Consider the following 71,383-nt stretch of genomic DNA (forward strand, 5'->3'; position numbering starts at 1 on the left):
GAATGAGAATCCCACATGCAGTTCATTAATGTGCGGCTCTGTTTGGTTCTGTTTACGAAGCAGAACCACATCACTGGGAGTCGAACCCAACAACTCCACAGACGATATTGCGAATCCTCAGCATGTGGAAAGCAGAAGCTGGAGGCTACAGGATGTGAAGATGATGAAGACGCCTGGAGAAACTGTAAACTCTGACTGTACACCAACACATTAATAAATCGGGTTTCTAGCCGTTTATATTTAGAACTGGAAGCTTTTTGTTTGGACCTGAGGTCGGCCCGGCTGCACCAGACGCTAAATGTTCCGTAAAACTGTTTGTGTTTTACAGAAGGTTAGAAAATAGGCCTGCGGTATTTTTAATGTCGTGGAAATGTTTAAATCTTATCAAGTCGTTAAAAGTGTTTTTGCTGTTATCACTGAAACTCTTTCCATTTTTAAATCTCTTTATTTTTCCTCCTTAGCGACGATAAAAGCAGCAGGCGGTTTCTGCGGCTGCTGGTTTTCAGACGCGTTTCACCAATTAGCAAACCAGATTTATTATTATTGTTAGTACGTTTCAGTCGTAAAAAAGGTTGTTTGGTCATTATAGAGGATTGGCTGCAGACATTTTTCTGATTCCTAACAAATTGTGTCTGAATTTCCAGCATGTTTTGTGACTGAGATACGAGGTCAACCAGATGCTGCTGTGCAGAAAAGAAACCGCAGAACAGGGAGCGGTCCATCATTTCTGTCCTGTTTGCATCATAGAACAACTTTTAATTGTGCAATTGACTGTTTATGTAATAAGTAGGGCATATTTGGTTTGCTTTATTAGTCATTTTCCTCTTTAAGGAAGCTGTAACTTGTGACTTTCAGGCCAATGATGAGCTCTGAAACCTGAAACAGTTCATTACGGTTTCACACTGGATTAGTAAACATTTTCTGAAGGATTTCAGATAAGATAAAGTTTAATCACAAATAAGATTATTCATATTTCAAATAGGAGAAGTGATCAAAGGGAATATTTTTTAGATAATTTGGTTGGGATTAGGTAAGTAAGGAAGTTGAACTTAATGAAAAAAATCCAAATAGAAACCAGGTTCAACTAAATCAGCATTTAGTTTATGTTCATTATTGTCCACTAATGATGAAGCTTTTACTAAAAGGTCTTTTCATGCAGCAGCAGATGATTTGTTCAGATTGAGTTAGACTAACATTATTATGTTAACTGAGCAGCTTTGTCTAATAAAGATCCAATATAATGAACATTTCTCTCAAGTTTGTAGTTCTCTGATTAAAATGGCCGAATAGGTCAGGATCAAAAAGCATTAAATCACATTTATGTTCTAAATTCATCTTTGATGCTCAGAAAACTGGATATTTGGATCAGAAACATGAAGATCCTCCATTAGGCTTCAAAGTGACAGAAAACTGTTAACTTATGAAACTAAGCTTATCAGATAAACACCCATTCAAACCTCTTTCATCAATGTTAAAAATATATTTTCCAAGCAAAATATCTTTTTTTAGCTCATAGATCCCAAACCCCGTTTCATCAACTCCAACCACCTTCCACCATGTTTAGACATTTATAGACTTTTTATGTTTTATTCCTTTATACTTTTCACTTTTTGGACTCATTTTAAGCCTTCCTTCAATAAAATGTTGCCCATCGGAGCCACATCAGGTCTGCGATGCCACACGTTGCTCTGGGCAGGAAACCTCCTCCCCTCATTCCTGGGATGCCTCTGGCGTTTCTCCTCACCGCAGAGTCTGAGGGTTTCAGCAGGCAGCTGGAGGGAAGACCTGCTGTTCATCTGCTGCCTGTTTTCAGCAGGAACGTTTCTTCATTTCGTCACTAAATCACCTTTATTACCGTCATAACGCTTGGATCTAAGAGTGACTCCAACGAAACAATCCAAACTCCAACATCTCATTCTGAAGGTGTGAGTGGGGCATGAATTGGATCATTTATGTTACAATAATTGTTTTACTTTTTTCTCCACTGTTTGTAACTGAAGGTGATGAAACTGAGTTAATTGGAGTTTGGTATTAATTCAGCTGAGACAAACAGCTGGACCCAATCAGGAGGCAAAGATACCATCCCAACCCGACCAATGGGTTCTGGAAACAAAATCATTTATATCATTGAGATGTTGTTCTGATCTCCACCCAGAGTTTTTAACACACTTTAACAGCCATCTTTGTGTATCTGAAGATTAATTTTTTTCCCCTTCCTTCCTGTAAACAGATCATTTTGGACAGAGAGAAAATATAGATGTGACTTTGAACAGAAGGTCCAATGTGACCCACATTGACTCAACATCCATTGTGACTCAACTGGGAGAAAACAAAAATCCCTTTACATTCACTTTAAGAAATATACAAAATTCTGGTCGTTAAAAATGTCAAAGTCCCAAATTTTTTGCTTTACAGAAACATGTTTGGCCATTTGCAGCCAGCGTGACCTTTGACCTTTGGCTGTCTGGGTTTTTTCCAGCTCTGCTGATGCGACGCAGGAATTCACGTCGAGTTCAAACGGTTTCTTCAAACAATTTAACGGGAACATATTATGTAACGTTTTACGAGTCCGAGCGATTAAATAAAAAAAAAAGAACAGCTGGTTTCTGATAATAAATCAATGTTTATTGGTGTCTGGAAAATGAGCCGATTTAAAAACCTCTGGAATTCAACCGGCAACCGCTCCCCGTTACCTAGCAACCCCGGCTGAATTCCACCCGTCACCTTAGCAACTAAACTGGAGCTCGTTTGGATTTAAAGAGACAGGAGGCCCTAAAACCTCAATGTGAAATGAAGTGAGAAACCCTCATCATCTGAGGATGATGTCCTAATGAACGTGTTTTCATTACGCATGAAAACATGAAAAAACATGAAAACATGAAAATATCTCCATGTTTTCATGTTTTTCAGCTGTTAAATGAACCAAAATGTGTCAACTTCTGCACAAGAAGCTCATTTTTAAAAAGATGGAGCCTTTGAGTTGCAATAAAGTCAGTCATGCCGTCCCTTGTTGCCGCGCTGATGTTTCCAGGAAGTGACCCTCCTCCACCAACGCCAGTCCAGGAAGTGCATGTCTGTCCAATCACAGCACAGGATATAAATACTGCAGAGTGTTGTGACGTCTTGTTTGTGACCCCGCATCTTTCGTAAAAAAGTCCCATCAGGAAATGATAAAAACTGGCACTTTTATTTTTCTGTTTTTAAAAACATGTTTGGCTTTAATCTGCCTGTTTCTGGTTTCATTGGTTTCTTTATATTCGGTTTGGACATGAAAACAAAGTCCTTTGATCTGCACCAACAGGAATGAAAGTAGTTTTTCTTTCCCGACTCTTTTGTCTGTTTTCCTGACCTTGGCTCAGTGTTGCAGCCTCAGGTCAGAGTCTGCAGTCATTTAGGTGTCCAGCAGATTAATGGTATTATTGTCAGTGAGAAACGGCGGCTTGTTGTTCTGGACAGTTCTCAGGCCACATGAGGCTCAAACGGTTTCATTCCTCTGCCTCCACGACCGCAGACCATCCAAACTCTGTTTATCAAATATTTAAAGATGCAGAATTCAGCCAGAAAAGATCCAAACTGTGGTGAGTTTCATCATCCTGTCAGGTGGAACAATAACAGAAAAGGTTTACAGCAGCTGCTGCTGTTATGATGAGCTGAGGGAAGGAAATGTGCTGAAAATCACATTTGGCTACAAATGAACCATTAATTTAAAAACTGACAGGTTGGATCTGAACTATTCATTGTATTTTCATCGCACTATTAGGTAGGAAATAAATATAAAACATCTGAAACTAGACGTTCAGATGTCGTCCAGAATTAAAAACCTAGCAGAATATTTAGCACAGAATCATATATTATAGCATAGCATATGATATAATACAGTCTGCTCTATTATAGCATAGCATACTGTTGTATAGCAGAATAACATAGCGTAGTATGTAATAACATAGCATTGTATAATACAGCATAGAATAGCGTAGCATAATATGGCATAGTATAGCATAGCATACAATAGCATAGCATACAATAGCATTACATTGTATAATATAGCCTGGGATAGCATAGCATAGTATTGCATTGAGTAGGATAGCATAATGTAGCATCATGTAGCATAATGTAGCATCATGTAGCTTCATGTAGCATCATGTAGCTTCATGTAGCATAGTGTAGCATCATGTAGCATAGTGTAGCATAACGTAGCATCATGTAGCATAGTGTAGCATTATGTAGCAAAATGTAGCATCATGTAGCATAGTGTAGCATTATGTAGCATCATGTAGCATCATGTAGCTACATCTAGCATCATGTAGCATACCATAATATACAGAACAGAAGTTTCTGATAGTAACTTTTGTTTGTTTAGAAGAAGTTAAAAACATTCCAGTTTTATAATCAATTAATCAAAGCGAATGCTTCAGAGTCCCAGCTCTGGTTAAAATAATCCACAAATTAATCTGTAGTTTAATTTAGTGATGAAGTGATGAATAATATTCTCTCTTATTTCTTATAACTAAATACTTTATATGTTTATGTACTCAATGCTTCTGGTTTCCTTACATGGAAAAGGTTTTGTTCTCATTTAAATAATAAACTGAACCATTGATTGATAATTAGGATTAACTAATGGATGCATTTTGTTTGTAAATAAACAGAAATGAATTAAGTGACATGAAATATGGTTTACAGGGGATAATTCATGTGGTGTGAAACAGTCAGAAAATGTTTTGGTTTGGTTTTATTAGTGTTGGTTCCTGTGAGGGGAACGTTGTGACGTTGCCTCTGTGAATCCAGAAATACATTAATGCACAACAGAGAGACGTGTGAGTCTGGAAAAGGCCTGATGAATGCGGTTTTCTCACTTTACTCTTTTTATGTCATATTCCACTGTCTGCTCCAACACATTTATAGCCTGGAAAGAGTGTGCGCTCTCCCGCGTGCTCCTGTGACGTCCGGCCCGCGTCTCCACGTCCCCAGCGGCCCGCGCAGCGCGGACGGCCTTTTAAAATCACCAAACGTCATCAACCGGCTTTTTATTAAAATCCAGACGCTTTTATGAAGACGCAAATATCCAGAGGTTTCTCTTAAACTGTGCAGCTCCACACACAACGCGGCATGAGGAAAATAACAGCAGGGACACGTGGTCTTCATCTGGACACGCAGGACGATTTGTTCCAGCTGATCGCTGTTAGATCGGGGTGTCCAAAATGCGGCCGGGGGGCCATGTGTGGGCCTTGGATTCATTTTGTGTGGTCCGAACACTTGTAGCTGTTTTTTTAGGGATGATATTTTCCGTGCCAAGTTTATATCTACTTAAATGGAAAATGTGATGAAACACTGTACGGGAAAAGTCTCTAATTCTTATATAAATATGGATTTTTCCATTTACAGACGTATTTTCAGAGGTTTTTTTAACAGTGTGCAACATAAAGAGGTTTTCTGCAGTTAGTCTTTTATTATTTTTTTATTTTATATGGACCACAAGCATATTTCAAGTTTTTATTAAAAAACATTCTTATTTCCATTGCTGGGAATAAATTACTGTGTTATATGGAAAACAATAAGTATCAAAAGTTAAATTGCTTTAAGCAATAAAGTAAAATATTCCTTTCAAGCATGTTCTCAGTTTGAGGAATCTGGTTTGGACTTCACTGCATTAATATATTGTAAAATGAATGTAATGTAAACTGTTTATTAATAAATAAAAGTTAAACTGGTAAATCTAAACCAGCAAAAAGAATCAAAAGCAATAAAAACATTGGAAAATATACAGGATTCATGTATTTATTAGCTTTTCTTAATCCCTGTGTCAGAGCTACAGAAACAGCAACACCAGCAATTTATTATTTTAATGACGTTAAATGAAAATATTTTGTTGGTGTTTGTCTCAGATTGAATCATCCAAACTAAAAATGACTCAAGTCTCACAGGACTTTAGTTGTTCTGACTTGCCTGCTGTAGGTAAGATACTGACTGCTCACAACAGCTCTGCTTTTCAAAATAAAAACCCACAAGTAGGAGCGGAAGACACTCCCTGGACATGTCTTCAGTCCATGGGTGAGACAAACAGTCCCAAATGTTTACTGCAATGGTTCAATGTTGCATTTTAACACGTTTTATTGCTGCTCACAGTTCAGATGGATTCACATCAAACTCAGGAGATATGAAGACTTTACGGTTGAATCCAGACAGATGAGCATTCTTCACATTCTCTTCAAATTCTTATTTACGTTCAGTGAGACGACGGGATCATTAAATATGATTTGTGAAAGTTTCAAACCTGTTATTACGATAAAACGTCTGCAGAGTTAAAGGCAGACATGACAGTTCAGGTGCATCTATACATTATACAGGATTACATAACGTCGATTGCAAAGTTTATATCACTTAAACAAACGAAAAACAGCAATAAATATGATTTGTTTTTCATCTTTGATTCTTTGCTTTGTTTTTAGAAACACAAAAATATGATTTTTTTTTACATCTTCTGCATCTAATCACATTGTTTCCCATTAGTAACTATTATTATTTATTTGACTGGGTTGTCAGTGAACAACATAAAAAGTAAAGCGAAGGTTTAAATCAGCCTCACATTTTGATGTTTAAATATAAATTAACTCTATGAAACTATGAAATTTTCTCATCAAGGTAACTTCTGGTTCCCAGCATCACTGGTTGCTACTCAACTCCATATGTTTGTTTTGTCCATTTATGAAAAATATGTCATTAAAAATGCATATCTATGCCGTGCCAGCAGGTGGCGACACCTTCAGCACTGACAACATCAAAATTCAAAAGAAGATGATTGTGAGCCTGGCTAAAGCAGTGCTGGGCTGAACTTCATATTTTCTGACACTATTTAGCCTTTTCTCCCAGTAATTAATTTCCTATTTAAAAAGATTTTGCAAAATATTATATATTATAAGGAGAGAATCAGCTGCTATCAGCAGTTGAGACACTTGCTAGCTTTGAAAACAGTTAGCACACTTAGCTTCCGTTACATTAATTTGTTTGCATGAGTGCTAATTTAGCCAGAGCTAAATTACCTGGCTGTTTTGTGAACTTTCAGTTGAATAAAGTTTACCAGAAAAGTTGAAGACCTGATTGGTTGACGCAGCGGCAGGAAACCGAAGCGTCGCTATTGGCTGACTGCGCGTCATGTGACGAGACGTGATTGGTCTGTGTTTCAGCTTTGATGCTTTAGCTTCAGCTAATGCTAAATGCCATGTTGGTTTAACAAATTAGCATTATAATTAGTGCTTTAGCTTTAGCACAGCTAACCTTCTGCTGCTGGTTGTTGTAAATATTCATGTTAAGCTAAGCTTTCTAGACGTTATCACCATGATAACAATAACCTCACCTGCAGATGATAAATAGACATTAAATTTAGACCACAGTTTGTGTGTCCTGGTTTTGTTTTTTCTAATAAAAGCTGGTTATTCTATAAAAACCTTATGAGATTATTTATTAATTATTAAGTTATGCAACAGGGAAGAAGCATAACACTGGAAAAAATCATAACAGCACTAAAAAATAGAAAAAATAATAAGAAGTAATGTTTATAATTGAGACAAATTAGTCTGGTTTCGTAGACAAATTCCTAATTTAGTAGAAAGACCTCAGACAGATGTTGTTCTTCTGTCTGTCAGGAAGCAGATTCACTGTCATGCCACCTCCATCCATACGCTGCTGGTTTTCCCCTCCGCTTGTCCGAACATGAGCTTAAATTAACTCACGCAGCATCAGCATGAGAGCGCAGAACCAAACAGCAACCTTTCACATGTTGGAGCTTCGCAGCATGCATGTATGTGTGTGTCTGCAGGCGCACCACCAACCACAGGAAGAGTGGGAGAAGAGGAGAGAGGAGCGGTTAACCTCATGACATCACAACCTCTGCTCTGATTGGCTGCTCCTGCGAGGTTCAAGGGTTTAAAAGCCAACCAGGAGCCTGGATTCGGCAGTAGCACCAGAAAAGACCAGGAGATAAAGACTGAACTCACCTGCTGATATTCTGCTGTTTACTGCAACCAAGGTCAGGATCAACGCATGATTATTTTTCAGCTTTATTGTTCTGAGAAGATGCTTTTACTTATTATGTGAAAAATAGATAAACTATGATATGTGAGGCTTGTTTTAAGTGCAGAACCTAAATGTTTACTGCAGGTATTAAAATGTAGTTTTATGTCAGGTTTAAATGAAGAACAATCTATTCTCAGCTCTATTTTCTTTTTGACATTAGAATTGGAAAGAATTTCAGATTTCAAGTTTTCACAACAGGAATGTTTTTTTTTTGTTTTTGGCTTTAAAGTTTGTTTTTAAGGTTTGGTCTTGCAACAACTTAAAAATATCTTTAAAATGTTAATGTTCTGCAAACCAGTAAATGTAAAACAAGTCAAATCAACCAGTTTTCTCTGAGTGTGAAGGCAACTTTATCTAGAATAAATCAATTTGTAATCACTTCCGGATGTATTGAAACTCAGATTTACATTATGAAGCAATGAAAAACAAAAGCATCTAATATGAATTTGGTTTTGCACATTATACTTTATTTCCAATTAACATTTCAGATGTTTAGAACCAACATTAAAGGAGCTAATTAATGTTTTTAGTTTTGATTGATTAACTTTCTTTTTATTTTTTTTAGTTTTAGGAAAATATCTAATGATTAATTAATCTAATGATGTCAATAATGCTATTTGATATCATTAAAAGATTGTTTGCAGTTTGCAGTAGAAGTATTATTTTCTAAATTTTCCACAGTTTTTTTGTTGAACTTATTATTTAAAATAAAATACTTCTTAAGTTTAATCTTTCCAATCTTTCTTTGTGGGTTTTATCTTAACGATATAATAAGACAAAAGAAAAATTTAAAAAAGGACTGAGAAATCTTCTCTGGTTCTCTAAACATATATTTATCAGTTAGCAGGCATGTTTAGCTGCTAGCTTGAAATGTAGCATAAGTCTCTCTTATGTTTTATTTCAGCTCAATAACAATCATAGTTATTATAGAAATCACAACTAAAATAATAGTTTCCCTCAATTTTTTCTTTTTAACGTAAAGCTATTTCTAGCCATTAGCATTGAAATGTATCTGTTAGCTTCCAAGACAAAAATGTTTTCATACCTTATAGGTTTAATTACAGCTTAATTATCTTCATAGCTAAACGTATGGTAGCTTAGGAATCATTAACAAAATATCAAGCATGTCTCACTAAACTGATAGCCGTTAGCATTAAAAGTATTTCACCTGCTAGCATCCAGGATTTACATTTTTTATTATATTCTAGGTTGGGTTATAGCACAACTAGCTTCATAACTATCTAACTTAGAAAATGTTGTGCTAATTTTTTCCATTTAATTCACAGCTATGCTAAGCTATGCTAATCAGCTAGCTTTAACTTCAGCTAGTTGACTAGCAGCAGACCTCCAAATTTGGCAATTTTTGTTTTAATCATCAATGTATCACATTTTTTCTCATCTAACATAAAATATTAACTTGTTTTGGTAAATAAAATGTTAAATATGGACCAGAAATGTCTTTGACGTCGGAACAACAGTTAGCTAGCTTTCTGTCACGCCGAAAATCCATTCTGAAAACAAGACTTCGTTTTCAATCGATTCAACTCCAGATGTCCTCATCCTCAAGGTCAAACGCTCAAGACAAAGATAGACATTTAAAAATATCTACGTATGTCGTCCTATGGGCGTCTATGGAGCTCCGGCTGCGCTGCGGCTTTCCAGTTATAACCCAGTAAATACACGCTACGAGAGGAGTCCATCATTAAAACATAGAAGCAGGCATTCAGGCTGATCCTCCCACAAGGAAACTAGTTGCAGTGATTGAATGTCAAAGTCTTTAGCCGGTGTCCAACAAATTCACCACACGCTGTGGGTTAGAGGTAACGACGACCTCCAGCTAAAAATGGATTTATTCTTTTCTCTTCATCCTTAAACCTCCTGCACGTTTACTGGGGAGAGATTGAGTGAAAGAAAACAGTTCAGAGATTGACTAGTTCTCAGTAATCTGCTTTAATCTGGACGATTTCCAGACATTCTAGTTTCTTATCTTTTGGACCCGATTCAACATAAAAACTGGTGTCTCAGAGTTTATGAAACCACGCTCCCTGATGACAGAGAAAATGCTCAAGAGTTTTAATTCGGGGACTCATAACTCCTCCTTTTGGTCTCTAATTAAGACTTTAATGACTTCCTGTGACATACCAGGACTAGTTAACGGCCATGTGACCCGGAAGCCTCCGGTTTTAGGAAGGACTCTCCAGTGAGCTGATGTTAAGTTTGACATGTCATTGTGTTTCCTGTGAAGTTATGGTCGTCAGACGTGTATTTTGGTATCATGGTTATGTTTTATAGTTTTATTTTGTTTGACTTCAACCTGTTCTGGTTCCCAGTTCTGGCAGCATGAAGGTGGCCATTGTTTTTGTCCTACTGTTCGCCACAGTTCTCTGCCGACCGGTGAGTTTTATTCAGTTCACAGGAATTCAATTCATAAAGTACTTTTGTGATTATATTCAGCTGATGTTTCTTTTTTTTTCCAGGCGAGAAAATCTTACAGTGAAAGCTCTGACAGCTCTGAGGAGGTGGTGAGTATCCAGAGAGAGTTACGCAGAAATTAGTTTGTGATTTATGCATAAAATAATTATTATGTCTGTGATGTGAACAGGTGAGAAGACCAGCGCGACCGGCCATCAGAAAACAGCAGCTTGCTCTTCCAAAGTCCCGATCGGCTCCAGTTCAGGTAAAATCTGTTTTAAATCCAGGGTTGCATGAAGATAAAAACTGTAATATAAAGTATTTCTGTCAGTTAAGGAACATATATTTGCCATTTTTAAATCCAAGTTGCTGTAATTTCTTCAAATGTCTTAAATAAAAGTTTTCTTACTACTTTGAGAGAAATGGTTTATTTATGCACCAAAACCTTTGAATATTAAATGACATCCTTAACTAAATATACAGTCGTTGATGTGTTGATGCTTAATAGTCAGCTGGGTTGCTGGTTTGTCCATTTCGTCCATGTTTGCTTCCTTTCTGTTGTTGTTCTGAACATTGAAATCCTGCTTGGGTTTGGTAATCTGCCTGATTTCAGCATCATGTCCAGCTATATTCTTTTTTCAAAACTGTCAGAAATAAACGAAGGAAATGAATGAGATGTTTCTGCTCTGCCTGTAGAAAGTTGTAGCTCCAGCTCAGTCTTCATCAGATGAGAGTGAAGATGCTTCAGATGAGACTCAGGTGAGAATCTGGTGATCAGAAGGGAAGTGAGTCTCGAACTTCCCATCAGATCTTTCAGTTTTGCATGTTTTCTGTTGGTACAGGAGGCGGCGGCTGAGCTTCCAGTACAGGTCAAAGCTGCAGCTGCACCTGCAGACACCAGTTCTGTCACCAGTGAGGACAGCGACGACAGCGATGATGACGACAAAGAGGAGAGTGTGAGTAAAATGCTGTGTTTTTTTCTTGCCTAATCCTTGCCTTGATGTTTGAAACAGTCCTGTGACTCAGAGGTCATCTTAATATTTCCATATTTACAACCACAGGACACAGAGGAGGAGGACTCTGACTCAGACTCAGAGTCTGGAGAGTCGTCCACCCCCGCGCCCGTCACCGTCACCCCGACACCCGGCGTCGTCGAGCCGGAGACCACTCAAGAACCCATCGACCCGACCATCGTCACCGACCCCGACGCTGGTCGCGGGGACAATTTGAGAGGAATCATTGAAGACAAGTCCATCATCTATGTGGAGGAGAAATCCTACCCGAAGGGTCCCAACCCTTACAAGTCCTACGAGATCGTTGCCAAGAAGGTGGCCTATGACATGACCAACGGCAACGAGGTGGAGAAGTTTCCAAAGGTTTATAAGGTACAGGTTAGTCTTCCTTTGAGGAAGTTGTAGAAATATTGAGGTCAAGAAGAACATCCTTGAAAGGGAGCACCCCTTATTTCTCGTCTCCCCAAAACTTGTGGGGATCACATCACGTTTTTGGTCAATAGTGGCTCTTCTTTTGCACCTTCTCTACTTTTGACCAATGAGACAAGTGAGACTTGCAATCTTTTAGATTATTTTTTCTCTGTCCTGGTCCTCTTGGGCAACTGTCCCTTATGTTTTAGTTATTCTCCCAAAGCTGCACACATAACCTGAATAAACGGGGTGCAACAGAAACACAATGAAGAATGTTTTCCAACCAGAAAGTCCCGTAAACTCAGTTTGATTTGGACCAGAATTGCACCATTTGTTACATTTTCAACTGGTGTGTTCCTGTTTTTCACTACACTGAGTCAAACCGACATGTTGAGCAACATGTTCCCCTCCTCGCCTGTGGGGGCGCTGCACCAAGACCCACTGAAGGAAACACTAGCATTACTTCCATTTTCACAATAAGTAGACAAAAATAAAATGCTGTCAGATTTCTTTTTTGTCTCTGGTAAAAGACCAGGAGCCATTCCTCCAGCTAGCGCTAGGCTAACGTTTGTTTGGTTGTATTTACCCTGAGGAACTGAACTTAGACGTTGTTCTGTGGTTCTGAGTTCTTTTGTGACCCTTGGATGAGTCACTATCTACATTTCCATTATAAATGTGTGCAAAACTTTGTTGTTATTCTTCTAATGTCATAAATTTTTGAGACCATTTAAAGATCCTGACATTATCAGGCAGGTTCTGATTGAAACTTCTGGCTTTCAGGCTTTCCAGGTCCACTCTGACATCGTGGAAGAAGACGCCAGCACCCAGAGGTGGAGACCCAGGGCCTGGACGCCTCGTCTGGACTCCCTCAGGACCAGGAGGTCAGCGCCCGGCAGGCCGCCGTTCCCGCTGAGGACGACAGCGCCAGCAGCGGTGCATCCACCGCCAACGACAGCGAAAGCAGCAGCACTCCAGAGGAAGAGGAGGAAGGTGCCAGCTCCCCCAGTGACAGCGCCAGCGCCGAATCCGAGGACACCCAGAGCAGCGAGGAGGCCACCGCCACGCCCGGCGCCGCCGACAGCGACTCCGACGAAGACGATAGCGTGGAAAGCGACTCCGACGAGGACGGGGCGGGACCTAACCCCACCGAAATGCCGGAAGTCGTCACCGCCAAGTAAGGCGTCCAGGAAGCGGGGCGGACGGTGGCGTGATCGTCACAAAAAGAGCTGGAGAACAGACGTCCCCTCCTCTCCTGAGGCCACGAAAACTGCAGGGTCAGACAGGGAAAACCACAGCTTCATTACTTATTGCTCTAATCTTCTGCAGCATTATTTATCTGATTATTTCTGAACGTCTGGATGAAAACAGACGTTCCTGCTGCGGGTGTTTAGGTTAATTGGTCCCTGAGGGAGAATCCAGAGGATGTTCACAATGACGACTGCTACAGGATTCTGCCTCCATTCACTGCAAGTCAAAACTGCTCAATTAAATCCTCTTGTCTACTCCAACAAACAAGGCAATCCACATTTATTAACTGCTATTTGCAAACTGATTTCTGTGCTTTAGAACTAGAGAAAAAGTATTTTTTAAAACGATTACTTGTAATATTTTGTGTTTAATTGGAAATTTGCAGCCAGTGTGGCTAATGCTTTGTTGCTAACTGGTACATATGTTTTCTGGTGTACACAAAAGGATGCAGACGGATTAAATTGCATTGCAGTGCAGACTTCAGTCAGGAAAAAAAACAGAGTTTTCATACATGCAACACAATCTTGTTCATTTGCACAGATCCTACCTGCTCTATGTGTTGTTTACTGTAATGTATCATATTGTACCATTTCTAAGGTAAAAATAAAGTTCTTTTTCATATAAACACGACTTTTGTTTTTGTCTTTATGTTGACATTTTGTTTTCATTTGCTTGAGGGGGGGACAGACAATCAAAACATTTAATAAAGCTTTGACTGTATTATTTTAAACTTTTTGTTTTCGGTTCATATTAAGCCGCTGTACCAGCAAAAATAGGTTGTAATTTATTTAAAAATGATGGTAATTTTATCTGAAGTGTTTCAGATAAAAATATGAATTTTTGTTGCTCTTTAAGCAACATCAACAGATTCCATACAGGAAAGTTATTTTAACCACAACTCTTTATTTTGTGTGAAGGAATTAACCAAAAACACAAAGATGCTCTTAAAGATATTATGGTTCTACAATTGATTAAAACTGCATAGCTCAAGTCTGTTCAATCTAAAATTAGCCGTTTATTAGCAAGCTAAAAATTAGCTTAGCTTGCTAATGTTGCTGATTTTATTATTAAAATCAGGGGAAAATAAAATATGAATATATCATAACTGTTTTAGTTGTTTTAACACATAAACAAACACAAAACACCCAAGAAACAAACATTTTCTTAATCACATTATGTTAGTTGATTGGGACATGCTAGCATGTTAGCCACTCATTGTAATACTTCTAATCGAAAACTATCCAAAAATTATACCAATAAAATGTAAAATAGGAATAGAAAAGCTTGTATCATCGCAGTATTTTGCTTGTTTCATGTTTTTGTTTTGTTGTTTATGTTTTAGCGAGCAAACAGAAATGAGCTAACAGTAGAACGTTAAAGTAAATTCAAATAGACGTTAAAGAAAATCCAAAATTTACACAATTTTGTTCTATTTTTGTTTTATAGATGTGTTAGCTTATTTGTTTTTCATTTTATGGTGCTAATTGAGTGAATTTTATGTGAAAACGTGTTCCTTGTAAAATTTAACTTCTTAGGCTGTAAGACTCGAGAGCAATTTAGAGATCAAATTAAAAGTAGAGTTGTTTTTTTTTGGACTGTGGAAGGAAAATGGGGAACTTAGAGAAATCCTAGTTCTAACTATGAATATTCGTAGAAAGATATAAAAAGACTGGAGAAGGAAAAACCAGAAGAAACCAAAAGAAAACCTAAAAACCCAGACAGCTCACAGATGTTTTGTGGCAGCAAAGAATCCTGCACTGTGTAATTTTAATCCCTATTATTGTCATAAATTTGTCGAAATCGTGTAATTTCAAACGTATAATATGCTGCTACAGGACAGAATGAAACACTGGCCTTTGTCTTGACTTTATCTCCTCGTCTTTTTCCGTCTTTTCTTCTCTTCAACATATCGCAGACACATAAAACCGTCAAACTGATTACAGGCTCCATTTTTCTGGAAGCCTCCAGACTGCGGCCTGAAGCCCCTGAGGAGGAAAGACGAGACAGACAAACACGTCTCCAGATACGCCAGCATGAAGAGCAGAAGATCTACGAGCAGAAGAAATCCAGGCAGAAAACAGATTTTATTCAAGTCGGTTTGGTTTATGAGCAACAGGAACATAACTGAGTCATTTATACATGAGTCAGTGACGGGAAGCATGACTGATGTTTCATTAAATTCTTAAATTAAACTGTGAATATATAGAAAAGAATGAAACAAACAAATATTTTATCATTGTTAACTGAACCTGTCTGTACAGATATCAATGGCACAACAACAACAAAAACTGTTATATAACAAATACAGACACAGACTTGAGTTTCAGTGAAAATTTACGTTTTCAAGTTGAATATTTTTTTTGATACGTGTCTAAAATGTTAAATGTTCAGTTTGAGGGCTGTCAAAAAGCAAAGAAAGAAAGAGGAAAAAAGTGAGGTATAATTCTTTAAATGTTTGTTCATTTACTAGAATTTAGGATTATGAAATTTTTCCCCAAATACCAAACAAAAAATTACATAAAACTCTCAATAATTTGTATCATTCTTGTCTAAACTTTTCATTCCAGTTGAATCAAAAAGATTTCTTTCAGGAAACAGGCTGCAATACTCACTTTCCTCCACTAGATGGTGATAAGTCGCTAAAGATTCTTAAGAAGAGCCTTGAATTCACGATCCATAACCAACAATGAAATTAAGAAAGTCTGTTTAGGTCTCATATATAGATATATTTGAACTAAACACGGGAAGAGGTAATTTTGGTGATGATGATGATGATGATGATGATGATGATGATGATGATGATGAAGCCTTCCAACCTGAAAGACTTGGAGTTCATCACCAAACATATAATAATACCAGAGAAGAAGAGTTATCAGCATAATTTACATGGGATTTTTAATTAATTGTTACAAAAGAGTTACTTCATAATGTTTTTCAGTCAGAATCTTAATAATCATCGCAATTTACTTCCATTTGTGTTTATTTCAGACAACAAAAGTAATTTAAATATCGGAAAGAAAATCTAGCAGTTCCTAAGCAATTTGGTATTTGTTACTTTTGGCTAACTGAAGCTACTTAGCAGCGTGAAGCCAACCCAGTAAAAAGATTATATCAGCTGTTTCAAGTCACAGCATTGGCATAAACAGCTAATTTTAGAATCAGTTTTAAGAAGTAACAAGCATTGGTTCTGAGTCCATTCTCTGAGATACAGCGAAGACTTCCTCTGGATCTAGAGAAACGTGATAGAAGGCTGACTTTGTAACCATCTTTATGTGACTCTGAAGGTTCAGGTCAGAATCTATCAATAAACCCAGATTTTATGTCACTAATGCAACAAAACAAAAAACCTTTTAATGAGACGACATTTTCCAGACTTCACTTCCATCTGGTGACGTCTGGACATGTCCTGTGGGGGACAATTACCCCCCACAGGGGGACAATTAACCCCACAGGACATGTTGTTGTTTTCATTGTGTAACAAATGCCTGCTGGTTCAAGGTTTACGTGCCAGTGCAACATTATCACCACCCAAAGTTTCTCTGCAGAATATTCTGTTCACAGATATGATTGGTGTCATTAAGTGAACCCATCAGTGGTTGTTCATGCTGGGACTTGAGCATCATGACTCCTCTGCTCTTCCTCTGAATAATGAGTTTCATAAAAACTAATATTACGTTACAGTTTCACTGCAGTGGCCAAATACTCTGGACTTTGGTCTAAAATGGAGTGTTGGAGTCGAATGTTAGCATTAGATTTCTCTAGCTACCATGCTGAAGTAGCACGTTAGCATTAGCTTCCACAAAATATTATTGGCATTTGGCAGAAGTGTAGCACTAAAAACAGTGAAGCAATTTAGCATTAAGTTTAGCTAAACACCATGTTGGTGTAGCATTTTAGCTTTAGTGTAACCAGTGTTTATGACCAGTGCTGCAGGGTTAGCAGAGCTAACTTTGTAGTTAGCAGAGCTAACTTTGTAGTTAGCGGTGGTCACCTCTGCTAATTGCCTTCAAAAGTCACTTATTTCTATGTAATCCAGTGGAACCAGTGGATCACTGGATTTGGTGGATTATGGTTAACTGGATCCTGATCTTCACCAGTTTGTCCTGTAAAATTTCTCAATGTTAGATTTGTTTTACATAAACTGCAACAATCAGCATTTGTCTGTATTTAGGTGGATATTTAGTGGGAGTCGTCATTTTGTTTATTTACAATTATAATTCTGGTAACTGTCTCAGTAAATAAAGATGCTAGTATTGTTTTGGTCGTCCATGTTGTGTTTAATCTGTGTAAAATATAAATTTATAACCCATAATCAACACTGTGGCAGAAACTGTACGTGTTAAAAACCTCGACACACCCGACAGCGTCTGTAATAAACACCCAGCTGCGGTTCACCACAAGACTTTGGCTTTAGTCACATTTGTGTTTATACAATAATCACAACTCAGCAAATCTTTAACAGAAACCTTTATTCACTTCCAACAGGGTTAAAAATTACAATCCGGAAAAGATTGACATGCAAACATAGATTTGTTTGTTGCTTAACATAAAAGTAATTCATAGAAAAATAAAAAAAAGCTGCTTGACGGAAAAACACCGCAAGTCTAAAGAACATTAAAAACAGGATCAAGGACATATATATATATAACACATATATAATGTAAACATTATATATGTGTGTAAAAAACATATATTTTGATTCCATATAGGAAGGATTGGACATAAAATGCTATTTATTTCCAATGCATTATTTTAATGGGAGAAATTACATTTTACCTACTAAAACACAGCAAACATGTAAAACTTTAAATAAATTTGTTGTTGGTTTTAATGCTAAACTTAAAAAGTGCTCTGTAGGTTTGCCTTAATAAAAGCAATTTTGCTCATTTTCTGTGTCAAGAAAGAAAAAAAAATAGAACAATTCAATAAAAATCAGGATTTAAGTCACTTTTAAAATTATTAAACAAATAAAATAGATTTGGTAAAAGTCAAAATGCAAAAGGTTATTTAACCACAAACATTTGTGTCTTAGCCAATATTTCTGTTGCAAGATAAAGTCAGATTTACGACCATACTAAGAAAAACATTTTTAAATTTAATTATGGGAACAAATAATAAAATCACGAGAATGAAGTCAAAACATTTTGTGAATAAAGTCACAATAATAGAACAAAGTCATATTTTTTTTAAAATAAGTCAAAATAATAAAATAAATTTACAATAAAATGAATTTATTCTTGTAAAACTACGACTTTATTATAGTACGGTTTTATAAGTCCTTATTTTCTTTTATTATTATTATTATTATAGTGGTCCCAATACGCCGACATAGTCACAATATTTCATTTTGTCCTAAATAAAAATAGAATCCAAACTTGTATCAATCTTGAACTAAATTCAGGGGCCACACAGAATCATTGCAGGGGCCATGAGTGGCCCGCGCCCCACACTTTGAGCTCCCCTGAGCTTCAGATATCTCCCCTCATTTCCGTAGCTCTCAGTGACGTCGGAAGCACGTCCGGGGTGGTGACGTCAGCGGTCACGCCGTCGCGGGCTCCGGCGTCGTCTCCCGGACCATGATGACCGGCCCGGCCGTGTTGGCCGTGTCCGGCTCCGGCGCCAGCGTGCTGCCGTCTCCCGAGGTGAACGTCAGCGAATCCGTGGTCACGACAAGCAAGGGCGGGACGGTGACGGCGGGCGTCACGTCCACAACTTCTTCTTCTACTTCTTCTTCTTCCTCCTCTTCCTCGCCCTCCTCCTCCGAAGACTCCTCGGAGGATTCCTCGGAGTCTTCGGAAAGCTCCGCCAGGTATCGCTGCGGCTGGTTCTTGTCCGGGATGTCGGCGTCTTGCCTGTGGCGAATCTGCGGAGAAGAAATGAAACGAAGCAACAAGAATCGTTTTACTGCTCTGGTATCTGACGTCATGCCCTTTAAACGAACCGGACGATATTTAGAGGGAAAGAAAGTCGATTATAATCGAAGACTTTGGTGGAAAGTGGAGAACAACCACACTTTATGTACATATTTTTGTAAAGTTTTGGCATTACTAATGATTAAATTAAAAATCAGTAAAATGTCACTTTTTTAAATTATGCAATTAATCGATTAATCATCAGAATAATTGATAGATTATTTGATGGTTTGTGTTTTTTCAGTACATAAAAACACCAAATTATGTCATTGTACTTAATGGGCTACAAAATGGGGCCTGCGGACCCTTCAGGCCAGATGGCGCCAAAAGGCCTCAGAAACCTGGAGGCAAGGTAAGAAAAAAATGCAAAACTAAAAACAATTTAGCTCATAAATTTATCAGCCATTTTTAAATGTATTCTTTTAATCATAAATTATAACCTTTATTTCAATCATTATTAGAAAATATCAGTTAAAACAACTTATTGAAATGTTATTTTCCACGCTCATCTTTCTAATTAATCAAAGATGGCCGACTAAAATCAAACTTCGAAGATGGGATTTATGCTAAACTAATGTAGTAAAAGTGAGAAAAATATTTTTTCTTTCCATATTTTGTTGAATTAAGTGTTTGTAAAGGAAGTTAATGCTGTTTTGGGGAGTCGTGACATGGAAAACTCTGGGCACCCTGGTCCAGTCAAAGCCCAGATGAAATGTTACAGAGGTAAGAAAATGAAGCAAAGCAACATTAGATAGAAGAGTTGGTTTAAAAAATCCTCCAAAATTTCATGAAATGCTTTTTTCCGTTCTGCCTCCTTCTTTATGTAATTAAGTGACAACATTGAGAAATTTATAGAATTTAAATAGATAAATAAATACAGATAGAATAAAAATAAAACATAGAAACACACCCATCCCTCAATAAGTGCATAAAATATGAAGAAAAATAATTTATGTGGTGGATTAAATCTGAAAAAATAAAAATAACTGAAATAGTAATAAATGATTATTTGTGTATTTCAGTGTTTTTGTTCTTACTGGTTTCGCGTCCATCGTCGTCGTGAGAAGAACAACGAGGAGAACGACGTTCAGCAGCCCCATCTCTGGTTGTTTACTGTCTCTGTAAGAAACATCAAAAATCACATTTACACTGAAGACATGAGAAAATTCACACAGGTCACTTTAACACTGCAAAAACATAAAATCCACCAACTTTTGAGTCCAGTTGAAATATCTCAGTTCACTTGAAATGAGACAAAACTAACTTACAGTAACTTTTCTGCAAATTATCGGCGCTTAAGTAAATAATCCCTTGATATTGATAAAAAGTAAAACAAATTATTTCATTTTTGACATGAAAAAACAATGTGTCCTGCTTTCTTTCGTAGTTTTGTTTCATTTCAGTGTATTTTACTCTGAAATCTACAAAATATTTGGTCAAATTTTGCAGTAAAATTTGATTACTTTCTCTAAACTTTGCCAAAACTCCATGAATATATAAACAAAGCCTTATTTATGCTAAAGTAGATCAGGAATCACGCAGCTCCTCACCTGTTGTGTTAAATCCTGAGCCTGAATCTGAGCTTCCTGCCGGCGCTGCTTCCTTTATCTGGGCCGGGCTCAGCGGGGGGGCGGGTTCTGGTCGGGTCGGGCCGTGATGGACGGCGGACGTGGGGCGGCGGTTGTGTAAGATCGGTTTTCCCTGGTCTGAGGTGCAGAGGAGGAGCAGAGCGGGAGGTTTACCACACGGCCCAGAATAACCAGCAGAATCTCTGTGTCGAGTCTTTTACTGTGAAATCAAATCGACAGGAAATGCTGCTAAACACGCCGAACACCTTTTAAAATTCAGACATGTTGAATTTATCCACCTGTTTTAAAATGTACATCAAATAGCAGTTTTGTCTTTTCAGACATTCACCAAACTTAACCGAGAACATAGAAGAATTAGAAAGGAAATGGATTATTAATTAAAGGTGACATTCTGTGCTTCCTTAAACATCTTTGGATCCGTCCGTGGCCTATACAAAACCTATTCATTGCATCCTCTTTTTTTGCACAGTCATTCTTAGGTAATGAGACTTTAGCTGTTTTTGTTGCGTCTTGTCACTTTAAATCCAAAATGGCTTCAAACAGATGCGCAATCATAAAACCGTGCATGTTTGAAAAGCAGACGTGGAGCCTCCTGCACAATCAACAATAATCCACTAAGTGGTTTCTGGGTGGTAAGTCTATAATAAATCACTTGTCTCTTCCAGCAGCCATTGTACAGCAGATACAATGATAAAACCAGCTGACCAAACATGCTGGAGCTCTGCTTAGGTTGCTAGGTGAGGAGCAATGGGGGGGGGGGGAGGGGGGGGGGCTTAAAAAGCATTTAGAAACAGTTTTTTAAATGCCTGGGTTGTTTTTAGAAACAGTAGAAACCTAAATATCAGTATAAATTTGTGCAAAATATTAATTCTGATTGTTGGAAGAAGAAAAATTGGGTCAAAATTGGCATAATTATATCACCGTGTGACTTTAGTATTTAATAGATATGATGATTGTGTGACATAAAATGTTTTGGCGAAAACTAAAACACCTACCAGACTTTCTTTTTATAAAGTTAAAATTAATCGACTGCGTCTCAAACAGTTTTCTGCAGTTTTCTGCAGTTTTGTGGAGTTTGTGCAGTTTTGTGCAGTTTTGTGCAGTAGTGCAGTTTGTGCAGTTTTGTGCAGTATTGTGCAGTTTTGTGCAGTTTTGTGGAGTTTTGTGCAGTTTTGTGCAGTCGGTGGAATGCAGCATTTGAGACGGAGCGAAGCCACACTTTGATCCGACGTGTGACACCACCGTGTTACTTCACCATCCTGAATCTTTCCCCACCTCTTCCTCTCTGCCGCTGCTTGAGAAATTCCTGCGCAGACCTCATCGTGAATCATGAACGAGTCGGAGGACGGTTTCATTTCAGGGCCCAAACCAGCACAAAGAATGCAGAACCGAGGAACCATCCATAAAACCGACAGTAAACACAGCAGCCAGTGCGAACATGGACCGCAAACACCGACTCCTATACTTACAAATATAAATATGCCCCATACATTAAAAATAAAATTCTAATGATCAGTTGTCATCAAGTTAACAGTTGTAAAATTAAACTTAAACTGAACAGTGTTTATTTTTATTATTACAGTTAATAAAAAACATTCAAAACATGGAAGAATTGCACATGAAAACATGAAGTTAAATCTAATAATAATATAATGAAATAATATTATGAACGCATTGCTAACAATAATCCGATTGTTTCAAACAGCGACTGAAAAAAGTGGGAGGGGCTTGCGGTTGCTATGCTAACCGCCAAGCGCAGGATAAATAACTGATGAAAGAAAATCAGTTTTATAAACCAATTTATAAACCAAATTTATAAACCAAACTTTACATCTATAAAATAAAACAAAACCAAAAATTATTTTTTGGTTAATTAAAATCTATTAATATATATCATCAATATTGTAGATATTGACATTATTTCCATAAAACAAAATCCTTTATCTTGCTGATATTTGAATGTTTTTACCTTAGTGTTTCAATAGCTAATGCTATCTATGCTAAGCTAACTAGCATTGCTTCAGAAAGCTGCGGGTCTTTTTAGCATTATGTAAACTGACCGGCTAGCTAGTGCATTAATATGTTTTTGAATAATTAGCCTCCAATAAAAACACAGAAATTGGACTTTTTGTTATCATAATCCAAACCCTGAAACACAAAAACGTTTTTCATTTATGATGCAGGGACAGCAGCTCTATTTCAACCAAGTATTTTTACCTTTTTTGATGAAACTACAGAATGGATTCATAAATCAACTGATAACATAAGAACTTCCTCCTTGTGGCGAGTGCAGAACCGTTGCGTGCAGACGATTTGGATATGACATACAGCGGACCGACTTCCTGGTAATCCGGCCTCGGTTTCACAGCGGGACTCTGTGAACAAACACATCTGAGTCAAAATAACAAAAGACGAGAAGCTGCTGCATGACTGAGAATCCGCTGGTGGAAAAGTCCCAGTTCAGCTCAGTGATGAACATCACCGCCGTGTCTGTGGTCACGTTCAGGAAGCGCTCAAGTTATATTTAGGCAAGTAAACAGTGACTTGGAATGTGGCTAAAATTAAATATTTGTGCACAAGTGAAGTATTAAGAGTAATTTAGATAAAAGACAAGAAAAAATCAGGAAATTTATACCAAAGAAATTTAGATTTTTTACATTAATTATACATATTTACAATAAAAGGCTTCGGTGTTCTTTAATTTTGAAAGTTTAAATTAAAAATCACGTTTATTCTTATTTTTCTATCCATTTCTATCATTTCTTCATCTTTTCCACCAGTAAAAACATCCAGGAACCTTCAGAACAAGGCCGGTGGGTCCAGAGGCCATTAAAGCCACAGCGTAGACTGATGTTGAAGCTGATGGTCTTTGGATGCAACCGGGGTTGGGAGTAAATGCAATTCCATCACAATCATTTTTTCCTTTCCAGTTGAACTGGAGACCAGTGGAGTTTCATCACCATTGAGTCAAGCGGCGCCTCCAGCAACATGTCGTCCATCACAAATGTAAAGCTTGGATTCTGATGTTGTGCACTGATGCAGATATGGGGCGGAGCAAATTCACCTCTGAGTCACAGATCATCATCCTGGTCATTATTAGCTCCTCCTTTGCTTCACTCACAGCAGGATGTCTCTGTTGTCTGGTCATTTCTTCCTCTATTCAATCTAAAGTCTAAAACATGCAAAGTTTTGGACTTGAATACAGGAAGTGATGTCATAAGAGGAGTGCGGTTTATTTAATAAAGATGCCCAAATTTCTTCACCCGGATTGTTACAGGTGTGATTATCGCCACCAATCAGTCAGCACAGCACCAAATAGTTTTAAGTGTAAACAAGTCATCAAAAGGTAAACAGCATTAAATTATGATCACATGTTTTCCCGTGTCTCTGTGTAAACGAACGCGCCTGTTCAGGTCTCTGTGCCGCAGAGAGAGTACAGAAAATAACAGATTCTGGTAAAAAGTTCCCACTTTTTCTACCAGTTTGTTTTTATCAGTAAAACTGATTCATGTCAGTTTATGATTATTTTGAAAGCTGGATTGATGATCATTTTATTCAAGCAACATCCAGTTTATTACCTCGGAAACTGCATCGGATGCTAATACTGCATCGGATGTAATACTGCATCGGATGCTAATTCATTTGATGCTAATGCATCAGATGCTAATGCTAGCTTGTCGGTTTGAAATCAGTTCTATGAAAATGTGAACGAATTTATTAAAAACTTCATTTTCTTGATCTTTGGTAATATTGATTCAAAAGTTCCAGTTTCATTGGCAGATTATTTCACTCAATATATTAAAAATATCTTTATAAGTTAAATAGAACTAGTACTTTTTCATAAATATGATGATTTTTAACTTAAAACAGCCTCATATTTCTACTGGGAAAGTTATTTGTGACTTAATTTAGTCTTATTTTAAGTGTATTAAATTACTTGTGCTTCAACCTCCCTGGTAAGATTTAATGTCTGTTCTGGAAGAAAACTTTGCAACGTTTGTCTGATCTGCTGGTTTGTTTTTGCTCCTGCTGGGACTCGCAGCTTTCAAAAACAAGCAATGTGGTTTATGGAGGAATGTTTTCATTAATTTTAATGAGTCTGTTTGGGCCTGAAATCTTTAGTTACTTTAACTATGATAAACTGTTTCTCCAAACGAGGAACAGGTTTTAAGGGCAATCAGCAGAATCATTTTCTGTAAAAGATAAGATCTTTGTGGGATAATGGAAGCTGCAGATGATTTACTGACTGAAACATGAATATTCATGTTTCAGAACCTCAAACTGCATCAGAAAACGTTTGGCTCCAGGTTTTATCTAAACAGCATTACAGCGATTAAAAGGTTTGGAAAATATCTGGATATTTTAACTGATCATCTTCCTGATTCGACTTGTTATCCTCACAGAAACAAAACCTGAGGAGATTTAAACAAACTTATCTAATTTCTGCCAAATTAAATAAATCATGCCTCATTTTTATTTGAATAAAACACTTTTATAAATACTTAAAGTAAATTCTCCAGTGCAATAGTCTAGAATATCATTAACTTACTGCATATATATTTACTATGTCTATTTATAAATGTCCCAATTTCACACTAAATATTTCGCTAACTGTTTAACTTGCTAACTAAATAATTTGGAGGTAAATATTCAGATTGGCGCTAAATGTTTCTTTTGCTCCTGTATGTATATTTTCTTAAATCAACAGTGTTGTGCCTTTTGCATGAAGAATGCTGCAGATAATTCATGTTTTTATTGTGACATTTAAGTTGCACAGAGTTAAATGTCTCTGCAAAATGATAGGAGGAATGATTTTAACTTTGAACGTTTTTATTTAACACAAAGGAAAAGCAATGTGTTATTTTAGCTTCTGTAAACACATTCAGGTAAAAGTAATATTTAATTTCTTTTGGCTAAAATCAAGTTCCAGGTTAGGAATGCGTTTTCTGACATCTAGTGGTGACAAAAAGTATTGCTCCATTTTCAGAAACAAACTGGTTTGATCAAAACTTCTCCAAATTGATATTTTACAGCATCTCTTGATTTTTTCTACATATATAATTGTTTATTATGTGATAAATAAACTAATCGGCTGTATGTTTCACCAGCAGCCAAACCGGACCGGAACCGGACCAGAACTGGACCCGTGGATGGGCGAACTCAGGACAGGTAATGCCACCTTATCTATTCCTGCTTGATGCAAATGATTTTATAAAACTTGGTGAAATCAGCCGCAGAGTTTCAGACGGACAGAAAGTGAAACTTTCTCTAGAAATGAAACTTTGGTTCAGACAAGAGTTTCCGTTCTGTTCGCAAACCAAACAGAATATTTACGACACCTGGCAACACGGTGGCAGCTTTCAGCAAACAGGTTGTGCTTTAATCAAAGAAAATTAGATTTTCTTTTTTTTTCTAAATTCAGAAAGACCAAAGAAAAATTAACATACTTTGAATTTTATAAGAGTAAATATAAAACTATGCAAGAAGATTTTTTTAATCTCAGTATTCGGACAGAAAATTAACAATATGCTTTGGATGGTAGTTTCAAAATGAAATAAAAAACATCTGAACAAATCTTTCAATCTGTATAAATTCACTTATTCAGATCCTTGTGTCTGAACGCAGCTGGTCCAGATGTTGCTCTGGTGCCTGTTGGTCGGCGCTTCCTGCTGTGTAATTATAAAGGAGCCATGTGGACGCGCTGAATGGACTATTCAGGGCCTGATAATCACAGCGTAGCTTGAGAATCTGCTCCTCTGTAATTACCGCTGCCCAGTAATGGCGACAATTGAGTCGGTTGCATAAAACGATTGCTTGTTTGTTGTTCTTTTCTCTTGATGGTAACTTATTGTCATTCGTTTCTGCTTTCTACTTATTTATTTATAAATAATAGCCGATATTGGTGGTAGAATTTTAAAATGATGTAACCAATACATTTTTCTTTCAAAATATTGTGAAAAAATACTGATTTTCTCTGTTTTTGCTATTTTTTCACAGCTAAATGTTTCAGATCATCAAAGAACCAGAGTAAATCTAAAAATCTATTATAAAATACAGACAATAAAAGACGTTTTCACATCATTGTAGGGATTTTTGCAGAACAGTTTCAGTCCAACCAAACTGTGGGATTTTCCATCATGAACAGCCTAGTTAAGGTCAAACCACAGCATTTCAATCAGGTTTAAACCAGACTTTACTAGGCCACTATAAAACTTTATTGCTTTTTCATTGAGCCATTGAACGATATGCTGGTGTGTTTATCTTTTGTGCGTCATCAATATTTTGGCCAAGATGGCCGAAATGTTTCTGCAGGTTTATCTTTTACAGAGAAAAATCCTGAATCTGTCCAGTTAGCTAGCCGCATTGTAGCAGGTAGCTAACTTAGCGACAAGCTAATTTTGATGGCAGTTAGATGTCTGGCCATCTAATAGGCTGTTAGCTAGCTTGTTGTTAGCTTTATGACTTAGTGCTCTGCTTATGAAATATTTAATGAGGTTAATTTTTTATCTGATGTCTGAAAACAATAAAATTGTTCAGTTATTAATCTCCCCACTTTTCACTTTATTCAGAGACAGAATTCTGATTATGAAACTGTTTTAATTCACCGCTTCAAAAGAAAAATAAACTTTTCCACATTATTGATTTAATCACTATTTTTAGTTGAACAATTCACACAATCAAAACATAATTATTCTTCACACAAATCAGCAACATTAGTTAAAATTACAAAACAAACTGCTGTAAATACAGAAAACAACTAAAAACAAACAAAATCACAGAATTAGAATTAACTTAAACATGAATGAAGTAATTCATCTATTCATTTGAAAACCACAAAAATGCTGCAAATGATACAAATTCTTAGTTTGATTTTTAAAATGGTCACTATTACTAAACACAATTCACTGGGAAATAAATACTTTCACTAAAAACTAAATTTAACTAATAATTTCTTTGTTCATTTCTTTTTTATCTCACAGTTTTACTTAAAGTAACTCATGTAGCTGCAAGGATTGGAAAGAAAATTGTCAATATTTATGTAAATATAATATAAATTCCCATCTGAAAATAATTAGTTTTTGTTCTTTTCGGCCTTTTTCATGCAGCTCATAATTCCTACTTCAACTTTCAGTGCAAAAACTTTAAAAAATGTTCTTAACTCCAAAAAATGCCATTCAACCAGTGTTTCTATAGCAGAGACGTTGATAGTCTGACGTTTCTGACGTCTTCGAACGGCTCAGAGTGCAGGATGCGTCGCTGGACCCGGGTCATCAGGGGTCATACATGGGGTTGGTGAAGTTTCCTAAAGAGCCGTGTTCATGGCCGTCCAGCAGGGGGCCGTACGACGTCCGTCTGCACACAGCAACACAGACATGGTGAATGAAAGTACAGGTGATGCAGTGATTTGGTGTTTTCAGTATTAAGTCTCACCTGAACTTGTGGTGGTATAAACATCCCAGCACCAGCAGAACCAGCAGCAGGAAAACAGCCACGATAATGAAGACGCTTCCTGCAAGCAGAACGAGTTTTAAACGCTTGAAAAACGTTACAGTTAGAGGAAGGCCAGTCAGAAACAGGATCCATGTTGGATTTTCAAACTTTGTTTTTCCAGCAGCTTCATGTTTTAAACATGACAGAAATCCAGAGTTTCTTCATCAGAAACCAGATAAATGATAAAAACTCATTGGATTGTTCAGGCTGTCAGTGAACCATGAACTTCTGATCCTTTCCTCTTCCAGCAAATCAGACAAAACTGACCTTTGAACTTTCAAATAAATAGGAAAGCAATAAAACATAAATCGACTCACATTTTAAACTACATATAATTCAAGTTTTCTGCTGAATACCAAAGGTTTGTGTCCTGAATGCATCTGAAACGAAACCCAAAGTTAAACCATAAACTTTCTGAGTCACATTTTATCACCTGCACCAGGCGGCCATGACGGTAGGCCAATAAACGCTGCAGGTGAAGCAACACCTGGATTTATCGGCCCAAGACTAACAGGTTAAACTTTACGAATCAAAACGTTTGAAGAGAAAAAGTGTGAATTATTCACCGACCAGAGAGGAAGAGCAGTAACTAAAACACCTTTGTTTTTCACGTGTTTGTTTTTAAATCCCATGAAGAAGTGACTGGAAGTTAAACAAGGAAGTAAGAGAAGAAATCGGTTCACATATTAACCACAGCAGGAACTTTTCCACGTTAGAGGTCAGAGAAGTGAGAAGAAGGAAAATGTTGCACAACGACAGCATGAATCATCAGCCGCTGCCATCCATATAGATCCTTAATATTTACATTTTTTAATCAATTTATTTTAATTTTTGCCTCTAAAGTTGAAATAAATGACAATATTTATAAAAAATGGTCCTTATTTCAATCATTATTGACTTCTGAGTTTAAAGACGAGAATTTTTATTTATTGACGAGAATATAGTCAGCAGAATAAAGACGCAATTTTACCAGGACGTCTTAAAATTTAATTATTTTAATAAATTAAATGAGTTATTTCCTATTAAAATGTATTTAAAGCTTATTTATAATTTTTTGAAATGTATGTTGGACTCTTGATAAAATTATTCACTAATGATTATAAACCCAACATACTATTTTCTACTTCTACTCATTGTATTAATGAAATATTTGACTGGATGTTTTAAAACAATGATGGAAAAATCTGAAGGCTTTTTGTCATTTTAATCTCAGAAGGAAATTCCCGTCTTTCACCTTTGACCCGAGCGCCATCCATCGTTTACAGAGACCCACCAACTTCTGATCCCTTCAGTTTGGGAAACGTTCCCCGATTTCAAAAGTTTGCATCAGATCACAGATTCAGCCTCCATTTCAACATCAAAACTCTGAAAATGTAATTATGCAGCAGCAGGTGAACGATTCAGGTCCATTCACTCTTTTCTTTCTTCTCCTTGTAGATTTTGGAAGAAGCTAAATGAGGAAAACCCTCACAAAATATCACAAAAAGTTAACTGGTGGACCTGCCTACCTGGGCTCAGAGCCTTTGACTCGTCTTGCCCCTGATGCGGCGGCGGACTGCTGGTGGAGGCAGCATCAGGCCTGCTGGTGGGGGCAGTATCAGGCCTGCTGGTGGGGGCAGTATCAGGCCTGCTGGTGGGGGCAGCATCAGGCTTGCTGGTGGGGGCAGCATCAGGCCTGCTGGTGGGGGCAGTATCAGGCCTGCTGGGGGCGCCAGTTGAGCTCGGTGGTTCTGAGGCCATTTTGCTGGTTGTGGAACCAGTTCTGGTGGTAGAGATGCTGGTGGCGGCTACGGTGGTTGTCGATTGGTCAGTTATGTGGGTGACGATCGTATTGGCAGTGTCAGAGGTCGCCGTGGATGACGATGGTGGTGATGAAGATGCAGAAATGGCAGTCGTGCCGTTTTCAGTTTGAGATGTTGTGGTTGATGAGTTGGAATCCATTGACGAATTTATAGATGTCGCTATTGGTGTTGTCGTCGTTATTGGTGGTGTTGGTGGTGCTTTAGTTGTCGTCATTATTGGTGTTGTCGTCGTTATTGGTGGTGTTGGTGTCGTCATTATTGGTGGTGCTTTAGTTGTCGTTGGTGGTGTTGTTGTCATTGGTGGTGTTGTTGTTATTGGTGGTGTTGTTGTCATTGGTGGTGTTGTTGTTATTGGTGGTGTTGTTGTTGTTGGTGGTGTTGTTGTCATTGGTGGTGTTGTTGTTATTGGTGGTGTTGTTGTCATTGGTGGTGTTATTGTTGGTGCTTCAGTTGTCATTGATGTCGTTGCCATCGTTGTATTTGGCGTCTGTCCTGACGCCGATGATAACAGCAGACCTGTAATTCCACACAAACGACATCTCAGTCTTTTTCCACTCTGGATGTCTTATGGTTTGCAGACCAGCTGTTTCTCTACAATACTCTATATTTTGAGACGTAAAAACTCAAAACCAGTCAAGAAAAATTCCCCTTAGTTGATTCTACATGTGTGTTGCACATTTCAGCAACTCAAAGTGCTTCACATCATGAAAACATCAACAGTTGTGAAAATGAGAACAGACGTTACATTTTGTTCATGTTGGTTAATATTCAACTTATTATGCATTTTGATGATGGAAACAGAAAAGGCCCAACAGCTGCCCTGTGGAACTCCAGATTGTGCATTTTCTATGGATGAGAAAATATGAATTTGAGTTTATTCTTGGAATATTATCACTTTTTTGCACATTGAAAAAATATACATTATTATGGTCTTAATCCTCTGTCAGAGTTTTGTTTGTTTCTTTACAAAATGGTTGCAAAGATGTGCAGCAGATAGAAAATGAACTCAAAATATCGATACTATCATTTATCACAGAAATTCCTGGAACAATTTTATCATGCAGTAAAATTGTTATGATGACAGAACAATGCATTCTTAGTTTTCATCCTTTAAAAAGCATTTTTTAGGGAATTTCTTCATGTTTTGCTTCAGTTTTCTAACTAAAGCCACGCTGATGTTTTTCTGAGACGCGCGTCGCGTTGGTGTGCAGGAAGTGGAAACTGAGATCCGGTGCGACGCTTTCTGAGAGTTTCTCTCTCTGTTTGGCCTCAATTTTGTTTTTCAAACTGATAAAACGTTTCATTCGCCTCAGAATCTGTATGAAAACACTTCCTGTCATTAAAAACCACAAGCCAACCTTTCCCCTCCAGCCTCCACTGGCTTAGTTAAAGTAGCTGCTGTTAATCAATCAATCATTGATAAAACCTTTGAACTGTGGAGCTTTCCTCAAAATCCAGGTTTTAATTCAAACTTTCTCGAACTTCTTTTGGGAAACGGCGGAGGAGATCAGGTTGTTTGGTTTTCAGCATCATTTAAACATTTAAACAAACTCATTAATCTGAATATTGTCCAGGCATTTGGGAGAACTGCTACCAGAGCAAATGACTTACATGTTATCAGCGTTTGCAGACTGACGCTCATCTTGCTTTTATCTTCCTGAGCCGCTGATCTTTGCTCCCTCTGGACGTCTGAGCGGTTCCCTGCCTGGAGCCGGTTCTGGTTCTGGTTCTGGTTTTAACATGGAGAGAGGGGGCGGTACCGCCGACTGAGTCAGACCTCAGAGGCAGCCCAGTCCGCGTTCAGGAAGCTGTTAGAGGTGACAGCGTGTGGTTGGTTTATTTTTAGGCTCCATGTTCTGGAGTTTAATAACTGACATTTATTATGAAACACAAGATGAGTTGTTTTTATTTCTATGATTTTAATTCTGGTATAAATGTTTAGTTTTTGTTGTTTTATGGTGATAGAGTTCAGTGATTTAATGTTAAACCAGCAGCAACGTCTGAGTTGTAATTACAAGCATCCAGCAGCAGAGGGCAGCACAAGCTTTAAATACAACCAGGAAGCAGGTGAAGGTTTAAAGGACAAGTGCAACATTTATTGAGTGACTGAATACCTCAATATTAATCTGTCAATAATAACCTTATTTCCTAATGTATTCTGTAATATAGTTATTTATTTGAAATTTTATTTTTGCATTTGTTCATTTTTTTACAGTTTTATCTCCTATTTATTTATATCCAGTTTTATTTTCTCATTAATTTTCTATTTTGATTAGTCTTTTTTATTTCCACTTTAGTTCTATTTCCTATTTATTTAGTTGAATTTAATTTAGTCATTTATTATTATCAGTTTATTTCCTCTTTGTTTTCAATATTAGTTTATTAATCGTTTTATTTCCTCTCTTTTTATTTTATGGCTTTTTTCCAATCTTCTCTCCTCCCGTATAAAACAGTCCAGCAGGGGGCAGCATGTTCCTATGAAAGTGGCCCTGATTGCCGATATTATAATAACAGAAAGTGTTTAATTTGAAAGCCTAGAATTTAAAACTAATCTTTGTGATCACATTCAGTCCTTTTTAAACCATAAAGTCATCGTCACAAAGATTCCAGAAAATTGGTTCTGGTACCACCAGAACTCGTCAGATTGGCTTTATGTAGGTCTGAAGGATTTGTTCCTGCTCTGATCAGCTGCTGCGGTTCACATTCACACCGAAATGAACCAAACTCCAAAGGACCTGTTCCCCTCCTGGCCTGTGGGGGCGCCGCACCAAGAACCACTGAAGGAAACGACAAGAAAATCTCTGAAGACACTGAACGCAACTTTGTTCATTTACAAAATGTAAACAAATGGCGAGGCATCAGATTTTAGCGGTTGGAGGATTTTTATTTCTCATGCTAGCGCTTGACTAGTGTGTTTGTTTTGGTTGTATTTACCCAGAATGCCCTGTGCTGTAGTTCTTCCTGATTCTGGAGCGGTCTCCAGTGTAACAGCTCAGTCAAGCCTCTTTTTAGTTCAGTTACACGTTCACACCTCTCCAACAGAACCGGCTAAACAGAGCTGTTGTGAAATTTCACTAAAGTGCAGAGCATTGTGGGTAAAAACAGCCAAAAACAGTGTTAGCCTAGCGCTAGCAGGAAAAATGGATCGTGGTTTTGAACCAGAGACAAAAGAGAAATCCTCTAACCGATAAAATTGTATGCCGCTTCATTTTTGTTCCCATTTGGTGAAAAAGGAAGTGGCGCTCAGTATCTTCAGAGGTTTTCTTGTCATTTCCTTCAGCGGTTTTTGATGCAGCGCCCCCACAGGCGAGGAGGGGAACAGCTTTTCCAAAAGGTTCAAATCAAGAAAATGTAACAAATGTTGCAAATTTGGTCGCAACCAAACCAAGTCAGTCTCAGGTGTTGACACAGATTGTAGCAAAGATATTCATAGATTTTCTTAATGTGCAGTAAATCGGGTGGCAGGAATCACTGCAAGTGTTTTTACAGACGGACAAAGTTCAAAACGTTAAAGGACAAAGTTGACTTTGACTTTACAGTTGCGTAGTTGCTGTCAGTGTAGATTTTACTGCTGCAGGTCACAGGAAGAAGTTTATCTTCACCCCAGGAAGAGATGAGAATAATTGACCCCTCATGCAGTGACCTTTAATTTCTGTCTGATTGCCTAATTAATGAATTGGTTAGCAAAACCAACGAGGCGATCGTAAACCTCTGCAGGTTGTGAGACTTTATTTCTCGGTAACAGAGGCTCAGCAGGAAAACCTGCATGCAGGTGAATCTCCGTTTTCCAAAATAATCCTTCGCTTTTTAAGACACAAGAGCTTTGGAGCTGCTCCGAACACAAAGGGAGTAAAACATTAAAGGGATTTTCAGGTGCCACTTGATCAATAGAATAATGGGGATAATTATCTCTTAAGTGGGGAAAGGTCTGCAATTTAAACAGATTGTGATTAAAGCTGAAGCCGGGCCTCTGCTGGGTTTTGTCTGAACCAATCGCCTCCATTTGGACGCGAATTTAAAGAGTTTGGAGTCAATTTTCTACTGCAAACAATACATTCAGTTCACATCTGGCTGGAAAGAGAAACAGAATGAGGAAGTCTTTATTATGGGTATGAAAACTAATTGAACTGCTCTGTTTTCAAACAGATTAATTGTTTTTAAAAAGAGTGAAAACCTTTGCAGCAGAGACACTGGCAATGAAATGAGCCCGCAGCATGATGCTCTCTCCTCCATGCTGGCAAAGAGTTAACAGGTTTCCAAGCTTTGATCAGCGTAAAGTTACAAATTAACAACTTTTAGGTGATTTTAGCTTTTCTGGAAGAAACAATTAGGTCATATTTTTGCTATTTTATAAGGTTATAAATACCACAGTCAAATATTTAGCATTTAAATAAAAAACTAAATAGTTACCAAGTTAAATATTTAGTTAGCATGCTAAATATGTGGCTCTATGGTAAATGTCGCTCCAAGCTACATATTTAATTTCAAAATAATATTTGTTTAATATAATAATTGCAGACGTGAATGAAGGAAATGATGCAGTTTGGCTCAAACAGCAGGACAAACTGGTGACTTTTGTAACTTGTTTGCAATAAAAATCATAAGCAACATAATTTAAAGAGCTTGGAATAATAAAATATTCTCTTTGAGCTTCAGTCAGAATATGGTTATAAAAACAAAACTGTGTCCAACCCGTTTGCTGTAACCAAAGGCTGCATGTGCAACTCTGACCATCCAGTTCACACTGTTATCAAACTGTTATCCACTCACATCCTGGCGTCTCAGATGGGTCACAAAAAGACCCAATGAACCGTTTGCACTTTAAGCTGAGGCAGCGTTGGCGTTGGCGGCGGCGGCTCATTCCCTCTAAATTCAGCGCGTTGCAATCAGCCAAGCTTAACGAACCCGCTGACCTATATTAGCTACCACAACTATGCGGATGACACACAGCTCTACATTACGATGTCACCAGGTGACTCTGAACCCATCCAATCACTGAATAAATGTTTAGAATAGATAATGTGTGGATGTGCCAAAACTTTCTCCAACTGAACAAAAATAAAACTGAAGTCATTATTTTTGGACCTAAAGAGGAACAATCTAGAGTTATAGATCTAGAGCTATAGATCTAGAGCTATAGATCTAGAGTCAATGCACAGCTTCAGTTATTACAACTAAAAACTAGCGATCAGGCCCGAAACCTGGGAGTAGTGATGGACTCGGACTTGAACCTCCAGAGCCACATAAAGACAGTAACAAAATCGGCCTTCTATCACCTGAAGAACATCTCCAGGATTAGAGGACTAATGTCTCAGCCAGATCTAGAGAAACTCATTCATGCGTTTGTCTTTAGTCGCATTGATTATTGCAACAGCGTCTTCACAGGCCTGTCCAACAAATCAATCAAACAGCTGCAGCTGATCCAGAATGCTGCTGCTCCTGTTCTCACTAAAACCAGGAAGATAGAGACATAACACCAGTTTTAAAGTCCCTCCACTGGCTCCCTGTAGCTCAAAGAATAGATTTTAAAATACTGTTGTTAATTTACAAATCACTGAATGGTTTGGCACCACAATACATCAAAGATCTGCTGTTGTTGTATCAACCTTCCAGACTCTCAGGTCTTCTGGTTCTGGTCTGCTCTGCATCCCCAGAACCAGAACCAAAAGAGGAGAAGCAGCTTTCAGCATCTATGGACCAAAAACTTGGAACAAACTTCCAGAAAACTGTAAAACAGCGGAAACCCTGACTTCCTTCAAATCTCAAGTAAAAACGCACCTGTTTAGAGTTGCATTTGAAATGTAATATGTATGGATTTGATTTTGTGGATATGTATGTAATTTTTATTTTTTATTTTTTTTTTTTTTCCTGTTGTGGGCAACGGGGCCCGGCGAATACCCGTGGTTAAACGGACGGCGGAGTCCGGCGGTAACAGGCGCTTAAATTCCGTGTCAAAGGGAAGGGGGGAAAAAAAAAAAAAAAAAAAAAAAAAAAAAAAAAAAAAAACCTTGGTATTTTATTCTATGTTGCATGCCTTTGTGTTTTTTGTTTATGATGTAAAGCACTTTGAAATGCCTTGTAGCTGAAATGTGCTATACAAATAAAATTTGATTGATTGATTGATTGATTGACCTTTCACCGGCCCTCACCACATGTATGATTTGCATTTATATTGTCGGAGTGACAGTGAAGCCTGGCGCAGTGGCTGCAGCCTGAACCGTCGGATAAGCTGACGTATCGGATCAATCAGGAACGTTCCGGGTCTCCAGAACCCGGCCGTATTTGAATTTCCAGCTTCAGATCCGATGACGCTGCAGAGATTGGGGTCGAGGACGATGATCAGCGAACAGCTGCTGAGCAGAGATACAACCGCAGGAAAGAGAAAAAACAGCCTGCTGAGGAAATTTCTGCAAATGTTTCTGTTTCCACAAATCTGCCATAAAGACGAAAGGCAATAATTATAAACCTCTGCTCAACATGAAAGCTTTAAAACTAGAAAATCACACTCACTGTGTTTCTATTACAAACATAAAACTTTCTGGACAAAACACAATTCTGCAATAAGAAATGTGCTTAAAATCACATGAGGAGAAACTTGTTTATGCAACAAGTCATTAAAAATCAGCTGCGTTATCATCCTCCAACTGCTTCCTGTTGCCCTCTTTGTAGTTTTCGCCAGTAGTAAAATCTTGCTGACCATGTGATTAGTTATGCAAAAAAAAAGTGTTTCCTTTGCAGCTTTATGAAATAAACCCATTTCAATTTGGCCAAAATACCCTAAACTTTGTATTGAAAAGCATTTAAAAAAAATCAAAATATTTATGTTCAAAATAATAAATTGCACAATTTTGCGGAAATGGAAACAGCAGCAACTAACAGGTAAGTTTATTTCAGTCATTAAATTTGAAAGGTTAAACTTATTATTTATTACATATAGTAGAAATGATTAGGACGACTGAAAAAAATAACTGAGAATAAAGTCAAGATTCTGAGAAAATTCATATATTTTAAAAAGTTTGAATTCTGAAATGGCGTTGCAAAGTCTGAGGTGAAAAACAGGAAGTTAAAACTATCTGGTTCCTGTTCTAATGACTTGTTTTAATTTCTTCAGCGTCTTCATGGATTTTCTCTCTTCTTCCTAAAACACAGAGTGTCCTGCCTTCAGCTGGATGTGGCGCAGACCTGGCAACCCGCGGCGGCCCATTTTCACGCAGGCAGATGGCGGCGGTGGGAGTCGCCGTCTGTTTCCCGCTGCAGATACGACCAGATGTCACAAATGAGCAGAGATCTGTGAATGACAGGAACAGCGGCGTGCTGGCATCGTTCAGAGGTCAGCTTTTATTTACACTCAGTTTTTAATGGTTTTTAAAAACTTTAAAATTAAATCAACCAAACATTGAAGAAGCCACAACATTTAAAAGTGTTTCGATATAAACTAATTTACAGCTTTATTTCTTGGAAACTTCAGTCACTTATTGAAAAAAAATTACTTCTAAGCAGTGGCGGTTCTAAGCCAAAGTTACCAGGGGGTCATGGTGGGCCCCCTGAGCCCCCCAAACATTAATTTTCTTTGGTTTATTTCAGTATTTTCTTTATTTATTGCTACTTTCTTCAGTCTCAATATATTTCAGTTGATTATTTTGGATTTTCTAGTTATTAAGCAACAACTCATGTTAATTGAGGAGATTTTAAAACAAAAAAAAGTTGATGAAATTAAGTAAATTTCATTTACTGAAATTTGTTACATTTCAGTAAATTGACTGAATTTTGGTAATTTTTTATTCATTACTACTTTTTTCAGTTTCAAGTTTGTTTCAGTGATTATTGTGGTTTGTGGATCAAAAATGATCTTACATGATATAAATACTTATCATTTATCAGGAAGAGATAATTGTAAATTTCACTCCTAAAAAGGACAAATTTACTTTTTTATGTTAGATGGGAAATTGCTTTTTCACTTTGAATCTGGTTGTTTTTCCATTGCTTTTTAAACTGAGATATTTAATATTTTTCAGTACATTTAAGGTGTTTGTTTGAATCAAAGTCCTCTGCCTTGGCAGGATTTGTTATTTTTATGGGTTTATAGATCCTCGCTGCCAGTTTCCAATCTTCCTCTCCATATGGAGTCAGCTCTCAGCGACAAGTAGCGGCTTTCTGTGCTGCGCCCACAACTTTACGATGGAGACCAAAACGGACCCAAACCAGCTACAGGCGGCGTTTTCTTCTTCTCCTTCCACCCACAAGCGAGGCCCAGCGATCAGCAGATGGGTTCTGACTTGAAACAGCGAGAAAATAGCAGAAACAAAAGGAAGGTCGGACTGAACTCTCCGTCTGTTCAGATCCCATCAGAGCTTCGTTACTTTCTGCTGATCTGGTTCATCAGTTGATGGTTTAACAAATTAAACCGTTTATATGATAATAATGATCAAGTTTAGACTGAAGATCTGCATCAAAACAGCCTGATTTAAACTTTGAAGCTCCTTCAGACTCGAACACATGAAAGGAAAATGCATGAAAGTAAAACTCCATATTAAATATGAAGATAAATATGTTTTATTTAGAGGAAAAAATAGATTAAATATTAAAGTTTTTTGTTGTAAGACGACTTTCAGAAAAGGCTGTCAGTATTATATTGAACTTTTGTCTTACCTATTTTTTTCCTTCCACTAAATTTTCCACTATTACATTCAGTTATTAAAAATAAACTTTTTGTCTCTAGTATTATTGGATAATAATCAGAATAGTAGTAATTCCTTGTTATTCATAGTGATTCTATTTAAAAATATATATTATTCTTAAAATAATAATATTTTAATTAAGAACAAGGAATTTTAATGTTACTATTATTAATCATATTAATTATTGTAAAAAATTCAGAATGACTTTTTTCATAATTACTTTTGCAATTTGTAATCATATTAAGTTATATAAGTTTTATTATCATTATTGTGACTTCTATTCAAATTCTTAATATTTTTTTATATTTTTATAATTGTGACCAATTTTCATAGTTATAAATATTATTTTATATAAGTTTTGAGTACTATTACTAGGTATTATATGAACAATTTTTATTTGTTATATTTTATGATAATAATTACCATGTTATAAACATGTTAAGGGTCATAATTACATCCTGATTACTACTTGAACTACTATATTTTTTATTTGATTCAGATTAAATACAATAATTCTATTTATTTTATAATAATCATAACATTTATAAAAAATTACCGTTTTGAGAAACTATTCAGTTTTGAGCTCATTTGAGTTTAATGATTCTCTGGACTTTGTTTCTTCGCTCTGAGGAGAATCAGATTATAACTGGATCTTTTCTCAGCATCACATTTTCTCTGATGGGACATCATCAGGTTTCTTGATGAGCCTCATTGTATCTTCAGGCCCTTGACTTGCACAAACTCCCTCCCATCACTTGGCCGCGCTCTCCTGGTCCCAGACGGCAACACAATTACCGAGCGTCTCCTGAGCTTCTCGGCTCAATCAGAGGCGACACAAAAGGCTTTTCACGGCTGACGAGCGCCGCTCTCCAGGCCCTTCTTCCTCCTTCTGCTGATTGCCGCCGCCGCTCTCTGTGTGGGCGACTCCGGCTCTCATGTTCACGTTTAGAAAAGGTTACGTCCTCCCTGCGTCCCGGAGAAAGTCACCAACTTGTGGCTGCAGATGTTGTGACGTCAAGGCGGAAAGTGGATTGAAATGATGATCTGAGAAACGTTTTTTATACAGAAGTGAAAACCGAACAGTGAAAACAGTTTTTATAGATTTGGACAAAATATTGTAACAATAAATGATAAATCAATGAATTAAATTCCTATTTATTGTTTTTCTTTGGATGATAAAATATTTCAATCTTCGATCTCAAGTGGGACCAAAACAAATGTTTCTGTCATATTATTTATTTAGAATATTTAAATCTCTTCCAGTTCAAGCGTTAAATGTTCATTAAAAGGTAAAGTTTATAATTTATCAGAATACGTTCTTGCATTATTATGCCAATACATTATTGAAAATGGTGTCAAAACTATAATATTATCGTTTATCGCTATAAATTTATCGTCTTACCAAATTGAGGCAGGTTATCTGTGCTAAGTGCTAACAGCGCTAGCGCCAGACAGGCAGAACAGTCTTTTTTGCGCCATAAGTAAAGTCTGATCTTTTCAGTTTGGACTGCAGCGCATTGAGATAGAAGACGATGAAGAAATGATGAAGGAAATAAAAATGAGGACGACTAAATGGAGGAAGAGGAGCGTGTCGGTTGTAAAAACAGTTTTTAGCGCTGCAAAGCGTTAACGGTTTGTTAAAAACTTAAAGATGCGTCACTGCCACGTTAGCATTAGCTCCTATATGTTACCTTCTGATAAAATGTTTAGCTCTAGCTAATGGCATTAGATTCTGCTAATGATGTTAGATCTTGCAAATGATGCTACTTTTGCTAATGGTGTTAACTTTAGCTAATGATGGTAGTTTTTACTACTAGCTCTAGCCAATGGCATTAGATTCTGTTAATTGTGTTATAAATAGCTAATGCTATTAGCTTAGGGTTGTACTATATGGCTGACAAACTTTTTACATTGTAAGTTTTTCATATAATTATTTTTAAGCTGTTTTGAGAAGAAACCTGGAACTGCTGCTGCGCAAATTACTTAGCAGGTTGTTGCTAAGTAACCAGCGAGTGAGTGAGTTGATTCCACCAACCTAGCTTAGCTCGCCTTGAGAGGTTGAGCAGCTAAAGACTTTCTTCTGCCAACATCTCCCAGAATGCAATGCAGTGCATTGAATCAGAGTTCAGTGAATATTTTCCATATTGATTTTTCTACCAGATGTATCATCTATTGATATCAATCACTTGTCTATTGTGACTTATGTGGTTATTGATTTATTGTCCAGACATTTGTTAGCTCCTGCTAATGTAGCTGCTGCTAACAGTGTTAGCCTCAGATAATATAGCTAGTAGCATCTTGTTTATGATGCCATTTGAAAACTTCCAGATGTTTTGAAGTAATTATGAGGTTTTAGGTCAATAAAATAATAGATATTCAGACCAACATATTCAACTGAAATATGAAAAGTTATGAACTGGAGCGAGTTAATTTTAGAAACAGTTTATGTTTTTAATTAACAGTTTGGTTTTAATCTGAGTGAACAAATGAGGGAAAATCAGATTTTATGAATGAAAGTCACTTTTTCAATTTGAAATCAGAATAAAATCGTAAAACAAAACAAGTTTTTCTTTATTTTTGGACATAAAATATTTTTTATATTTACAAACCAGTAAATTTAGATTTTTTTCAGTTTTTTTCAGTCTTTGCTTTCAGCTTTCTGGAAGCTAAACATTGTGAAATAAATGCATCTCATCTGCAATGTGAATTTCATCAAATTTCCTCTGCAGCTCAGAAACTTACCACACGACCAATTTCCTCTAAATGTCTCTTTCCTCCCTTCTGGTCGACTGATTCACACGATCCGCCGTAACCATGGCCACTAAAAGCTTGTCATGTTTTTTTGGGGTGATTATTGAACACGTATCTGTCCATTTATTAATTCTCCTTAGGTAAAGTACACATTTTCAAGATGTAGCTCTAAAGGGTAGTTGCAAAAATATAGCTGAAATGAAAGAGCAAGCTGAGTCAGACTGCAAAGCACCGGAGAAGTCAATTATGGAGCGTTTTTATATTCTCTTTTTGTCCTAAATGTTGCTGCTCAGGAGCCATTTTTCATTGTTTTTATTCCACCCTGTTACCAGATTGTGTGAAAGATGGTGCAGTAGAGCAGAAGAAGCAAATTATAAAAACAAAATGTCCTCAATTTTATTGCGTTCAAATATTTTAACTGTTCATATTCACCTGCCTAATGAAAGTCCATCTGCCTTCAACAGTTCATGATCCAAGATGGCATCACAGATTGCAGCCTTGGATGCTAACTAGTAGCATGTCTTCAGTAGCAGGGCTCAGGCTTTTTCCCACCTGATGTTCAGGTACATTTCTAACATTTTCAGCTGCTGCGGTTCAAACGATACAAACTGACTCAAGATGCTGTTCCCCTCCCTGCCTGAGGGGGCGCTGCTTTAAGAACTACTGAAGGAAATCACGCAAGAAGACACTGAGCGCAACTTTCTTCTTATGAAGCATAAACAAAAACTATTCTTCTTCAGGAGAAAAGAGTCGGACTTAGTTTAATGGTAATGAGAAATATTTACTCGTAAATCTGTTTGCAGATGTTTGTTGACCTTGTGAATCCAACAATCAGCCAAATATCCACCATGGAGATAAAAACAGACATGCAGAGGATTAGCGCCGATACGTCTGTAGCAATGGAAGCAATATTTCACTGTTAGCGTCTTTTCTAGGAGCTGCAATGATCAGCAGGAACAGTTTATTCACACATTCAGAGATTCTTCTATCAATTATGGGACAAAATTAACGATTTTAAATCTGAGCTAAAAGCAACAGGACAATACGTAAAATAATCCAATGAAAAACTCAGTTTAGGAATCTGAAATACTAGACACGCTATTGGCTGCTGTGTGCAAAATAGCCAATCCAGGAGTTCCATTCATTTTCCTTGAAGCTGATTGGCTGCAGAGCAGAGATAAGGAACAACATCAATGTTAGCATCAGTGGCAGCGCTAACGCTACGATCACACAGCAGATAAAAGATGGAGCTGAATGAAGTTAATTAAAAATGTGATTCTTCACTGCTTTGTGCTTCTTTAAATTTGCAGATTTAACTAATTATTTACATTTTTTGATTAATTTCTAATTGATTATATTGAGGACGCTCAGAGAACTCCCACTAAATACGGTAGAAACTGAACCAGGAATGTCCAACTTTCCCAGAATGTGGAGGACAAAAGCAGGAGGTGAAGTTTCAGCCGCTCAGGTGTGAATTGTGCCCGGGCTGTGATTGTCGGTCGTGGCCTGCTGAGCTCAGTGGCTTCCTGCTTGGAGCGCGCGTGGAGACGATCTTCATGACCGGTTTCATTAAGTCCAGACCGTGAAGCATGCGGCTGCAATTAACACATTTAGACTGAGATCTAACGTGACACCGTTACATGATTTCTGAGTCAGAAAAGGTCAACTTGACGAGAAAATCAAGAAAATATTGTCTGTAGTCCGAGCCGCAGTGAGGACAGAGCTGATCGACAGCAGATCCATATTTGTTCATTTTGTCAGACTGAGATTCTTTTAAATTTGTTGAGCCTCTCAGACACTGACGCTTAAATAACTTGTTGCTATGGTGACTTCATGGGCCTACAGAGAGAACAATGCACAGTGACTTTTTGTTTTGGGTTTTGCTAGAAAGGAAGATATCCAAGGTCTGTGGCCTAATCAAAACATGTTCATTGCATTTTTTTTTTTACACAAGATCTTTCTTGTATGATGAGATTTAATTCAGTTCTGCATCTGGATCTGTTTTGGGGCATTTTGTCACTTTAAATCCTTATAAATCTGAGTAAGTTGTGTCACATGAACAGATGCACAACGATACAACCGTTAAGTTTGAAAAGCGGCCGCGGGGGATTAGCACGGCCCACGTTTGGGGCGGACGTCGCGGGTTCGACTCCCGGTCCCGGCGACCTTTGCCGCATGTCTTGCCCCGCCCTCTTTCCTGTCTGCCTACTGTAAAAAGTACGAGCCACTAGCGCCACAAAAACTCTTCAAAGAAAAAAAAAAAAAAAAGTTTGAAAAGCAGAAGTGGAGCCTCCTGCACGACCAACAAGAATGCAGCAAGTGATTTTTGTTTGGCAAGTCAACAATAAAACATTTGTCTTTTCCAGCAGCCATTGTACAGAAAAAAACAGCTGAACAAATGTACTGGAGTGCTGCTTAGGTTGCTAAGTAACGGGTGGTACTCCTCTGGGGTTGCTAGGTAACGGTGCAGTCTGTCGAATGTGACGAGACAATCGGGAGGTTTTTGAATGGCTCATTTTCCAGACACCAACAAACTTTTGATTTTTAGAATCAGTAAAAACCCAAAAGTAAAAACAAAAAAGTGCAAAATGTGACTTTTTGCGCTTTAGGTCACCTTTAAATCCAAAAATGTTCAAAAAACTGAAGGAGGACGACGTGATCAGGTAAAGTAACTAAACAGGAAGATGATAAAACCAGGATGTTGGAGCTGAGGCAGATTTCATCTGCTGATTCTCTGCAGGCTGAACTGAATGCTGAGCGTCTGGGACTGAAGCCTCCGGCGCTTCTGGACCATTTCACCAGGAAAACATCAGAAACAACAAGGAGCAGAAATGAGCTGAGATCAGAATAAACATGCAGTTTGTCCGTCATGATGAGGTTTAAAGCAGGAATATGGTTTCCATCACCTCCAGTGTCTAAATATCCAATCTCTCCATTCCTCCATGTTAGTTAAATGAGAATTAAAAGCTTTTAAGCTCCCATATGATCATAATCTAGATTTACTTAACATGTTTTAATTCACACAGGATGATGTTGCAACTCAATTGATTGATTTTATGTTTCAGATAAAACAGCAACCAGTAACCCAGCAAAGCCCAGCCCGTTACCTAGCAACCCCAGGGAAGTTCCAGCACATTTGGTCAGCTGTTCAATTTCTACTTGAAAACATGTTTTATTGGTGATTTACTATCCAGAAACAACTTGGACAAAATCTACAGCTGTCTATAAAACAGTTTAACAGCATTTTGACCTGATTTGAGGAAATTTTTACTAAAGAAAATGCAAAAAAATATTTGAGAGCAATTTAAAATATTGTCTTTTTTGAGGTAGAGTTGAGAAACTGCTAAGATTTCAAGACAGAATCTAAAACTAAACTATCAATCTCATCACAACGTTATCGATCTGATTCTGATTCCGACTCTATCGATATTATTAATATTTTGGATCTCAACTTCCTGATTGTTTCCACTTATTTGCATCATTGTTAAAATAAAAAGCAAATGTTTCAGAAAGAAAACAGAGACTGCAGTCTAAAAAAACCATTTAAAATGTTTAAACATCTTTTTGTGAAAATTCAACGCTATAATAATAAGATCTTCTTGCACAGTGTCTCTGCTGGTAACTTCACCAAACATTTTGCATTAGAAAAGTTAACATCAGGTTAATTAACATTTATTCAGTGGGAGTTCATGTAGGTTTTACAGTGGACAAAGGCGCTGACAGGTGTTCGGTCACCTGCCTGACTGAAAGTGCATTTAATGGCCGATTTGCCGACAGGAGAGCTGCACCCTGCGGCTTGATGAAGGTCCGGCTTCCCTGCGGCTGAGCGACGTTTGCTTCAAAGCTTTGGGATGAAAGACGTGTTAATTGGCTGGTAAAATTATACAGCGGCGGTTATTTAACCGCTGCTAAAAAAGCCCTGAAAATGAACATTTCCCAGTTTCCAGGCTGAAATCTGATCTGATTTAAAGCTCTAAAGAATCAGAGTGTAAAACTATAGTTTACTATCATTATATCATAGATTTTAAACATGTTGTTGCTATTTTCAGATTTCTTCTGTTATAATCAAGCTAATATCAATAACAGACAATAAGATGTTTGTGTTATTGTCCTCTGGCATTTTTGCTAGCTTTGAAAACATTTAGCTTTCCCAAGTTGCATTTATAAATCCTAAAGCTATAATTTAAACTTTCAGCTGAATAAAGTCCTATAACAGAAGAGAAAGTTTATTTTGCTTCTGCTAAATATTATTTCAGTGTGGAGCTTTAGCTTTAGCTAAACTGTTTATGATTAGCATTAGTGAAGCTAACGTATCAGTTAATATGTGTGAAAAAGGATTAGATATTTTTTCAGAATTGAAATTGTTTGGTGAGCTGGTTCTCTCTCTGTATCTGCTGTACAATGGCTGCTGGAAAAGATAAGTGTTTTGTTGTAGACTTAACATCCAGAAACCACTTGCTTCATTCTTGTCGGTTGAGCAGGAGGCACCACTTCTGCTTTTCAAAGAGAATCTGTCTGCGGCCATTTTTACAGGGAAGCATAAATGTTGAGTTGCAGGTTATTTAGATTTAAAGGATAAAATGCAAAAAAAAAAAAAAAAAAAAAAAAACAGCTAAAATCTCATTGTCTAACAGTGATTTTATACAAAAAATTTAAGAATCATGTTTGGAATAGGCCATAGAGTTACCCTAACCTGTCCAAAGTGACTTCTTGTTTTGCTTTAATTTATTTAAACTCTCTTTCTTACCCAAAGTGCTTCAGTGCTTCACCTTGAATAAAAATGGTTTTGGTCAGAAACATTGAACTTTCCTCCTGGAAATGATGTCAGTGATTCAGCATCACCAAGACAGCCAGACGTCTAATTTCCCGAACGTCACCGCGTTGAGCTTTAAGCCCAGAGATACGGAGCTGAGAGTCGATCTGAGCGTGAGATCTGAGCGTGAGAGCTGAGCGCCGCGGCGGCGGCTGACTGGAAATGAAGGTGGACAGCTGAAGGACTGCAGGGCAGCCCCGGCTCAGGCTTGTCATCTGATGACCTTGTGCTGTCTGCCATAGAAATCTGATCTGACAGCGCGCGGCCCGAGGCCACAGACACACCAGGACCGCCACCGACCCCCCACTGAGCGGATCCGGCAGCAGAATGACCACCGGCAGGCGTTGAACCGTTAATATCAACACTTTGCTGGACAATTAAACAATTAAAGCTTTTTTATGTGCAGAGTGTTTACTGTAACTAACAAAACAAGAGTTGACAGTTTGGCCCTAATGCCATATTTTACCTCTCAAGCATCAGCAAATAGTAAAGTTTGCAAGTATGTTTTGCAAACTTTATTATTTGCTCCCTAAAACTGAAATTAGACGTAGCGAATGTTTAACCTCATGACTCCCACTCGCGCCGGCTTGTTTGATTGGCACTCTGAGATTTAACCGTGTGGGTTAACGGCGGCCGGCTAAAGAGCACTCAGCAGCGTTCAGCTCTTCTTAGTCACAAAATGAGATGAAAAAAATCAGTTTGATCAGGAGCAACTGAAAGACATTTACAGATTGCCCTCCATAATATCATCAGGCTTTCATTGAACCATCCTGAGGCGTCATTATCATAATGATGGTCTCCAGCTCTGTGATTATCATCATGTAGTGCTTTATCGCCCCACCAACATGGCAACCTGCATCAGCATGGCTCCCATCTTCACTGCTACACATTATAGCTTCACAGCGCCAGCAGAAAACCAGCTTTTCAGCTGCTGAGGTTCTTCACTCCATTTAAACCAAAGCATTTTTAAAACAGTTCCCCTCCTCGCCTGTGGGGGCGCTGCATGGACATGAAGAATGTGTCAGTGAGCTAACACGAGTAAATGGACCAAACTTCACAAAGTATGTTCAGTTAATTTACATGATTAGTAATTATTTATGTGATTACTAATATAGTCGGTAATGAAATAAATAACTAAAGAGAGTTTCTAACTTTTGATGTCATTATTTTATTGTTTTGGAGAATTTCTGTTATGTCTGGTAAAAAAAAAAAAACACGAGTTATTTCTAATGCTAGAGCTAGGCTAACACGTTTGGGTTGTATTCATCCATTCATTCTGATTAAAACAATTTAATTATTATAATCTCAGTCTAATTAAAATTGAGTCAATTTATTTTGAACCAGTTTGAAAAATTACCTTCATCTTTATTTTTCCTAATTGGAATCAGATTAAAATAATAAAAAATAAATTAATTATATGATTAAAAATGGAACAAGGCCATTTGATGCTAATAATATAATTTTAATTGACTTTAATCAGTTTTATGACTGTTAAAAAGAAGCTGATGAAATCAAATAAGATTTTATTTCATATTTTGTTTTTTTTTTCAGCTGTGAAACAGAATTGATCTAAATTATTTCTGTGTCTCTTATTGACCTTATATTAATGAAGTAATTAAATCAGAGGATTTTCTTTGAGTTTTAAAATTCTTCTTTTCCTCTTGGATTGCAGCTGAATTACAATCCGGCAGCCGATAACAGATCTTTTAATATTCCTGGTCCCTGTAATATCAGAGGCAGAGTTTCTCCTTCCTGGGTTTGGCCCGGCATCAGAGCTTATTAGACAGATAAATGGAGCCGGACTTGAGCCTCTTTCGGTTCCCTGTGAATGCGGCTCCATCAGATAGCGGCAGGCCTTCTCGCCCTCCTCCATCTGATAAACAGCTGCTGCTCCACATGTTGTTATGTACAAACCTGGGAGACGATCCGTGTTTCTGCAGATCAGAGCCTGAAAATCTGGGTTTTTAATAGAGCCGGGCGATGCTGATCTGGAATTTAATAGCGATATTTTATGCCAAAAAGTATTTGTTGCTTATTTTTAGGTAGCTTTGGCATTCTTGACACCAAAAACAAAATTCAGTTTTTGTAAAATATTCACCTTTGCACTGGAACCGGAAGACATTTTAAATATCCAAAAGAAATAAACAAAGGAAAACAAATAAAATGAATGATAAAGACTTAAGATGTCTGTAAACGGCCAAAATTTGTTCAAAATTGAAACTTCAATCCAAGATGGCCGACTTCCTGCTTGACGTTGATGCCTGAGAGTTTCCTGTTGGTCAACTTTCAACAAACTTCCTTCCTTTACAGTAAAGTCAGATCAACGCTGAGAGCATCTTAATGTTGCCAGGTGGCGCTGTTGAGACATTTGTGTTGCAATAAACAAATAAAATAGGAACATATTTTCTATTTGTGTAGGCCTCCAAAAAGCCAAGTCAATTAGCAGGAGCATTATAATATATATTTATATATATATATTTGGTAAAAAGTTACTCAAATATTAGTCCGACAAACTAAAATATAAATCTAAGTAGAAATTTTGGTATTTTAAGGACAAAAATTACAATAATTTCTATCAGTGACAAAAAATAACACAATAAAATTTTTCCTGATCAGTTTCTTTTGTTAAAAAACTTATGAAACTTTAACAAACACTTTAACCCAGAGGTTGTTTTTCATTCAGTGGTTAGAAAATCCAGAAAATTTACTAAAATAAGAAAATAACTCAAGTAAAAGGAATTTATATCGGTGTAAAACAATGTAGATATCAGAAGAAAAAGCTGAAGTTTTTCTCTTTGCTGCCTTATTGTGCTGCTCAGTTTCAGGTTTTCTTCAAACTGAGTCCAGAAGAAAAGAGACTTTCCTTGGCCTGTTTCCTGTAACCATGGCAGCAGGAAGCGCGCTCCAATCAGGTTTGCGGCGTTGTGTGTTCAGGAAGTGGCCCGTTTCCTCTGTTCCCGCCGGTTTCCTCTCCGTCGCTGCAGAGCCGCTCAGCGGGTCGGCTTGGATTTATTTACCCCAAACTGCTGCCACTTATGGTTCAGGTGAGTTTCTGCTGAGATATGAGAGAGGAAATGTGGAGTTTAGCTTCATATTTATGTTTCTTTTGACTCACTTTAAGACACTTAAACCAGAAAATGTTGTCAGGACTCATTTCAGTTGTTGTGAATCATTTTCCTTGTGCTTTTCTTTTTACTTATATAAATTACTTGTATGACATGAAGTTACAGGGTCAATTTATGTTTTCATTTACATTTTAGTCATGAAAAATGTTAGAAGTTTGAAATCCTTCTAAATTTATCTGCTTTTTTTGGATCTTTCCACTAAACTAATATTTAGTTAACAAGCTAAATATTTAGCTTCAGACTAATCGTTAGCTCAGAGCTAAATGTTTAGCTAATATGCAAATTCACTTCCTGTTAACTGGAATTTGACTGCCAAAATAAAAGCTGGGTTTTGTGAAAAACTGCTGATGTTAAAGGTTTGCTTCAGTCGTTGCTCATTGTTGTTTGTTTTCTGGTTATTTGTTTTCTGGTTGTTTGTTTTCTGGTTGTTTCTTTTCTCCTCTCGTTACCTTGAACCAGAATTAGCTGCTCCACAGATCAGTGACTAATAAACCAAATTATTGTTTATTATAGTTTTTGATGGTTTAACAATAAAAATCACACGACCTTTTGACCTCAGACTAAACCGAACTCTTCCTCCTTCAGATTTGTGAGAATCGATGGAGTTCAAGCCAAACGACATCACTTCCTGTCTGTGATCCCCTGGCAGCGATGCCCCTCAGCCAGCTGGTCACCGGCAGCTCCTGCCTCCAGGCTCCTCCTCCGCCCAGCCGGGTCGCCGCCGGCCGGTCAGGGGGACGGAGCGGCCCCCGGATCGGCCCCCGGAGCCGCCGAGGAGCTGCGGCTCGGCTGGGAGGAGCTGCTGGAGTCCGGACCTGAAGGTGGCGCTGCTGCTGGTGACGCTGGCTGGAGCCGTGATCCTGCTGCTGCTCTACAGGCTGCTGCAGCTCAGGCACAGGTAGGAGCTCACCTGGTCTGGGGGCCAAAATCAGAGAAAACAATAAAATCACAAAAAGTCACAAAATTACAAGAATAAATACGAGAATGAAGCTGAGAGACTCTTATTGTTTGAACTTTGTTCTTGTACAACTTTATTTTGGTAAAATTCACTCACTTATTGAAGAACGAGTGAAGGTCTGAGCAGCTTGTTGCTAGGCTATCAAAAAGTGGTTTAGCTAGTTGTGTTAGCAGCCACCTAGCTTAGCTTGAGTCTTTGCTCTGCCTACATCTCCCAGAATGCTTTGCAGTTCAGGGTATTTTCTATTGATATTGATAGATGTTGTCTCTGGTCGGGTTCTGGTTCCAGACTCAGGCTGGCCCAGGCGGGACACGCCCTGGAGTACAGCAGCTTCTACAGCGCCACCTACAGGCTGACGCAGCCCACCGCCTGCCAGGAGATCCCACCAAGAACGGGTCTCTCCCTCCAGAACCGGCTCCCATCCAGACCATCACCACCATCACCCCCGTCGTCCCGCCGCCTTCCCTGCCCCTCCGCCGACCCCGCCTGCAGCGCCCGCCTGGCCTGCGGCCGCCGTCGCTGCCTCTGATCCACGCCACGCCGCCCAGCCCCCACCTGTCCTGGGGCGCCTGCTCGGACGGCGACGTTTACTCTCGGATCGGAGCCTTCCGGCCCTCCAGGCTGTCCAGCCTGTCCAGCAGGTCCACCGTCATCCTGTTCGAACACTCGGCCCTCTGAACCCTCGGGTCAGAGGTCGTTCATCAGGAAATTGTTTCTGCAAAAAAACGATCAGTTTTGTTGTTGGACTGTAACTTATATTGTTTAAACAAAACAATTTTACAACAAAGTGTCAGGAGCCATAATGATAAAAAAAATAAAATGTCTTAATATTTGAAGAACAATAAAATCTCATTATTACAACAATGAAGTCAAAATAACACAAGAATAAAACTTTTTTATGTTGATTCTCATAAAGCTTCTTTTATTGTTTTCACTTTATTGTGTTTTTATTCAACTTTATTCTCATATTTTATTTTGTAAGTCTCCACCAGAGTGCCTGAAGACTTTACATAGTCAGAAACAAGTTGCAGTTTTACGGCTCTGAAACATTTTCTTAATGATCCTGATTGGATTTTCCATCCTTCAAACATGAAAACGTTTCGTTTCTTTAATTATTTTGATGTTTCTTGGTTCACATGGGGGGAAATTGTGCTTAAAGCTTTCCGTTAGCATAGAAACAACAAATGTTCAAAAGTTTAATTTGGAGGGATTTCATCTATTCTTAGCATCATAATAATACAGCGTATCAATGTTAGAGGATTTTTAGGTTGGAATCACCTGATGCTTTCATTTTATACCTGATAGAAACATTTTGTTTTGTTTTTATCGGTTATTCCTGTGAAATTCAAATGTTTGGAGTCGGAACAGATTATTTTATTCTATTCAGCCTCAGATTGATCCTGTTTTTCTGGCAAACACTTTTTCTGTGATTGAAAAAGAGCATTTTTTATTTAAAAAAATAAATAAATATATATATATATGGATGGCAAAATATGTCAGAAAAATATTTGTTTATATTCAATAAGACAGGCTGTTGAATAATTCAGTGAAATCCTCAGAAAACTGGAATCTGCTCTGAAAGATAACAGCAGGTGGAAAATGTCACGGACCGATCCGTCGTCAACAGGAAATGTTCCTCTCTGGTCACACGAGGAGTAAACTTTTAGGTTTTGCAAGAGTTTCTGGAACTTTATGTGTTTCCTGCATAAAGACGTCAGTTTGTTCAGTTTTTCTATCAAACTTTGTTTTGCAAAATAAATCAGATGAAAAAACACAAAAACACCACAAGCAGTCAGAAGTTGACGCTAACACTGAAGCTAATGCTAAAGCTAAACACAACGACCCTGGAGCAGCAATTTAGTTTTGACATTATGATTCACATGAAAATGAATATAAATCTCTAAGTACTTGAAGAAATATTAACAATCAACAAGCAAAATTTTAATCAACTGAAAGTTCAGAAAACGGCCAAGTAAATTAGCGCTTGGTATGCTAAATGTTTTCAGTGCTAAATCACTAAATGACAAATTTCTGCTAGCATTAGCAGCACTCAGGCTCATGCTTTTATTTTGTTAAGCATTCTCAGCCACTCCTGCTTTATGCTTCATAATTACTGATATTCTTTCAAATTTGCATTTTCAAGAAGTTTATTTAATTGAGTGTTGTAGTTATTTTAGTTTCAACATGATGTATAAATGTGCACATAATATGTTTTATGGTTTCCTCCTTTGTTTCTCTGCTGCAGATAATTGAAAACCATAACAATATTTACCAAAAGCTGCAAAACTATGAAGATTTCACACAGTTATTGTTCCTTCAGCCATAAGCTGAACCCAAAGCAGATTATATAAAATATGAACTACATCTCTGTGTCCTGTGTTTGAACTGTGAGCGTGTGCACAAACCTGCCGTGTTTCACCAAGTCCATGCACATAAAATAATTTACATTCATATCTTAATGTTTACAAAAACCATCCGTGTCTTTCTTTCTTACACAGAAAGTTCTGAAAAATTTTTAAAAGTCGTCCAAATGCCTAAAGATGCGACGTTAGCTGAGTCACTTTAAACCAGTTTTGTTTTAAAAGCTTCATACTAAATATTGTTATTATTTTACTGCAACTTCTACCAGAGGAGCAGAAACAGTGAAGAGATAAAAACAGAAGAAATATTGTGTGTAAAACATATTAAATCAATTCAAATCATTTACCTATCAGGCATCTGCATGTTGACAGAACATCCAAATCAGAGGTCAGTTTCTGGGCCACCAGCAAAAAACATGAGATCTATTCAAGTAAAGGATAAAATACAGAATAAGGTACGTAGCATAAAGAGTTAGCAAGCTAAGCTCTTAGCTCCAAACTAAATCTGTATGCAACTTGCTGGCTAAACATTTAGCTTGTAAACATTTTGCTAGCATGCTAAATACTTTGTAATAAACATTGATCCAAAATGTGAACAAACCAGTAAATAATCCAAACTATAGTTTATTTTTAACTGTAACTAACAAGCCATATGGAAACTTCAGTTATTTAGTTTTTACTTCTGTTAGTCTTGTTTTGTTTTGATGTTTGCATTAATTAAACTACATTGACGAAAAAACTAATTCTTTCATTAAAAATATGACTAATTTGGTAAAGATGGAATAAAATAAACCCAGGCTAGTAAAACAAACAGAACATTTTAGTTTGCAGCTCGATGAGCATCATGTTTTCAGTGAAAAGGAAAAACACTTTTAAAAAAAACAACATCTTTTTCCTGACAGCAGGAGCTCAGAAAACATTAAATGATAATAAATGTAATTCTGAGTGGCTCATTAAGGCCCAATTTATTGACTGCAGTTTCAGCAAAATGAAATGTTAGAAAGACACAAAGATCCAGAGGGGATGAAGAACAGCTGCAGATCGCATCAAACAGCAAAACAACACAAACAATCGTCTGTTTGATGTCCCTCTTACAGTGACTGAGCCCAAACAAAGACACCTGCGGCAGGGTCAAAGGTCAGGACGCTAACAGTCCCACCAACACAGAGACAGTCTGCAGGAAATGCAGGAAATAAATGAAACGTTATTTTCTCTTTTTCCGTGCATTAAATTAAACTATTCCACATTTTACAAAGTTCACTACAGTGAGACGATAAATCAATAATAGATATCGGGATAAAACTGATCAATGATGCAACATGCAGAAAGTTCGCTGAAGTCCAATACAGAACCGCAAAGCATTCTGGGAGATGTAGGCAGAGGAAAGATGTTAACCAATTACTAACACATTATTACCTAGCAAAAAGCTGACTTGCGCAGCAGCAGTTTAAAGTTTCCCCTCTGAGCCTCATTACTAAAATAAAACTGTGTGAAGAGAAAACTGGATAAAAACAGTAAAGATTATTATCACTATTTCAGATATTTAAAACTAAACATTAATCAATAATTTTCTATATTGGCTGATATGAATCACGGTTTTTCAGTCGCATCGTCCAAATTAATTTGAGTCCTGAAACAATTTGCTGAATTACATGAGTCCACAGGTTGTAGTGATTTTATTTTTTTTTTTTTTTATTTTTTAAATGAGTGAAGTTGAGTTTCAGTTGGACACAAACTAAAGTCTCTGGTTAACGAGGGTCTGAATTAATGAGTTCATTAGTGAGTGGAGGGGCCTCATGTGTTCACACAGACACTCGGCCATGACCAGGAATCCATGATCCGTGTTCAGCCGAGTCCCAGCGCGCGCTCCGGTCCGGTCCGCTCCGCCGCAGAGCTCACATACAAACAATTAAACTGATTCTTACATTTACAGTCAGTTATTTATCACTTTAATCAACATCTGGCTCATATTTAGATGCTTTTTCCTGCTGACTGACTGGGACTGGATGGATGCACAGAAAAGCAAATATGAATTATGAGTTGATGTTTCTGATACTTCCAGGACTAAATATTCTGTTTATTTTATTTTGGTGTAACTAAAACAGGTCGATGAACAGCAACCCAAAGGTTTTGCTCCATGTTTTGGCTGTGATTGTAATTCCTCTGACAGCAGAGCGCCACCAGCAGCCCTGCAGGGTAAACACGGCTCCACTTCAGCAGCATACGGACCAAATTTAATCCCAGCTCTGCTCTGCAGGCTGATTTACAGCCAAGTGCACTCAGCTGCAGTCTCTGAGGCAGCTCCCGAAACCGACCTGGACGGGCCTGGTGCCGTTTTGTTTTCCTGCTGCGGGAAACAAACCAACACAAAACAGGAATTGATCATCAGTTTAATCATCAGAAAGTCGATTTCTGATGATAGAAAAAGAGAATCTGAGGCTTCAGCTGTTATTGTTTTCATCATGTGTTCAAAAAGTTTCAAACAAACGCAGCGTTGGAATAACTGGCAGCGCTGATTAATACACAAAGGCCCGACGTTGAGCAGAGCTGGAGGCAACAGACCAGAGATTGCAGAGAAAATCACAGACCTGTCGCTAACCCAGGCCCCCGTCTGGTTACGCCAAAAAAAAACAAATGTTGAGATTTTAAAGAAAAGACGTTGACATTTTTGATCCTTAAGGTCAAAGTTTGGAGAGAAAAATTCATAAATGTTGAGATTAATATTGTGTATTTTCTAGGGAAAAAACAAGGAAATATTTTGATCTTGTAAAGTTGAACATTTTTGTATTTTGAACATTTTTCTGAGTTTCAAAAGTTGAAAATTGAAATATTTCTGTTTTTTCTAGTAGATTTCTGAGTTGAGTCTCAACATTTGCTGGTTTTTCCTCCTACATGTTTTACTGTTGGATCTCAGAAATTGTTCCGTCTTTTTCTATTAAATGCGGCTGAAATTTGCTCCTTTTTTTGGCATAAATAATCCAGAATGCATAGGAGAGAATTTATATTTTCCATAAAACTGGACCACATTTCCCATCATATAACAGCTTAATTGCAGTTTATGACTCTTTCTTCTGGTTTTATTGTTTTTTTACATGTGAAATTTGAATAAAAATGTGTCTCCATTTTCAATCAGCTCAAGGAAATAATAAAAGGGGGATTTATTTTGTCCTAACTTGATGTTTTAGTGAACCCGTCTGACTGTGCAGCTCCTGCGGTTCTGATAATCCAGAACTGATAAAGAATCTCTTTCTGGATCTGGATGAAAATATCAATATTCTGTTGTCTATATTAGTTTCCAGTTGTTGGACTACAGTAGAAACAAGCCTGGTTTGTTGGACACAATGAGGAAGTCCACCTGCGTGTTGTGCGCCAGCTGCTCTCTCACCTCCAAGCGCCTCACCGGGCCTTTGATCAGGTAATTGCTCCTCGGCCCCCGAGTTTGCGTCGCTCGTGCGTCTCCATGGCGACCGCCTCTCCATCCTTCATGCGCCAGCCGCTTTTTTAAGACGGCGTTACGAGGCGGGCGGGCCGGGCAGAACCTGGTCCACTTTGACCTTTCTACGGGTGGCTCGTAAAGGGCAGCAGGCGGCCCGACCGTCCCTTTAACGCCTCACAGTCTGAGTGTTAGAGTCACACTGGAGAGACGAAACTGGGACGGTCAAGAACCAGCAGTCTGTCTGTCTGTGACAGATTGTAACCAGTTTCCTCTGATTCACATGTAGAGGAGGCAGAGTTTCCAAAATATCACTCAAAAGCAGCTGTTCGAGAAATGACTGGAGAGTAAAGAAGGATTTGGTAGAAAGTTACTGAAATACTGAGTCAAATTATCAATCATTTAATAATTCAAAATTACATCATCAGACGGACCTAAATGTGGAAATGTTGGTCTTTAAAGATCAAATAAAATTTTCATAACAAAAATAAAATTTTTCCAAATCAGTTTCTTTCAATAATAAACTGATGAAACTTTAATGGCTGTTTCTCTCAGTCTGGTGGATTTTTGATTTGTTTTCATTCAGTGAGGAGAAAATCCAGAAGTTTTACTTGAGTAAGAGGAGAAATACTTCATAATAAAAATACTCAAAGTACAATAAAGTAAAATTATTTTTAGAAAAACATTACTCAAGTAAATTGAACTAGTTACTCTCCAACTCTAGATTTTATAATCAAGTAACTGTGTCGCTTTTATCTTAAAAATGCTGTATATATGTATCAGATGTTAATTAAAAGAAATGTCACTTCCTGATTTGATGGGCCTCTGTCTCTTTAAGAAACTCTTTCATTATTAATAGAGAAATTATTACTGAAATGTATTAAATCTAGTCTAATAATGTGGCAAGTAAAGCTTAACAGCCTCATTTTAGCGTTAGCGCTATTGCTAACCTAGCTTAGCCTGGAAACTGTCATCATAGAAACTTTATGAACACCATAGATGTGAAAAGCTAACAATCATTTTTAATTGAATGTTAATATATTTTTCAAATTGCTGCCAGGTTTGATTGACAGCACTAAGCCCCGCCTCCTGCAGGTTGTTGTGTGGTTGTTTCTAGTTTAGTTAGCAGATTTTTTCACTGCTCAACAATAAACTAAGCAAACTATAATTCTGATTAAGCAAATTCTGAAGTGTAAGTTTAAATCATTTGAGCCGAAACTTTGAATTTTTTGTGTTTTAAAAGAAAAACATCCAGTTTTCAATTATCAAGTGAAAAAATGTTTATGTTATTAATATTGGTTCCTGCTTTCAAACTGAGAATTTAAGTATTTGAAGTTTAGAAATTCTGCTGTGAAAATCTGTGCTCTGACTTATGGCACTAATATTGCCCCATAAAAATCAGCCTAAAAGTTGAGTTTGTGAAAAAAGTAACTTTTTATTGGACTTTACATGAACACGAACATGAGCCTCGATCACAGCTTCATCTATGCTGAGTCTACAGACAGTCTGATATATTTAACGATGATTATCGACACGAGTTTCTGTTCCGGTTCGGTTCTGATTCTTCAGGGTTTGCAGAAATGACACTTGATGATTTTCTTGAAGGCGCTCTGGAAGTCTTTGTTGAAGTAAGCGTAGATGATGGGGTTGAGCAGGGAGTTGGAGTATCCCAGCCAGTTGATGACGGCCTCCAGCCAGCCGGGCATGTAGCACGCCTCCCGGCAGAACGGCATCACCAGCGCCACGATGAAGAAGGGCAGCCAGCAGAGGATGAAGGTGCCCATGATGATGCCCAGCGTCTTCACCGTCTTCCGCTCCCGCGCCAGCGCGATCTTCCGCTTGGCCTCCGTCGCCTTTTCGTGGCGGCTCTCGAACAGCGGCGCGGAGCTCGGGGTTGGGCAGCGGCAGGTGGCCCTTGGAGCTGCTGTGCACCTCGATGATCTCCAGAGACTCGCCGTCGTCGGCGTGCTTCACCGCGCCGTTGACGCTCGGCGGAAGCGGCGGCCGCGGCTCCACGCTGCGCTTCAGCTCTTGCCCTGCTGCGCGTCACCCTGCGGCTTCTTGTGGAAGAGCGCCGGCGACAGCGCCAGGCACGAGTCGGACACTTTCTTCTTCTCGGTTTTACGCACAGTCCTCCTGATCCGGACCGCGCCGCTTTGAAAATCCGCCCGTACAGAACCAGCATCAGCGTCAGCGGGATGTAAAACGCGCCGAACGTGGAGTATATCGTGTACCACGGGTCCTGCCGGATCTTGCACTCCATCTGGCTATGTTGGTCCTCCGCGTCGCCGCTCGGCTGGGAGCGCATCACCAGCATCGGCGGCACCGAGATGGAGAACCCGACTATCCAGGTGACGCTGATCAGAACCGCGGCTCGCCTCGGCGTCCGCTTCTTCATGTAGTCGATGGGCTCGGTGATGGCCCAGTAGCGGTCCAGAGCGATGGCGCACAGGTGCAGGATGGATGAGGTGCAGCACACCATGTCCAGGGAGATGAAGATGTCGCACGGCACCGGGCCGAGCGTCCAGCGGTCCAGAACCTGGTAGAGCGCCGCCATGGGCAGCACCAGCACCGACACCATCAGGTCGGTCGTGACGGCCAGGGAGCCGATCAGGTAGTTGGCCACGTTCTGCAGGGAGCGCTCCAGCGCGATGGCCGCCACCACGCAGCCGTTCCCGAAGGCTGCGCACAGGATGAGCGCGCCGAGCAGGACCGAGGTGAGCAGCTGGGAGCTCAGCCTGACCTCCGCGCCCGCGGCGGCAGCAGGTTCGGTGGAGTTGGGGAAGTCGAGCCAGGCTGTGGTGTTGTTGGTGCCGTCCATGTTGGCGCGGCGCGTGCGGTGCGGCGCTGCGCGGCGCGGTGCGGACAGAGCGGTTAGCGGAGCCCGATGCGCAGCCGATCAGCGCACATAGCGGACTGATTGCGGGAGGAGCGCAGAGCGGGTCGCGGCTGCTGACGGAGAATGATGCAGGTATTTATACCTGTGATGGAAAACGCGTCATGGCCCGGTTCTGGTTCTGGTTCTGGTCCATTCCGCTTCCTCTTAATGTTTCAGCTGTTAAACTGGACATTTGATTTACTTCCAGGTTTCATCTCTGGTTTAGTTTTTATGCCACAGTTTTTGTTTTATTGCAGTTTTTCAGAACCAAGTGACCAAACGGACCGAGGCGCTTAGAGCGCCACCTGCTGTTGGCATGGTGACCATAAAACACACAAGGTCTGAAAATGGACTGATGATTTATACGCTGTGAAAAGATTTCTAAATTATTACAAAATTAAAAGAAGTATTATAATAATGATAATAATTAATATTATTACTGATATTTCATTACAATTTTATATTATCATTACATAATAAATTATTATCTAATATGTCATATTAAGCTAAAGTTCTGAATGATTTAACCTCAAACAATATAAAACCTAAATTAGTAGAAAACAGAGAAACATGACGATGTCATCACAGTTTAAATGAAAATATAGTTTATTATTATTAATGTTTAATATTAATCATTATTGTTACTATTATTATTAATATCATTATCATTACTTTAATAATATTATATCATAACAATAGTATTAACAATATTAAAAATAAATATAATTATTATTATCGTTTTGATACTAATAATTAGCATATCATCGATTCTAAAGATACTTGGATTATATATATATTTTGTTTCCCTTTGAGCTAAATAAAAAAATATCAACTGAATTTTATTACAATGACAGACTCGGAATAAGTAAATTATTACATTTTCAACACTTTTTTGTCAAAACAAGTTGATTTTTGCGATGCTACCAATTTTTTAACTGCAGTTACATAAATGAACCAGTAGGGGGACACTGCTATAATGTTTTTTTTTTAAGCTTTATAACATTCTTTAGATTAAATGTGCCTTTAATCATGACAGAAAAGCGGAAGCTTCGTCTTTACTGGCTTTGGGACGGTGAGCGATCTCGTCATTTTTGGCCCACCGGCCGTCCCGTACGTCCTCTCTTCTCCTGTTGTCAAACGGATTTAAACCCTCAGCACTTCGTCGCCTCGGCCGTTTAAACATTTAAAAGTTGTCCGCGGTAAGCCTAACCGTGCAAACTGGTTATAAAACATAACATCCATGCGTTGAAAGTTTTATGTCTGCGGATTCAGATCCGTCAGGGAAACTTTATGACGTTAACTTTAGCGGAGTTAGCAGGAAGCTAACTGTTTAAACGGTTTGTTTTCAGGCTATTAGCAAAACATTTAGAGGGACAATAACAGCTAAGCTGTGATATTAATACAAAGAAGCGTTAATGAAACTGATGCACGTATTAAACTCTGTCACAGTTGGTTGGTAGTTTGATTCTTCGGCATCAGCAGGTGTTTTTTCAACCAGCCCAGCTGTGATAAAGTCTGAAATTATTAAATTATTTCTCATATTTCCAGATTTAAAGAAGCTGATAGTTCGCTGAAAACCCTCTAAGTGGGTTTATATCAACAGTTCGGAAGCTTTCTGGAAGTTTTCCTCCATTTTTCTGACTCTTGATGCTTTTTATGATCAGTTTCAGTCCTAAATCCATGTGATGGGAAGGCCGACTGTTGGTGATTCTGGGATCCGTCACGTGGTTAACAAACCCCACACATCCGTCTCCATGGCAACGCCTACAGCTCATTCTGGGAGGTGAGTGGAATGTTTAGTGGAAGGAAAAAGTGTCGCTATAAGGCAGAACCAATGAAATGTGTCACTTTTTGAACAGAATTAGTGAATAAAAATATCATTTTGAGGATGTTTTTAATAATCCGTTGACCTTTGACATGTTTGCTTTGTGTTGTCGTCCCTCCCGACCAGCAGATGGGTTGAAGATGAATGGAAAGAAGCTCCGCTGTCGGCGCTGCCGCAGGGCCGTCGGAGACGCAGCTGTTTGGTGACGGTCAGTAATGAGTTTTATTTAAATGTAATCAAACTGGTTTGATTTGGACACAGAACATTGTGAGGACTCAGCGTCAGACATTCAGCGTCTCTGTGTTTTCCTCCAGGTCATACTTTTATTACTGGAGGTTAAAAGTCTGAACTTAATAATGTAGCATTAAGGAATAATGCTACATTATTTCTTAATGTAGCATTGCTAGTGTGGTGAGTCACTGCAGGAAGAGGATTTTGGCCACTGTGTGAACTCTGGGAAACAAGTTTTGATTTTTAGAATGAATCCATCCATCATTTTTATCCATCCATCTCCTTTGAATTTTTAAAACCACTTCCTGTTGTTGTCTTCTTTGTGGTTTCTTCCAGTAGTAACACCCGGCTGTTGATCGTGTGACTCATGTTTCAGTACAGCTTTACAAAATACATTTATAAAACCACCTCATCCCAGTGTAAATTTATTTGAGTTGTTCCAGTTTGTGTCTCTCTGAGGTCCAGTTTGTGTCTCCAGGCAGCAGACTCCTCTCCGGCCACCTGCTGCATTTGGCACATGGATGTTGATCATCTACCAGAGTGGATCTGGACCTCGGTTCAGCAGGTCGGTTTCTCCTCTTCCTGTTTGTTTTTATCATAATTTAATGTGATTTCTGGTTCTTTTCCTCTTTGGTTTGGGTCACTGCAGCCTGAAGTGACCCAAACCTGCCCGTGTGGTTCAGACGGTCGTCCAGGTCCTGAGGCAGAAACATGAGTTTTGTGTTGCTTCAGGCCAGCTGTGATCAGAACCGTTTCTAGAGTTTTCCAGAACCTGCCGTCTCGTCCTCAGGCCATCTGGACGTCCGGGAAGCTGAACTGCTTCCACTGTGGGGCTCGGCTGGGCGGCTTCAGCTTCCTGAACCGGTACCGCGCCCCTGCGGCCGCGACGCCACCGTCCACTTCAGCCGCAGCCGCGTGGATCTGGACCAGAAGCCCCGCCTCCTCATCGTCCCGCCGCACAGGCCGGGCCGTGGGTCGGCGCAGGCCCAGCAGGAGGAGCCGGTCTGTGCTCCGGACCCGGTCTGTGCTCCGGACCCGGTCTGTGCCGGCGGGACCCCACAGCACGGTGCCGCCGGAGACATGGACGCGCCGCAGCTGGACCCGTCTGTCCGGAGAACAACAGAACTTAAGGCTGAAGCGGATCATGAGGTTTGGAGCGACGCCGTCCCCTGGGAGTCTGGCGCTCCAGCAGGATTAGCATCGTTAGCATCGCCGTCTGCAGCGCCGCAGGAATCAGATGAAGATTGTTTCACCTCTGAGGGAGAAGCAGAGCAGCAGGAGGAAGTGGTACGTTTACCTTTCTGACTGGATCAGGAGTCAGATAGGAAACGTTTTAACGTCGAATGTTTTTATTTACATCTGGAAAATTCACAACGCAGGACGGAAAAACTATTATTGTTTTACTTTCCAGTAGAATCTGTTGCCAAACTGAAACCTGGAGACGAAGCTGCAAAGTTAAAAACAGCATAAAGAAAATAAACAGAAGAATAACTCAGGATTCAACTCCAGAAATTACAATTCAAAGTGTTTTACTGAAAGTTTCACCAGTTCACCAAATTTCTGAAACGTTCGACTCTTAAAACTCAGAAATGTCCAAGTTTTTTCTAGTAAATTTCTGAGATTTTTTTACTTTTGGAGCTCAGAAATTTCTGTCAGTGGATTTTCTGTGTTGTTTCATAAGCAGGAAGCAACACAGAGACGCAGGTTCCTCGATTTTCTTTACAAAATGAAACCAGGAACAAACTAAACGGGTCAGAACCAAAACCAGGGGAGACTTTGGTTGAGCTGCTGGTTCTGACCCGGTTCTGGTTTTCTCCTGGCCAGGTGTCGTCCGCTCAGGGCCCCGGGGTTCTGAGCTCCTTGGCCCGGACCAGACTGAGCAAAACGGACCAGAACCGACTGAAGAGTCGGAGGAGGAAGCAGAGGAGGAGAGAGAGATGGCTGCAGAGTCAGCTGCAGGAGGAAGAGGAGGACGAGCCGGTGAGGAAGAACAGACTGGATTATAATATTTCACCAGACCAATAAAAATCTGTTTTAATTCAGAAATAATAAAAACTGTTTAACTTCTGATTAATGTTTATAATTTAATGTTCGTTTTAATCTGATTTGCTGAGATGAATGTAGAGAATTGATGAGTAAAGAAAGTTTGGAGTCAGTTTCTACCCTCCTCCTCTGTGTGACCTCTGACCTCAGGCCCAGTCGTCCCCAGCCTGTCCTCCGGCCTGTCCTCCGGCCTGTGAGGACGCGGACCGGGACGGTCTGACCTGCGCCGTGTGTCTGGACGTGTTCTTCCGGCCTCGCAGCTGCCTGCCCTGCGCTCACGTGTTCTGTGAGCCGTGTCTCCGGCGCCTGGCCCGGAACCGCGCCGCCCACACGCCGTGCCCGCTCTGCCGCCGCCTCATCTGCAACACCGGCTTCCACAGAGGTCGGCCTGCTCCCGGGTCACGACCTGAGATCAATCCGCTCCGGTGTCTGACTCTGCTCCGGTGTCTGACTCTGCTCCTCTTCCTCCCTCAGAGCTGGACCACCGGGCCAGGACTCTGTTCCCCAAGGTCTGGGCCACACGCAGGCAGAACTTCCAGAACTCGCTGAGCGCTCGCTGGCCGCTGCCCAGCTCCCGGGAGCAAACACGCTTCGTATGCTGTCAGGACATTTTCACTTTTACACTTTTAAAGGGAAGCTACCATGTAAAATTTATATTTAGCATCTTTTTGTATTTTTATTTGAGTCCAGATGCTTAAAAACCCACTGAGCCTTGACTGGGTCAATAATCAGTAACTTATTTTAGTTTTTTCTGTTCCCATAAAAATGTGTATTTTTCCAATAAATTGGCTCTGAATGACTGGGCCCCATGTTGGATCAATTTGTGGGGAAAATATAAAATTAAAGCCACAGGAGTCAGAATCTCTTCTTCTGGCCGAGTGAGGAGATTTTATCAGATCATCTGCAAACAACACAAGAAAAACACAAAATGTCTAAATTCTGATATTTTCAAACATTCTGACTCTGATTTGTCCAAAACATAAATATTAACGCCATCAAACACCAGGCCTGTGAGGTGAAACAAAATGGCCTCCATTTAAACTCAATACATGAGGCTTTGCTGCCCCTGGTGGCTCAGGTGCATCATTACACTTCACACCTGTCTTCCCTGAAGACGCCCCACATTAAAAGTATTTATCTTTACTGCTTACAATAACATGATTATGAGACAGTGATTATTTGTGTGTTTAGTTTATTTCTGCGCAGGTAAAACCATCATTTTAATTTTAAAATATTATTTTCTGTATCTGGTTATAATGATACAGCTGAATAGAAAAGAGTCATAAACTGAGTGTTAGTATTTAGAGCAACTAAAATATTAATCATTTGAATAAAAACTCTCTGTTTTTGTGGTTCTCGTATTCTGGGATGTGTGGTGACCTCTGACCTCTGCTCTGTTGTGCTCCAGGTCATGGGCGAAGCGCGGAGGCCGCGTGGCGACGCTGGCGTCTAACTCCACGACCCTTTGACCCGGGCGTGCCGGGCCTTCCTCAGCTGCCCTTCGCCACGCTCATCATCCTCTTCATCGTGTCCTTCGCGCTGCTCCTCTACCTCGCCGGCTTCTTCTTCACATTATTCTCATGAGTTTCTGCACATGGTCTCGTTTTAATCCGATGAACTTCAGAGACTCTTTAAATCCTGCAGAACCTCAGAAACGGTTCCAACTGCTTGCCAAATAAATTTCTTGACTTTTCAAGGACTGAGACGTTAAAGGTGTCGATGGTTTCTGAGCCTTTTGTTATGCTGAGTCATTGTTCCTGACCATGACTCAGACAATAAATCCAACCACAACAGACACGTTAGCTTAGCGCTAGCAGGAGAAACGCTGCGTCCTTTTACCAAAGAGAAAAAATCTTACACTACTCCATTTTTATTTAGGTTTCATGAAGAAGGAAGTTGCCTCAGTGTCGTTTCCTTCAGTGGTTCTTGGTGCAGCGCCCCCACAGGCCAGGAGGGGAACAGGCTGCTCAACGGGTTGAGTTGGTTTGAAGTCTAAATTTAGTTGGTAGACTAAATATTTACCTTGCTAACTAAATATGTGGCTTAAAACTTAATTTACTTTCTACCTAAAAAGCTGAATATTTAAATGTATTTAAATGTTTAACCTGTTAAGAGTTTAGACTAAACATTTAACTAAAAAAATCAACTTTAAATGAAATATTTAGTTTGAATATATATTACTGGTAACTAAATATTTGGCTTGCTAATTAGATATTTAGTTTGAAACTGAAGAATGAATTAATTACTTGGTGAAAATAAGACAAACTTGTTTTGTATTATTGACGGGCTGCAGTCTGAAACTAAACCCGTCATCATTTAAATGAACCCAGTTTGATGCGGTTAAACCCGGTGGGTTTTTCCTCTCGTCCTCAAACAGTTAATCTGGTGACGACTGGTTTTGCTGTTGCTCCTGCACAGTGAGGCAGGGCGGAAGCCCAGCAGCGCCCCCTCCTGTCGGCCTTCACAGGCGGCTGAAGGTGACTCCATCTCGGCTGGGATGCGGACGCGGCTGCTGCGGCTCCCATCGGCCGGACTCCAGCTCCTGTTTCCCCGGGAAACCAGCGCTTACAGCCGGGGAAGGGAGGCCCAGCGAGCCGACTGAGCCGACACCTTCTGCCGGATCTTTTCTGGGTATTTTTTATTTCGGGGTGCCTCTGTCTGGGCGGGCTCCGGCGCAGGGGGTGCATGCATGTGTTCCGCACCGTACGGGCGGAAAAAGCGCCCAAGATCCGCAGGGAGCATCTTCCCCAGCAGCAAGGGGGCGCAGGCGGATCCGGAGCGGCGGGAGAGCGCGGAGGCGGCGGTGGACGGCAGCAGGATGGTGGGTAGAGACACATGACATGGATCCAACCCGGACCGGTGCTGACTGCCCTCCTGTCCTGTTGCAGACGGTGCAGGAGTTCAACACGCTGGTGGCTCTGTACCGGGAGCAGGTCATCTCTGTCGGGGAGATCTCGGTGGACTGTCCGGCTCTGCGGGCTCAGATGCACCAGACCCGGTCCAAAGGATGCTGCATGGCCCGGGCCGCGCACCAGGACCTGGCCGTCATCTCTGGATCCGGGTAAACACGAACCGCAGCAGCTTGGATCAGTATGGATCAGCATGTTACTGATTTGTTACCGTTGCAGCAACACATTGTCCTGGACGATACATTGTTCCTGTAATTATTGCGATAAAGTATCAGATGTTGTTTTGAAATAATCTTCAAGACTAAATGAGAATCAGAGTGAAAATGATTTATTATCTGTCATTTTGTTTTTCCTTCTACATGCACAAGTCAAAATATAAGGAAAAAATACAGAATAAAACAAGATGAACAAAAATAAATAATTAAATTCCAGTGAAGGTAGAATAACTTTGTCCATAAAACCTTATTAAAAACAAAGCAGCAGAATATTTTATGTATCATCATCGAATAAAAGAAAACAAACAAAGTATTAGATTAGAAAATTATACCACAAACTGATAGAGTATGTAACAATTTCAGTTCCACAGTTTTTGGGTTTTTTCATCCCTTTTTCCCGGACGCATTAGTGAGTCTAAATCTGGATCTCCGTCTGTGAATCTCCTCATTCATCTTTCCTGCTGCAGGCCGGAGGACGGACAGATCCATCCTGAAATCTGCCGGCTCTTCATCCAGCTGCAGTGCTGCCTGGAGATGTTCATCACCGAGATGCTCAAGTCCATGTGCCTGCTGGGGGTTCTGCAGCTGCACAGGAGAGGTACCAACACGCCAACAGAAACCCGTTTTATTACTGATCTCCACCTCTACATGGTTTCATAACCAGACTCAGTTAGAAAACATAATAAACATTAGTTTAAATATAAAGTTATGTGAAAATTTTGGCATTTTAAAGACTAATTTAAAAAAAAAATAGTTTCCTTTAATAAAAAAACTTATAAACTTGAATTTTTGGTTAAAACATGTTTGTTTTTCATTCAGTGAAAATCAAACATTCAGAATTTTTACTCAAGTAAGAGCAGAAATATTTCACAATAAAATTACTCTAGTAGAAGTAAAAAGTACAGCGTAGTAAAAATACTCCTAAAAGTATATATATTTTTAAAAAGTTACTAAGTCAATGTAACTAGTTACTACTCAACTCTATTCAAAACGGTACATCATCCTAAACAGGATATGAATTTATGTGAAGCTAAGTGCGCTAAACATTTTCAAAATGAGCAAATATGCTAATACGCTAAAAGGAACAATTAGCTCTATTATTAGCATCGGAATTAAGCAAAATATTAGCAACTAAAATGTTCATCAAACATGGTTGAGATCTTTCTCTGACCACCAGATGGCAGCAGAGAGTTGATTGAATTATTAAGATATTTTTTCCAAGGAAATCTTTGTTTGGTCTGAATAAAACTGGAGATTTAAGTGAAACTCTGATCCTCCTGGAGGCAGTGAGCAGGTGTGGGTTGTTGTCACTCTATTCGTGGGTTTTCCTCCCCGCAGGAACCGAATCGGAACCCAGAGTCGACTTCCGGATGGACGAGAGCTCGGACGTTCCCATCCTGGAGGAACGCTCGTCGTCTCCCATCGATTACCCTCAGGAGACGTGGCTGGTGGGGACGGACATCGACAACATAGAGAGGTGCTGCTCTGTTCTTCTTCTGTTTTCTGTTCCGCCATGTGACTCAACCCGACGTGTTTCTGTTGGCAGAGACATGAAAGAGATGAGAAACTTACTCAGCAAACTCAGGGAGACGATGCCGCTGCCACTGAAAAATCAAGGTACATCCAATGTAGGATCAATGAAAATACTGCTTGGAATAACAAGTTATGATATCATGGATTTAATATATTTAGTTTCTGGACTCAGTGATCTTGATGAGGCGGACATTTTGATGGTGGAAATGTTTCTGTCCCAAAGACAAAACTCCTAAACTAACCAGTTATAGAACTCCTGACTTGACAAGCATTAGCTTTTATTAAATACCAGGTTGTTGTAACACTTTAGCATTAGCATTTGTTATGTTGCTGTAGTGCTTTAGCATTAGCTTTTACTAAGTACTATGCTAATGTAGCGCTTTGCCATTAGCTTCTGCTAAATACCGTGTTGCTAAAGCACTTTATATTAGCTCCCATTTGTTGTACTGCCTTAGCTTTAGTGAAACTACCATTGTGGGTTTGTACTGTAGGGCTAGCGCAGCTACCCTTTTAGCTAGCAGTGCCCTCCACTGCCTACTTCATCCTGTCAGACAGATTCAGTTCAGCTGATTGTCTGATTCTGCAGACCTGACAGTAATCGGACCTGAAGCTGTAAAAACCGAACCGAACCCCAACCCTAAAACCAGAAACATTTAGCTATGAGCTCAGATGAAGTGTTCTGCTCATCATGTGAATTCTGGATGTTCTGACCCGTTCCAGACGACAGCAGCTTGTTGAACCTGACTCCCCAACCGCTGGTCCGGCAGAGGAAGAGGCGCTTCCCCGGACTCTGCTGCGTGGTGTCGGGCTGACGGTCCACAGCAACCTTTACTCCAGCTCTCACTCACTTCATTTCTTCAAACTAAAATTGTAATCTTGGGTTTCCTCAAGAGCTCCAGAATGTTTAAACTTGGTGTTTTATTAGAAGCGGGTCTTTGAGACGTCAGATTTGTCGGGTTTCGGACCCTGAAGCGTGTAAATGTCCAGGCTATGCAGCTGCTTCGCTGTGCTTCTCTCACGGCTCCACATCGTCTCCAAGTCTCATTCGTCTTCTGATCTGTGTGACGTGACAAAGCAAGTCCTCCATGTTGCGCCGCGTTCATGTACAGAGAGAAGAGAGGAAAAGAAGAAAAGCTGCTTCTGAATCTTAATCATCTGCGTTTTTAAAGCATATTTTTATCGCTTCGATGTCGTCGGTGATAAACTTTACCTGTGTGACGGGAAAATCTGCTTTTTCTGCCTGAACCAGCCGGTGCAGAAACTGAAACATGCATGAAATGTCATAAAAGTGTTAAGAAGTATCTGACGCTAACGGTGCCTTGGAGGTGGAATCACATCGCTCACCCTAAACCACCGTGGAGAAGATCAGGATTTCACAGCCGTGAAAAGGAAGGAAAATAACATCTGTACAGTTAGCTTTGTAATTTGATAAACTCCAGTCCGTTTCACTAGAAATCTGGTGCATTAATGCATATGTGAATGCCAACTGGACTGGAGACCGCTCCAAAAGCAGGAAGTGGACTGCAGTGCAGGGCATTCTGGGTAAATGCAACCAAAACAAATATGCTAGGTAGTGCTAGCGGGAAGGATGACCCGAGAAATCCTCCAACTGCTAAAATCTGACGCTGATCCATTTTTAATTTAGATTTCACGGAGATGGGAGTTGCACTCAGTGTTTTCCTTCAGTGGTTTTTAGTGCAGCGCCCCCACAGGTGAGGAGGGGAACAGGTTGCAGAAACGGCTTGGAGATAACAGCAGCAGCTGAAAATGCAACAAATGTTGCAGTTTTGCTCCCAAATCGAACTGAGTTTACGGTTCGATCTGGTGTGAAAAGATCTGGCCTGCACGTCTTGACGGGTTCGTTCTTCTTCGCTTTTCATTTTCCTTCCTCTTAATCATGTCTGACCTCTGCTGTTCAGGTCAGTCACATAAAATCCTAATAAAAACAGCAGTTTGCAGTTGTAGTGTTCAAAGGACTTAAAGATCTCCAGCGCTCCTAGTCCATTGTCAGATCTCTAATATCTGGTCGAGTTTTAGCAAGTTGGATGTTTAAACTGGCGGCGCGTTCCTCACCATGTGGGCGGAGCTCTGGCCTGATGACATCATCTGTTTCTGCCAAATCTCTCGCCATATTTGTTCTGAGTCTAGTTGAAGTCGTATTGCAAACAGATGACTAGCGAACCGAAGCGCTCCGATTTATGGCACTGATGTTTTCTTCTTCTGTTTAATTTTCAAATTGGTGATTTTATTTCCTTCAGTCGTTTTTCCTTAAACAAAAAAATGAATGGGACATTAAGTGTGTTCAACAATATGGCACCAATTTAGCCATAAATTTAGTTTATTTTTTTTTTTATTTTATTTACAAAAATAAAAAAAAAATCAAAAAGTATTTTATAGTTTTTTCCCAAAAGAAAAAACATTTGTTTTTTGGGGGAACCGCAAAAAAAGTTTCAAATTGAAAAAAAATCTATGAAATTGAAAAGATTTCTGAAACTAGAAAATAAACCTCGAGCCTGAAATGTATTTTTGAACTTTTTTAGTTCTAAGACTTATTTTCAGTTTCAAATCTTTGTCTAATAGTTTAATTTTTTTCGTTTGAACAAACTTTATGGCCCCAATGTAGCTCCATACAGAAGAATGCTTTTATTGTTCCGTTTTCGCATTACTTTGATAAAGCACCACTTTTAAAATGAAAACAGAAATAATCTCCTGATTTTGCAACTGAATGTAACGTGACCTGTAAATGATTGTGTTTTGTTTTCTGTGTCGCTGTGCTGATGTTTTAACTAGGCCGTCTTGTTTTGGCATGTGTGTGACTCAGATTAGGCCTCTGTGTTGATGTCTCCTGCAGAGTAGAAGGAAAATGCTGAACTTGATGTACAGCTTAGGACATTTTATAACAAAATAAAGTTTTATATAAGAATTTAGATCATTTTGTTGTTTTTCTATCAGTTCAATGGATCATAGTCATCAGAAAGTAGCATTAGCACTTGCTAAATACTAAAATCACGAATTAAATTCAGAAATATTTTAAGTTGTAAACCAATATAAATGTTTCCTCAGAGCAGTTCTGAATAAGTAAAGTATAACTTTATATTTAAAGCATATTTAAAATTAGTTCAACCTACAAATGAAATTTCTGGCGCCATGTTTGATTCCTAACAGGAAGTGGTGGTTGTTTTGAAGCAATCTGATTGGCTGACAGGTTGTAGCTCTGTGCTTCACTGCCCCCTATTGGTTTGGCAGAATTAAAACAACAATCAGTGATGGATTTGTGAGTTTATGTGAAGGAAAAACTCCTGTGTATATTAGTTTTTACAGCAATGTCGCTTTGGTTTACATAAAACCAACATATCAGGAAACTTTAGATGTTTCTTGTTATTGGTTGCTACACAAACAGTATTTTAGTTTCATGTTGTGTTCAGTTTGAATAAAAATCTGGCCTGTTTTCCTTCCATCACCTGGTTTTGTTTTGCTGAAATGAACTGGGCTCAGATTTTCTTCATACCAAAACAAAGCATCGATTGTGCAAAGCTGCTGATTGTGAAAATGTTTGGAAAACTTAAGAAAGTCATAAATGAGCAGAAACATTCCCCGCAGTGAACATCTGGTTTGCATCGAGCAGCCTGGAAATTCCTGAGCTGCTTCGCTTCCCGGAACAACCAGAACCAGGAACCTGA

General features: G+C 38.9%; 4 protein-coding genes and 2 pseudogenes across 5 annotated transcripts in view; 3 read left to right on the forward strand and 3 right to left on the reverse strand.

The window, feature by feature from the left end:
• The first annotated feature begins 7,957 nt into the window (after positions 1-7,957).
• LOC129352022 (nucleolin-like) lies at positions 7,958-13,191 on the forward strand (annotated as a pseudogene).
• Positions 13,192-18,392: 5,201 nt separating this feature from the next.
• Positions 18,393-20,650, reverse strand: LOC129352046 (VID27-like protein). 2 transcript variants are annotated; one of them, XM_055020849.1, is made up of 3 exons: positions 20,620-20,638; positions 20,107-20,182; positions 18,393-19,020 (listed from the first exon to the last, which is right to left on the reverse strand). In XM_055020849.1, exons 2-3 carry the CDS (start codon positions 20,167-20,169, stop codon positions 18,697-18,699), a joined length of 387 nt encoding a protein of 128 aa, XP_054876824.1. In that variant the 5' UTR covers positions 20,170-20,182; positions 20,620-20,638; the 3' UTR covers positions 18,393-18,696. The 2 variants fall into 2 exon arrangements, with proteins under 2 accessions (XP_054876824.1, XP_054876823.1); XM_055020848.1 differs by having other exon boundaries at positions 18,394-19,020; positions 20,107-20,188; positions 20,620-20,650.
• A 6,627-nt stretch (positions 20,651-27,277) lies between these two features.
• LOC129352013 (prostate androgen-regulated mucin-like protein 1) lies at positions 27,278-30,140 on the reverse strand. Its single transcript, XM_055020836.1, has 3 exons — positions 29,658-30,140; positions 28,090-28,168; positions 27,278-28,011 (listed from the first exon to the last, which is right to left on the reverse strand). Exons 1-3 carry the CDS (start codon positions 30,088-30,090, stop codon positions 27,930-27,932), a joined length of 594 nt encoding a protein of 197 aa, XP_054876811.1. The 5' UTR covers positions 30,091-30,140; the 3' UTR covers positions 27,278-27,929.
• A 27,378-nt stretch (positions 30,141-57,518) lies between these two features.
• LOC129352014 (5-hydroxytryptamine receptor 1A-beta-like) lies at positions 57,519-58,891 on the reverse strand (annotated as a pseudogene).
• A 2,629-nt stretch (positions 58,892-61,520) lies between these two features.
• On the forward strand, positions 61,521-64,737 carry LOC129352010 (E3 ubiquitin-protein ligase RNF180-like). The gene is made up of 7 exons (XM_055020834.1): positions 61,521-61,568; positions 61,653-61,698; positions 61,794-62,290; positions 62,828-62,983; positions 63,197-63,428; positions 63,521-63,646; positions 64,455-64,737. The coding sequence occupies exons 1-7, from the start codon at positions 61,521-61,523 to the stop codon at positions 64,628-64,630; spliced, it is 1,281 nt and encodes a 426-aa protein (XP_054876809.1). The 3' UTR covers positions 64,631-64,737.
• Positions 64,738-65,454: 717 nt separating this feature from the next.
• Positions 65,455-71,383, forward strand: part of LOC129352015 (complement component C6-like) — a 12,828-nt gene continuing 6,899 nt past the window's right edge. The window contains 4 exon segments of the mRNA XM_055020838.1: positions 65,455-65,867; positions 65,935-66,107; positions 66,638-66,792; positions 67,509-67,647. Coding sequence (XP_054876813.1) covers positions 65,736-65,867; positions 65,935-66,107; positions 66,638-66,792; positions 67,509-67,647 — 599 coding nt within the window. The 5' untranslated portion in view covers positions 65,455-65,735.

This window comes from Poeciliopsis prolifica, unplaced genomic scaffold (assembly GCF_027474105.1).
Source record: "Poeciliopsis prolifica strain line A6 unplaced genomic scaffold, Auburn_PproV2 SCAFFOLD071, whole genome shotgun sequence".
In the NCBI taxonomy this organism is placed as follows: Eukaryota; Metazoa; Chordata; class Actinopteri; order Cyprinodontiformes; family Poeciliidae; genus Poeciliopsis; species Poeciliopsis prolifica.

Excerpts from the sequence above, each read along its gene's own strand:
- LOC129352046 (XM_055020849.1), bottom strand. The coding sequence starts at position 20,169 with ATGGGGCTGCTGAACGTCGTTCTCCTCGTTGTTCTTCTCACGACGACG. Across the intron at positions 19,021-20,106 it reads CGACGATGGACGCGAAACCA|ATTCGCCACAGGCAAGACGC; the intron begins GTAAGAACAAAA and ends TCTTCTCCGCAG.
- LOC129352013 (XM_055020836.1), bottom strand. The coding sequence starts at position 30,090 with ATGGATTCCAACTCATCAACCACAACATCTCAAACTGAAAACGGCACG. Across the intron at positions 28,169-29,657 it reads GTCAAAGGCTCTGAGCCCAG|GAAGCGTCTTCATTATCGTG; the intron begins GTAGGCAGGTCC and ends TTCTGCTTGCAG. Across the intron at positions 28,012-28,089 it reads TTATACCACCACAAGTTCAG|ACGGACGTCGTACGGCCCCC; the intron begins GTGAGACTTAAT and ends TGCTGTGTGCAG.
- LOC129352010 (XM_055020834.1), top strand. The coding sequence starts at position 61,521 with ATGGATGTTGATCATCTACCAGAGTGGATCTGGACCTCGGTTCAGCAG. Across the intron at positions 61,699-61,793 it reads TGGTTCAGACGGTCGTCCAG|GCCATCTGGACGTCCGGGAA; the intron begins GTCCTGAGGCAG and ends TCTCGTCCTCAG. Across the intron at positions 63,429-63,520 it reads CAACACCGGCTTCCACAGAG|AGCTGGACCACCGGGCCAGG; the intron begins GTCGGCCTGCTC and ends TTCCTCCCTCAG.